This window comes from Salmo salar, chromosome 08 (genome assembly GCF_965601325.2).
Source record: "Salmo salar chromosome 08, fSalSal1, whole genome shotgun sequence".
Lineage (NCBI taxonomy): Eukaryota > Metazoa > Chordata > Actinopteri > Salmoniformes > Salmonidae > Salmo > Salmo salar.
In genome coordinates, this window is record NC_138298.1 from 35,175,668 (window position 1) to 35,246,954 (window position 71,287).

General features: G+C 43.0%; 4 protein-coding genes and 1 long non-coding RNA gene across 9 annotated transcripts in view; 2 read left to right on the forward strand and 3 right to left on the reverse strand.

The window, feature by feature from the left end:
- Nucleotides 1-19,373: 19,373 nt before the first annotated feature.
- On the reverse strand, nucleotides 19,374-28,320 carry LOC106597046 (D(1) dopamine receptor). Its single transcript, XM_014188284.3, has 3 exons — nucleotides 23,932-28,320; nucleotides 22,816-23,638; nucleotides 19,374-22,508 (listed from the first exon to the last, which is right to left on the reverse strand). Exons 1-3 carry the CDS (start codon nucleotides 24,187-24,189, stop codon nucleotides 21,874-21,876), a joined length of 1,716 nt encoding a protein of 571 aa, XP_014043759.1. The 5' UTR covers nucleotides 24,190-28,320; the 3' UTR covers nucleotides 19,374-21,873.
- A 14,304-nt stretch (nucleotides 28,321-42,624) lies between these two features.
- On the reverse strand, nucleotides 42,625-45,813 carry LOC106594702 (uncharacterized). The gene is made up of 2 exons (XR_006762895.2): nucleotides 45,595-45,813; nucleotides 42,625-45,105 (listed from the first exon to the last, which is right to left on the reverse strand). It is a non-coding gene; the product is annotated as an uncharacterized LOC106594702 (long non-coding RNA).
- Nucleotides 45,814-46,062: 249 nt separating this feature from the next.
- LOC106590759 (caspase-14) lies at nucleotides 46,063-48,266 on the forward strand. Its single transcript, XM_014181918.3, has 5 exons — nucleotides 46,063-46,381; nucleotides 46,820-47,036; nucleotides 47,150-47,263; nucleotides 47,369-47,478; nucleotides 47,575-48,266. Exons 1-5 carry the CDS (start codon nucleotides 46,232-46,234, stop codon nucleotides 47,746-47,748), a joined length of 765 nt encoding a protein of 254 aa, XP_014037393.2. The 5' UTR covers nucleotides 46,063-46,231; the 3' UTR covers nucleotides 47,749-48,266.
- Nucleotides 48,267-54,862: 6,596 nt separating this feature from the next.
- Nucleotides 54,863-71,287, reverse strand: part of LOC106590758 (caspase-14) — a 22,458-nt gene continuing 6,033 nt past the window's right edge. Inside the window, exons 1-6 of one of the 5 annotated variants that reach the window (XM_045711263.2) lie at nucleotides 70,346-70,551; nucleotides 62,058-62,231; nucleotides 61,714-61,939; nucleotides 59,348-59,488; nucleotides 57,601-57,713; nucleotides 54,863-57,237 (exon numbers count right to left, since the gene is read on the reverse strand). In XM_045711263.2, coding sequence (XP_045567219.1) covers nucleotides 57,097-57,237; nucleotides 57,601-57,713; nucleotides 59,348-59,488; nucleotides 61,714-61,939; nucleotides 62,058-62,213 — 777 coding nt within the window. In that variant the 5' untranslated portion in view covers nucleotides 62,214-62,231; nucleotides 70,346-70,551 and the 3' untranslated portion in view covers nucleotides 54,863-57,096. Of the gene's footprint in view, nucleotides 57,238-57,600; nucleotides 57,714-59,347; nucleotides 59,489-61,713; nucleotides 61,940-62,057; nucleotides 62,232-63,171; nucleotides 67,166-70,345; nucleotides 70,552-71,287 lie in introns of those variants that run through there. The other 4 variants (XM_045711265.2, XM_014181917.3, XM_045711264.2 and 1 more) reach the window with 4 other exon arrangements.
- Nucleotides 67,165-69,995, forward strand: LOC123731872 (caspase-14). Its single transcript, XM_045711267.2, has 5 exons — nucleotides 67,165-67,493; nucleotides 67,895-68,111; nucleotides 68,234-68,347; nucleotides 68,452-68,564; nucleotides 68,677-69,995. The coding sequence occupies exons 1-5, from the start codon at nucleotides 67,338-67,340 to the stop codon at nucleotides 68,854-68,856; spliced, it is 780 nt and encodes a 259-aa protein (XP_045567223.2). The 5' UTR covers nucleotides 67,165-67,337; the 3' UTR covers nucleotides 68,857-69,995.

The window sequence follows — 71,287 nt, forward strand, 5'->3', positions numbered from 1 at the left end:
CTCTCTGCTCCTCTCTATGCCTCCTCTCTGTCTCCTCTCTCTGTCTCTCTTGCTGCCTCCTCTCTCTGCCTCCTCTCTCTGTCTCCTCTCTCTGCCACCTCTCTCTGCCCCCTCTCTCTGTCTTCTCTCTCTGTCTCCTCTCTCTCTCTCTCTCTGTCTCTCTCTGTCTCTCTCTGCCTCCTCTCTCTGCCTCCTCTCTCTGCCTCCTCTCTCTGTCTCCTCTCTCTGCCTCCTCTCTCTGCCTCCTCTCTCTGTCTCTCTCTCTGTCTCCTCTCTCTCCTCTGCTGCCTCCTCTCTGCCTCCTCTCTCTGTCTCCTCTCTCTGCTCCTCTCTCCGTCTCGCCTCCTGTCTTCTCTCTCATGCTCTCTCTCATCATCTCTCTTCTGTCTCCTCTTCTCTACAAGTGATGCCTGATGTGATGCGTACAGTCTCATTTTCTCTACTAGTGATGCCTGATGTGACGCCTACAGACTCCTTTTCTCTACTAGTGATGCCTGATGTGAAGCCTACAGGCTCCTCTCCTCTACTAGTGATGCCTGATGAGATGCCTACAGTCAGTCTCCTTTTCTATACTAGTGATGCCTGATGTGATGCCTACAGACACCTTTTCTCTTCTATCTTTTTGTTTCTGTCTCTTCTCATCCTCCTCTTTTTTCTCTCCCCAGCCCCTCTGTTTGTGCCTTTCTCCATCACTTCTCCTCTTTCCTCTCTGCTGCCTCTCTCTGCCTCCTCTCTTTGCCTCCTCTCTCTGTCTCCTCTCTCTGCCTCCTCTCTCTGCCTCCTCTCTCTGTCCCTCTCTCTGTCTCCTCTCTCTGTCTCCTCTCTCTGTCTCCTCTCTCTGTCTCCTCTCTGCCTCCTCTCTCTGTCTCCTCTCTCTGTCTCCTCTCTCTGTCTCCTCTCTGCCTCCTCTCTCTGCCTCCTCTCTCTGTCTCCTCTCTCTTCTCCTCTCTCTGTCTCCTCTCTCTGTCTCCTCTCTGCCTCCTCTCTCTGTCTCCTCTCTCTGTCTCCTCTCTCTGTCTCCTCTCTCTGCCTCCTCTCTCTGTCTCATCTCTCTGTCTCCTCTCTGCCTCCCCTCTCTGCCTCCTCTCTCTGCCTCCTCTCTCTGTCTCCTCTCTCTGTCTCCTCTCTCTGCCTCCTCTCTCTGTATTCTTTCTCTGTCTCCTCTCTCTCTCTCTCTCTCTCTCTCTGTCTCCTCTCTCTGCCTCCTCTCTCTGTCTCTCTCTCTCTGTCTCCTCTCTCTGCCTCTCTCTGCCTCCTCTCTCTGCCTCCTCTCTCTGTCTCCTCTCTATGCCTCCTCTCTGTCTCCTCTCTCTGTCTCTCTTGCTGCCTCCTCTCTCTGCCTCCTCTCTCTGTCTCCTCTCTCTGCCACCTCTCTCTGCCCCCTCTCTCTGTCTTCTCTCTCTGTCTCCTCTCTCTCTCTCTCTGTCTCTCTCTGTCTCTCTCTGCCTCCTCTCTCTGCCTCCTCTCTGCCTCCTCTCTCTGTCTCCTCTCTCTGTCTCCTCTCTGCCTCCTCTCTCTGCCTCCTCTCTCCGTCTCCTCTCTCTGTCTTCTCTCTCTGCCTCCTCTCTCCACCTCATCTCTCTTTCTCTCTCTCTGTCTTCTTCTCTACAAGTGATGCCTGATGTGATGCGTACAGTCTCATTTTCTCTACTAGTGATGCCTGATGTGACGCCTACAGACTCCTTTTCTCTACTAGTGATGCCTGATGTGAAGCCTACAGGCTCCTCTCCTCTACTAGTGATGCCTGATGAGATGCCTACAGTCAGCCTCCTTTTCTATACTAGTGATGCCTGATGTGATGCCTACAGACACCTTTTCTCTTCTATCTTTTTGTTTCTGTCTCTTCTCATCCTCCTCTTTTTTCTCTCCCCAGCCCCTCTGTTTGTGCCTTTCTCCATCACTTCTCCTCTTTCCTCTCTGCTGCCTCTCTCTGCCTCCTCTCTCTGTCTCCTCTCTCTGTCTCCTCTCTCTGCCTCCTCTCTCTGTCTCCTCTCTCTGCCTCCTCTCTGCCTCCTCTCTGCCTCCTCTCTGTCTCATCTCTCTGCCTCCTCTCTCTGCCTCCTCTCTCTGCCTCCTCTCTCTGTCTTCTCTCTCTGCCTCATCTCTCTGCCTCTATCTCTGCCTCCTCTCTCTGTCTCCTCTCTCTGCCTCCTCTCTCTGTCTCCTCTCTCTGCCTCTCTCTTTGTCGCCTCTCTCTGCCACCTCTCTCTGCCTCCTCTCTTTCGCTACAGCAGTCTGATCTTCTCTCTCTGCCTCCTCTCTCTGCCTCTTCTCTCTGTCTCCTCTCTCTGCCTCCTCTCTCTGCCTGCTCTCTCTGTCTCCTCTTTCTGCCTCCTCTCTCTGTCTCCTCTCTCTGCCTCTCTCTCTGTCTCCTCTCTCTGTCTCCTCTCTCTGCCTCCTCTCTTTCGCTACAGCAGTCTGATCTCCTCTCTCTGCGTCCTCTCTCTGCCTCTCACTCTGTCTCCTCTCTGTCTCCTCTCTCTGTCTCCTCTCTCTGCCTCCTCTCTCTGCCTCCTCTCTCTGCCTCTTCTCTCTGCCTCCTCTCTCTGTCTCCTCTCTCTGTCTCCTCTCTCTGTCTCCTCTCTCTGCCTCCTCTCTCTGTCTCCTCTCTCTGCCTCCTCTCTCTGCCTCTTCTCTCTGCCTCCTCTCTCTGTCTCCGCTTTCTGCCTCCTCTCTCTGCCTCCTCTCTCTGCCTCCTCTCTCTGTCTCCTCTCTCTGCCTCCTCTCTCTGTCTCCGCTTTCTGCCTCCTCTCTCTGCCTCCTCTCTCTGCCTCCTCTCTCTCTCTCTCTCTGCCTCCTCTCTTTCGCTACAGCAGTCTGATCTCCTCTTCACTCAGGAAGAAAACCCAGATGTAATACAAAGCTAAGCCCCATCCCCAGAGGGGGGTTCTGACGTCTGATATAACTTGGGCTGTGTCTCAAAGGGCTCCGTATTCCCTATAGGCCATGGTCAAAGGCAGTGCACTACATAGGGAATAGGGTGCTATTGGGCCCTGGTCAAAAGTGGTGCACTTCATAAGGAGCCATTAGGGATACAGACTAGGTCACTAACCAGGTCATAGTAGTGGGTCAAAGCTAACATAGTGTATAACAAGCTGGATTATGAACACAACTTGGCATCCTATTCCCTATATAGTGCACTACTTTTGACCAGAAACCTATGGGGTCCTGGTCAAAGGTGTGCACTATATAGGGGATAGGTTGCCATTTGGTATGCATCTCTGCCTCAGGTTGTAACTACAGAGCCATGACCTAGATGTAAAAGAAAGAAAGAAAGAAAGAAAGAAAGAAAGAAAGAAAGAAAGAAAGAAAGAAAGAAAGAAAGAAAGAAAGAAAGAAAGAAAGAAAGAAAGAAAGAAAGAAAGAAAGAAAGAAAGAAAGAAAGAAAGAATGAATGGTGGGAAGAGAGAAGGAAAAGGCCCAAAACAATATTGTATTTATACTGTGGCTCACATGTGTTTTATCCTGTATTAAACTATCCTGCTGTATCCATCTATGGAGATTCTTCTGAAAAATATGTCACCTACCTTCTGTGGATTTAAAATTCAAGAACTCACATTATATTATAGGGATGGTTTCCCAGACCTAAATTAAGCCAACTCCTCTAGACGAAAAAGCACTTTCTTCAAATGAGATGCTCCCTAGGGCTTCTTCCTGAAATGTGCACTCCTTTAATCCCCGTTAGGGACTGGAAGACTGGATTGGTGCAGACGGAATGACTACTATACCTTCCTGATGCTGATCCAATGCTGTTAAATCAGGAGTCTACTAGACTACAGTAGACTGTTAAATCAGGATCAACTAGACTACAGTAGACTGTTAAATCAGGATCAACTAGACTACAGTAGACTGTTAAATCAGGATCAACTAGACTACAGTAGACTGTTAAATCAGGATCAACTAGACTACAGTAGACTGTTAAATCAGGATCAACTACAGTAGACTGTTAAATCAGGATCAACTAGACTACAGTAGACTGTTAAATCAGGAGTCAACTAGACTACAGTAGACTGTTAAATCAGGATCAACTAGACTACAGTAGACTGTTAAATCAGGATCAACTAGACTACAGTAGACTGTTAAATCAGGATCAACTAGACTACAGTAGACTGTTAAATCAGGAGTCAACTAGACTACAGTAGACTGTTAAATCAGGATCAACTAGACTACAGTAGACTGTTAAATCAGGATCAACTAGACTACAGTAGACTGTTAAATCAGGATCAACTACAGTAGACTGTTAAATCAGGATCAACTAGACTACAGTAGACTGTTAAATCAGGAGTCAACTACAGTAGACTGTTAAATCAGGAGTCAACTAGACTACAGTAGACTGTTAAATCAGGAGTCTACTAGACTACAGTAGACTGTTAAATCAGGATCAACTACAGTAGACTGTTAAATCAGGATCAACTAGACTACAGTAGACTGTTAAATCAGGATCAACTACAGTAGACTGTTAAATCAGGAGTCAACTAGACTACAGTAGACTGTTAAATCAGGAGTCAACTACAGTAGACTGTTAAATCAGGAGTCTACTAGACCACAGTAGACTGTTAAATCAGGATCAACTAGACTACAGTAGACTGTTAAATCAAGATCAACTACAGTAGACTGTTAAATCAGGAGTCAACTACAGTAGACTGTTAAATCCCTGAAGGAGACTCCACTAGACTACAGTAGACTGTTAAATCCCTGAAGGAGACTCCACTAGACTACAGTAGACTGTTAAATCCCTGAAGGAGACTCCACTAGACTACAGTAGACTGTTAAATCCCTGAAGGAGACTCCACTAGACTACAGTAGACTGTTAAATCCCTGATGGAGACTCCACTAGACTACAGTAGACTGTTAAATCCTTGAAGGAGACTCCACTAGACTACAGTAGACTGTTAAATCCCTGATGGAGACTCCACTAGACTACAGTAGACTGTTAAATCCTTGAAGGAGACTCCACTAGACTACAGTAGACTGTTAAATCCCTGATGGAGACTCCACTAGACTACAGTAGACTGTTAAATCCCTGAAGGAGACTCCACTAGACTACAGTAGACTGTTAAATCCCTGAAGGAGACTCCACTAGACTACAGTAGACTGTTAAATCCCTGAAGGAGACTCCACTAGACTACAGTAGACTGTTAAATCCCTGATGGAGACTCCACTAGACTACAGTAGACTGTTAAATCCTTGAAGGAGACTCCACTAGACTACAGTAGACTGTTAAATCCCTGATGGAGACTCCACTAGACTACAGTAGACTGTTAAATCCTTGAAGGAGACTCCACTAGACTACAGTAGACTGTTAAATCCCTGATGGAGACTCCACTAGACTACAGTAGACTGTTAAATCCCTGAAGGAGACTCCACTAGACTACAGTAGACTGTTAAATCCCTGATGGAGACTCCACTAGACTACAGTAGACTGTTAAATCCTTGAAGGAGACTCCACTAGACTACAGTAGACTGTTAAATCCCTGATGGAGACTCCACTAGACTACAGTAGACTGTTAAATCCTTGAAGGAGACTCCACTAGACTACAGTAGACTGTTAAATCCCTGAAGGAGACTCCACTAGACTACAGTAGACTGTTAAATCCCTGACAGAGACTCCACTAGACTACAGTAGACTGTTAAATCCCTGATGGAGACTCCACTAGACTACAGTAGACTGTTAAATCCCTGATGGAGACTCCACTAGACTACAGTAGACTGTTAAATCCTTGATGGAGACTCCACTAGACTACAGTAGACTGTTAAATCCTTGAAGGAGACTCCACTAGACTACAGTAGACTGTTAAATCCTTGAAGGAGACTCCACTAGACTACAGTAGACTGTTAAATCCCTGATGGAGACTCCACTAGACTACAGTAGACTGTTAAATCCCTGATGGAGACTCCACTAGACTACAGTAGACTGTTAAATCCTTGAAGGAGACTCCACTAGACTACAGTAGACTGTTAAATCCCTGAAGGAGACTCCACTAGACTATAGTAGACTGTTAAATCCCTGAAGGAGACTCCCCTAGACTGAGTCAGAAAGAGTCTTGTTTACATTGGAGTGAATACGACAACATCCAACTTCAGATGCAGCTCATTTAAGTCAACAAACATGTAATCAGATGGTTATCAACTACAACTTCACAGATGTAATCAGAGGGTTGATTACCAAGCAAGTTCTCATCTGAGGATTGATTACCAATCAAGCTCGCAGAAGAATAATATACTTGAACATATCTATAGTCTATCAGTCTTGCATGTTTACATGATAATCACTCAATAGCTGTTAAGTTTGTCCAGGACCCGACATCAGTGTTAGCTATTCTGCTACGTTTGCTTGTAAACAAAAAATGTCTCTTTAGCCAAATCCAGTAAAATCAAATCAAATGTTATTAGTCACATGCAACAAATACAACAGGTGTAGACCTTACAGTGAAATGCTTACTTACAAGCCAACAACCAACAATGCAGTTTAAAAAATAGGAATTTGAATTAAAAATAAAAGTAACAAGTAATTAAAGAGCAGCAGTAATATTACAATAGCAAGACTATGTACAGGTGGGTACCGGTACAGAGTCAATGTGGAGGGGCACCGGTTAGTTGAGGTAATATGTACATGTAGGTATAGTTATTAAAGTGACTATGCATAGATTATAACAGAGAGTAGCAGCAGTGTAAAAGGGGGGGGGGGGGCAATGTGAATAGTCTGGGTAGCCATTTGACTAGATATTCAGGAGTCTTATGCCTTGGGGGTAGAATCTGTTTAGAAGCCTCTTGGACCTAGACTTGGCGCTCTGGTACCTCTTGAGGTGCGGTAACAGAGAGAACAGTCTATGATTAGGGAGGCTGGAGTCTTTGACCAGTTTTAGGGCCTTCCTCTAATACCGCCTGGTATAGAGGTCCTGGATGGCAGGAAGCTTGCCCCCAGTGATGTACTGGGCCGTATGCACTACCCTCTGTAGTGCCTTACGTTCGGAGGCCGAGCAGTTGCCATACCAGGCTGTGATGCAACCAGTCAGGATGCTCTCGATGGTGCAGCTGTAGAACCTTTTGAGATTCTGAGGAACCATGCCAAATCTTTTCAGTCTCCTGAGGGGGAATAGATTTTGTTGTGCCCTCTTCACAACTGTCTTGGTGTGCTTGGACCATGTTAGTTTGTTGGTGATGTGGACACCAAGGAACTTGTAGCTCTCAACCTGCTCCACTACAGCCCCATCAATGAGAATGGGTCCTCCTCGGTCCTCTTTTTCCTGTAGTCCACAAGCATCTCCAATGTCTTGATCACGTTGAGGGAGAGTTTGTTGTCCTGGCACCACACGGCCAGGTCTCTGACCTCCTCTTTATAGGCTGTCTCGTCGTTGTCGGTGATCAGGCCTACCACTGTTGTGTCATTGGCAAACTTAATGATGGTGTTGGAGCCGTGCCTGGCCGTGCAGTCATGAGTGAACAGGGAGTACAGGAGGGGACTGAGCACACACCCATGAGGGGCCTCTGTGTTGAGCATCAGTGTGGCGGATGTGTTGCCTCCTACCCTTACCACCTGCCCTTCAGGAAGTTCAGGATCCAGTTGCAGAGGGAGATGTTTAGTCCCAGGGTCCTTAGCTTATTTATGAGCTTTGAGGGCACTATGGTGTTGAAAGCTGAGCTGTAGTCAATGAATAGCATTCTCAAATAGGTGTCCCTTTTGTCCAGGTGTGAAAGGGCAGTGTGGAGTGCAACAGAGATTGCATCATGTGTGGATCTGTTAGAGCGGTATGCAAATTGGAGTGGGTCTAGGGTTTCTGGGATAATGGTGTTGATGTGAACCATGACCAGCCTTTCAAAGCACTTCATGGCTACAGACATGAGTGCTACGGGTCATTTAGGCAGGTTACCTTAGTGTTCTTGTGCACAGGGACCATGGTGGTCTGCTTAAAACATGTTGGTATTACAGACTCGGACAGGGAGAGGTTGAAAAGACACTTGCGAGTTGGTCAGCGCATGCTCTGAGTACATGTCCTGTTAATCCGTCTGGCATTGGCCTTGTGAATGTTGACCTGTTTAAAGGTCTTACTCACATTGGTTGCGGAAAGCGTGATCACACAGTCGTCCGGAACAGCTGATGCTCTCATGCATGTTTCAGTGTTATTTGTGTTACATCTGCTCCTGCCATGCGCTCTACTGCTCATCCTGTGTCTCCTTGACCTGCCGCCACTCCCCCAGTACTCTCTCCCCCTCTCTCTCTCTCTCTCTCTCTCTCTCTCTCTCTCTCTCTGTGATTGTGTGGGCAGACACAGGTGTGCTGGAGTCAGAGCAGATCCCCACCAGCTGCAACCCGTTCCGTAATCAAGACCTCTACAAATACTCAGCCCTGCCACTTCCACGCGGCCAGATTGTAATATATTTTCAGTCAGTCTATGCTTCTAGCCGTTTGTTACTGTTAGACCCTGTTATCCGTCTCGTCATCCTGATACTCTGTCCTGGATTCCCCACTCTACTAATCCCTTGGATTCCCCTCCAGACCTGCTTACCCTGTCCCAACCCCTCTCGCTCCAGCCTCAGCCTCCAGACCTGCTTACCCTGTCCCAACCCTTCTCGCTCCAGCCTCAGCCTCCAGACCTGCTTACCCTGTCCCAAACCCTCTCACTCCAGCCTCAGCCTCCGCACCTGGTTTCCTGCAACCCACCCGATCTTCCCCTGACCTGCACTCCATCTCCCCACTGTGTTTTAATAAATACCTTGGTTACTTCATCCCAGTCTGCTCGTCTGAGTCTGCTCTTGGGTTCCCCTGTTCCACTCCGCTTAACAATTTGCCTCGATGCCAGCATAGAAGTAGTTTAGCTCGTCTGGTAGGCTCGTGTCACTGGTCAGCTCTCAGCTGTGCTTCCCTTTGTAGTCTGTAATGGTCTGCAAGCCCTGCCACATCCGACGAGTGTTGGAGCCGGTGTAGTACGATTTACCTTAGTCCTGTATTGACGCTTTGCCTGTTTGATGGTTTGTCGGAGAGCATAGCGGGAATTTTTGTAAGCTTCCGGGTTAGAGGCCAGCTACTTGAAAGCGGCAGCTCTAGCCTTTAGCTCAGTGCGGATGTTGCCTGTAATCCTTAGCTTCTGGTTTGGGTATGTACATACGGTCACTGTGGGGACGACGTCATCAATGTAATTATTGATGAAGCCAATGACTGATGTGGTGTACTCCTCAATGCCATCGGAAGAATCCCGGAACATGCTGGAAACAGTTCTGTAGCTTAGCATCTGCTTCATCTGACCAATTTTTTATTGACCGGGTCACTGGTGCTTCCTGCTTTCATTTTTGCTTATAAGCAGGAATCAGAAGGATAGAGTTATGGTCAGATTTTCCAAATTGAGGGCGAGGGAGAGCTTTGTACGCATCTCTGTGTGTAGAGTAAAGGTGATCTAGAGTTTTTTTCCTTCTGGTTCCACATTTAACATGCCGATAGAAATTTGGTAAAATGGATTTAACCTCTATGGGCTAGGTGGGAAGCTTGTGGCGCGATTTTCAAAACCTTAAAAATCCTATTACTTCAATTTCTCAAACATATGACTATTTTACAGCTATTTAAAGACAAGACTCTCGTTAATCTAACCACACTGTCCGATTTCAAAAAGGCTTTACAATGAAAGCAAAACATTAGATTATGTCAGCAGAGTACCAAGCCAGAAATAATCAGACACCCATTTTTCAAGCCAGCATATAATGTCACCAAAACCCAGAAGACAGCTAAATGCAGCACTCACCTTTGATGATCTTCATCAGATGACAACCCTAGGACATTATGTTATACAATACATGCATGTTTTGTTCAATCAAGTTCATATTTATATCAAAAACCAGCTTTTTACATTAGCATGTGACGTTCAGAACTAGCATACCCCCCGCAAACTTCCGGGGAATTCGCTAACATTTTACTAAATTACTCACGATAAACGTTCACAAAAAGCATAACAATTATTTTAAGAATTATAGATACAGACCTCCTCTATGCACTCGATATGTCCGATTTTAAAATAGCTTTTTGGTGAAAGCACATTTTGCAATATTCTAAGTACATAGCCCAGGCATCACGGGCTCGCTATTTAGACACCCGGCAAGTTTAGCACTCACCATAATCATATTTACTATTATAAAAGTTTGATTACCTTTTGTTGTCTTCGTCAGAACGCACTCCCAGGACTGCTACTTCAATAACAAATGTTGGTTTGGTCCAAAATAATCCATCGTTATATCCGAATAGCGGCGTTTTGTTCGTGCGTTCCAGACACTATCCGAAATGGTAAAGAAGTGTCGTGCGCATGGCGCAATTCGTGACAATAAAATTCGAAATATTCCATTACCGTACTTCGAAGCATGTCAACCGCTGTTTAAAATAAATTTTTACGCCATTTTTCTCGTAGAAAAGCGATAATATTCCGACAGGGAATCTCCTTTTCGGCAAACAGAGGAAAAAATCACAAAGGCGGGGGCGGTCGGGTCACGCGCATAAGCCCAGAGTCCCTTGATCGGCCACTTGAGAAAGGCGATAATGTGTTTCAGCCTGGGGCTGGAATGACGACATTCTGTTTTTTCCCGGGCTCTGAGAGCCTATGGAAGACGTGGGAAGTGTCACGTTAGAGCAGAGATCCTTAGTAAAAGATAGAGATGGAAAAGAAGTTCAAGAAATGGTCAGACAGGCCACTTCCTGTAAAGGAATCTCTCAGGTTTTGACCTGCCATTTGAGTTCTGTTATACTCACAGACACCATTCAAACAGTTTTAGAAACTTTAGGGTGTTTTCTATCCATATGTAATAAGTATATGCATATTCTAGTTACTGGGTAGGAGTGGTAACCAGATTAAATCGGGTATGTTTTTTATCCAGCCGTGTCAATACTGCCCCCTAGCCCTAACAGGTTTTAAGTTTCCCTTCATCAATGTCCCCGGCCACTAGGAGTGCCACCTCTGGATGAGCATTTTCCTATTTGCTTATGGCGGAATACAGCTCATTGAGTGCGGTCTTAGTGCCAGCATCGGTCTGTGGTGGTATGTAAACAGCTACAAAAAATACAGATGAAAACTCTCTAGGTAGATAGTGTGGTCTACAGTTTAACATGAGATACTCTACCTCAGGTGAGCAAAACCTTGAGACTTCCTTAGACATCGTGCACCAGCTATTGTTTACAAATATGCATAGTCTGCCACCCTTTGTCTGAGCAGACGCCGCTGTTCTATCCTGCCAATACAGTGTATAACCATCCAGCTGTATGTTGATAATGTCGTCATTCAGCCACGACTCTGTGAAACATAACATATGACCGTTTTTAATGGTAGTTTCATCTTCCTCGTCGGTCGTCCATTTTATTTTCCAATGATTGTTGCACGTTAGCTAGCAGAACGGAAGGCAGAGTGGGTTTATTCGATCGCCCTCTTTTTCTGTTCCCGGGAAAAGCAGTATGTCCTTCACGTCGGCCTCGTCGGAATCAAAGGAGAAAAAAAAGCTTATTCCAGTTCGTGGTGAAAATCAGAAGTTATTTTCTGTCATAAGCGATGGTAGCAGCAACATTATGTACAAAATGGGTTAAAAAATAAGTTACAAACGACGCAAAAAAACGAACAAAAAAACATAGTTGATACACTCTCTCTGTATCGTCAATGGTGGACTTTCACCTGAAGCCAATCAGGAACAACAATAACAACCCTTCTATAACAGAAACCATCCAGACCCCTCTTCACTGTCTCATGTTCACATAGGTACTCCTTCAAAAGCACATGTATATCAACATCATATTGGTCTCTGCTTGTCTACTCTCCTTAGTCTGGATCAATATTACATCACCTCGGTCTCTGATTGTCTACTCTCCATAATCTGGATCAATATTACATCACCTCGGTCTCTGATTGTCTACTCTCCTTAATCTGGATCAATATTACATCACCTCCTTCACTGGAGTGATCTGAAAGAACTGACCAGGTGAAAGTCATTAAGCCTAATGATGAGCGGCCACCGTAATAGTGGAGTTCCTGTCCGACTACATTACAGCAGATGCCAGATCTCACAATGGCCTGGATAGACAGGTGACATATCCGCTAACCACATCATATAACATAGCAATCGGATACCCGACTGCACAGTCGATGACGTGGCAAGCAACCATTGGTTGATGCAATGCAGTGCCTGCACATTGGACGTCTAGGCGGGGAGGAATTCTACCATTGGTTTGGCCTGCCAAGTCTCAGGCTAGCCTGGAGAAATCTAGTCTGTTTGTGCTAACATTCTACTCATGGAATGTGACAAGGAGTGGAAAGGAGTGAAAAGTTAGCACAAACAGACTGGATTTCTCTAGGCTAGTCTTAAACTACCTGAATTCTCACACATACAGACACTCAAGGATATTGTATATCTTAAACGTGTATTCACATTAACTTTCCACAGTTCATCATGACAAATATTGTACACCTCTCTCTCCAGCAGTGTAGCATCAGTTGACTAACCCTCCCTCCTCTCTGACCTGTCATGTGTATTTACTTCTCAATTCAACCCTGACACAAACCCCAGACACTTAAAACCAATTAACAGTTCCCAAAGGGAACCATTATCTGCCGCACCTGCTGCCCTCAGGGCACATTTAGCCTTCGTACACCCAAGTGGCAGGAAATAGGTGGAGGTGTGCTCCATATAAGCAGTAATGGAACTAGATCCATAGGGAATGAAGGATATGAAACAAGGACAGTCATTAGGCAGACTCTTATAGACTGTCTGCGTCTCAAATGGCACCCTATTCTCTATGTAGTGCACTACTTTTGACCAGGACCTATTGAGCTGTTGTGCACTACTTTGAACAGGGCCTATTTGGCTGTCGTGCACTACTTTTGACCAGGGCTGGTAGGGCTGTTGTGTACTACTTTTGACCAGGGCCTATAGAGCTGTCTTGCACTACTTTTGACCAGGGCCTATATTGCTGTAGTGCACTACTTTTGACCAGGGCATATAGAGCTGTTGTGCACTACTTTTGACCAGGGCATATAGAGCTGTAGTGCACTACTTTTGACCAGAGCCTATATAGCTGTCATGCACTACTTTTGACCAGGACCAATTGGGTGCTATGTGGGATGTAACCTATGTCTTTAGAATAAAGTCTTTAGAGAAATACACTTTAAAAATACATAAAATGTTTGCCTAGTTTGCAGAGGAATACAATTTAAAAAATACCCTTATATACTGTAGATATTATAAAATACCCTTATATACTGTAGATATTATAAAATACCCTTATATACTGTAGATATTATAAAAAAATACCCTTATATACTGTAGATATTATAAAAATACCCTCATATACTGTAGATATTATAAAATACCCTCATATACTGTAGATATTATAAAATACCCTTATATACTGTAGATATTATAAAAATACCCTTATATACTGTAGATATTATAAAATACCCTTATAGGTCATTCCATTAAATGAGTACCTTTCGTATCCCTTTGATATTTTAAGTAGAAATTGTCCACCAATTTTGAAATGTGAAATCCTCATGTTAAATGAAGTGGCCTTTAATATAAACCACATGGATATTTCAATAAATCCCACTTCATCCCCCCGTTTCTCCTAGTTTCACCATCATTGTAAAGCCCTAGTTATTGTGTTGCTTTGACAAAATCATTTCTGAAGACGATTTCCATTCGATTAGTGATTAATTTACATCTGTCCCACGTATTGGGATCGGCCCTGTTAAGTGAACAGATTGTTGGCCAATTTTCTAGTGTTTTTGTGGGAGAAAACTGAGTGGGTCAAGCCTAACACATCAACCATGTTACCCATAGATAGACAGGCTAGAATTTGTTTTACACAAAAAAAACATGTTTTGTGAAACTTGTTTTAAATTGCCCCTCTCTGTAGCAACACAACATTCCCCCTGTCACAATGGGATTTATGGCTGATTTAACCTTACTGTTGTGTTCTGGTCGAATTGGACAGATTTACAAGTTTTCTCTCTGAAAAACGTAGTTCATTTAATCTGATTGTCATAAGGTTCCATTACTTTGTCCACACACAGACCCCCACATGCATGTGTGTTTGAGCACACACACACCTCACTCCCCTTCTTGGCTTCCATGGCAACCCCCGCGGGAACCTTTCCCCAATAGAATCTTTCGCCCACGGGAACCACACCTGTTGGCATTCTCACAAACAATCGCAACATTGTTTCAATAATATATAGAACTTTTCTCGCAGCTCTGGTATAAAAAGCTTTTTTGAAGCCCTGCTCACAATTCATTCTGTGGCAGCACAATGACCAAACGATATACTGTATGTGAGGCTCTTGATCATATCTTTGATCATGACACTGGTGAGGAGGAGAGAGTCCTTGTTCAACTTTGACACGAAATAGTCTGTGATAAATAGCACAATATGCTTCATCTGAGTATTTGTTTTAGTCAAAAACAAGTTGTATGAGCTCAGGTCAATGAGGCCTACAGGCCATAAATAGCAAATAGAAGTTCAAAACTTGTAATGTTCACAAGAACTTAAGTTGATAAAAAGATCTAACACAACATTAGGTGATAATATATGTATTATTATGGATTTATAATCAGCTATAACGGGGAGGCCATTTTGGACCGGGAACACAGAATGAATTAACATGAAACGAACACAACAGGAGGGTTAAGATGACGTCGTAAACCTTGCTACGGTCGACCCTGTTACTTTATTTGGTACTTAATAGGCACATAATATAGTACTTTATTGGATTTAACCTCTTGAGATGGAAAATTATTCTTGTGCCCTTTGTGACAGAATGTTGACAATGGGTGAAATCAGAGTTTTTAAATGGCCTGAATTGGTAGAATGACCCTTAAACAGCTGCATGATGACCTGAATTGGTAGAATGACCCTTAAACAGCTGCATGATGGCCTGAATTGGTAGAATGACCCATAAACAGCTGCATGAAGGCCTGAATTGGTAGAATGACCCTTAAACAGCTGCATGATGGCCTGAATTCGTGGAACGACCCTTAAACAGCTGCATGATGGCCTGAATTCGTGGAACGACCCTTAAACAGCTGCATGATGGCCTGAATTCGTGGAACGACCCTTAAACAGCTGCATGATGGCCTGAATTCGTGGAATGACCCTTAAACAGCTGCATGATGGCCTGAATTCGTGGAACGACCCTTAAACAGCTGCATGAATGTCTGAATTAGCATGTACATCCAGACAAGTCTTAAACCAGCAGCTTACATCTGTATGTAGGTTAAAGGCTAACAGTTTAAAAACAACATTCCAATAAAATTCCAATAAAATATGACATATAAGCGAATAAGTTTGATCTTTAAATATTGACAGAGTTTAAATGAAGGATGAAACAAGGACAGTAATTAGGTAGACTCCATTATAGACCCTAGCTAGGTTTCCATCTAATTGAGACAAGGACAGTAATTAGACAGACTCCATTATAGACCCTAGCTAGGTTTCCATCTAATTGAGACAAGGACAGTAATTAGTTAGACTCCGTTATAAACCCTAGCTAGGTTTCCATCTAATTGAAACAAGGACGGTAATTAGACAGACTCCATTATAGACCATAGCTAGGTTTCCATCTAATTGAAACAAGGACGGTAATTAGACAGACTCCATTATAGACCATAGCTAGGTTTCCATCCAATTGGTGACAGATGTTCATGTAAATATTCTAAAATCCGCATAAAAACAATATGCACATTTTCCCGCCAGATGTTTCCATCAAATTGATTTGTTGTAGATAAAAGGCTGTGCGTGATGACGTAGTACACATACAAAAATTACTTGTGCAGTTAAATTTCAACTTTAATGATGGTTTGGTCAAAAGGAATGTTACGTTATATATGCTTTGCGAATGTGCCCACTGGTTTTGGCACCTGCACTCCAGCCAACAGCTCGCAGATACGGGTAGGCAATTAGGGTATTACAATGAGATTATTATGGACAAAAGAGCGAGATTATTTGTATTTGTCAAATGGCAGCCAAGCACAAGGGGAGTCCCTCAATTTGGGTTTAATTGAATTTACCTTGAATATTGCAGCCCATTTGTGTAAGCTATTAGGCAGACAAAACCGCTCAACAATAAATAGAGGCTAAATTCATCCTCGTTGTTAGGCTATTTGATATGTCATTTTAATAAAAACGTTTATAAATAGCAGCTAAATACGATATATAGCTGTAGATAGTACACTGCCTAATGAAATAAACCCTAGTAAGCTAGTGTTGTAAGGGTAGACTGACTGTATAATGTGGCATTAATAGATTGGTTTCACGCACAACTTTCTATCGGAGCTGGGAGAGAGCCGAGGACGGCGCAGGTATCGCTGCTATCAGCTCTTAGCCTGTACAGGACTGTTGTGAACTCTAAAATAAATCAGTTGGTTGCTGATTAGTATGCTGTTGCATCGAACATTTATTTTACAATCTGCAATGTTTGAATTTTCAACTTTAATCACTGAACAAGGAAATGCATTATTGCCACCAGCCAGCAGTCAATAAATGGCAGTATTACGACACCGTGTATTCCTAAAGCTTGGTGAAATATTAGGCTTAACATGAGAAAAGTACCACCAAACAGGCCTACCAATAAACATTGATCCATTATCTAAAGCACAGCTCTGGCGCCACAGGGTCCTGTGAAAATGAGTTTGCCAGTGAACTACTCAACATTATGTGTAGATCGGTCAGTCGACGCGTTACGGATTTGACACGGACTACAGCCAAAAGCTTTACACATTTAAACATTTGTAAAAATATATATATATATATTATAATAATACACTATTAAAAATAACATACCAATAAAACATTTTCTTCAAATAAATATTTTGGTCTTTTAACTCTATTTGTGTCAGACGTGTGTGTAGGCCTTTTGGTCTTGGCCTTCTATTACAGAATGTTGTACACAAACCCCATTCTAGAACACTGTAACTAGATGAGACGATAATAGGAAGAAGAAACAAACCCCATTCTAGAACACTGTAACTAGATGAGACGATAATAGGAAGAAGAAACAAACCCCATTCTAGAACACTGTAACTAGATGAGATGATAATAGGAAGAAGAAACAAACCCCATTCTAGAACACTGTAACTAGATGAGACGATAATAGGAAGAAGAAACCAACCCCATTCTAGAACACTGTAACTAGATGAGACGATAATAGGAAGAAGAAACAAACCCCATTCTAGAACACTGTAACTAGATGAGATGATAATAGGAAGAAGAAACAAACCCCATTCTAGAACACTGTAACTAGATGAGATGATAATAGGAAGAAGAAACAAACCCCATTCTAGAACACTGTAACTAGATGAGACGATAATAGGAAGAAGAAACAAACCCCATTCTAGAACACTGTAACTAGATGAGACGATAATAGGAAGAAGAAACAAACCCCATTCTAGAACACTGTAACTAGATGAGACGATAATAGGAAGAAGAAACAAACCCCATTCTAGAACACTGTAACTAGATGAGATGATAATAGGAAGAAGAAACAAACCCCATTCTAGAACACTGTAACTAGATGAGACGATAATAGGAAGAAGAAACAAACCCCATTCTAGAACACTGTAACTAGATGAGACGATAATAGGAAGAAGAAACAAACCCCATTCTAGAACACTGTAACTAGATGAGACGATAATAGGAAGAAGAAACAAACCCCATTCTAGAACACTGTAACTAGATGAGACGATAATAGGAAGAAGAAACAAACCCCATTCTAGAACACTGTAACTAGATGAGACGATAATAGGAAGAAGAAACAAACCCCATTCTAGAACACTGTAACTAGATGAGACGATAATAGGAAGAAGAAACAAACCCCATTCTAGAACACTGTAACTAGATGAGACGATAATAGGAAGAAGAAACAAACCCCATTCTAGAACACTGTAACTAGATGAGACGATAATAGGAAGAAGAAACAAACCCCATTCTAGAACACTGTAACTAGATGAGACGATAATAGGAAGAAGAAACAAACCCCATTCTAGAACACTGTAACTAGATGAGACGATAATAGGAAGAAGAAACAAACCCCATTCTAGAACACTGTAACTAGATGAGATGATAATAGGAAGAAGAAAGGGGACAGTCGTTGGTTGTTGTGTTACTGCATGTTTTATTGAGACCCTAGAGGTGTGTTGAATTTTTATTGAGACCCTGGAGGTGTGTTGAATGAATACATTACAGAAGAGTGGTGTGCCAGTATGTACCAGTGTGTTGTGGTTCAGGAGCATGGCTTAGAAGGTCAAACACTCCCATGTGCACTTTCTCTCGTTCTTTCTGTCTCTGTTTCTCTCTCTCTCTGTCTCTCTCTCTTTGTGTCCCTTTCTGTCATTGTCTCCCTGTCCCTCCTCTATCTCTGTTTTTGTTTCTCTCTCCATCCATCTCTCCCACATCCCTCTCTCCCTCTCCCCACTCGCCTTCTCTCCAAAGACCTTTCCTGTCCTGTTCACAGTACATCACATTGACCTTGTTTCATACAGATGTTGGATCTAAATTTGAGCCAGTTTGCCACAGCAGGAAAATAATCCTGCAGCAACAGGAAATGTGGATTATAATTAATGGACATTTTGTTAAGGTTTGATACATTTTTCGTAATGGAAAAATCAAGTTTGAAATTTCAATGTGGAAATTGCAAACTTCAGAAGCCTTTTTAACCTAAAATGCACTACACATTTACATTTTCCTGCATAGCAGGAAAGTTCTCCTGCAACAGGGTGATCAAAATACGATCCTACATCAGTATGACTCAGTATGTCCCAAATGACCCTGGTCAAAAGTAGGGAATAGGGTGCCATAGGGTCCTGGTCTAAAGTAGTGCACTATATTGGGAATAGGGTGCCATAGGGTCCCTGTCTAAAGTAGTGCACTATGTAGGGAATAGAATAGGGTTCCATTTGGGAGACAGACTCAGTCATTCACAACAACAACAAAAAAGAAATAAAAAGAAGAGAAGAGGAAAAACACTAACAGCCTGCTGCTCAGCTTTCCACCAATCAGGGACCAAACACATGATGACAGGTTAACAGTCCAGGGAGAGAACCTAGAGGTGGTAGGGAGGGAGAGAGAGGAGGGAGGTTACGCAACTAACATACCATCTATGTCTCTCTCTGTCTCTCTCTGTCTCTCCATTTCTCTCTCTCTCCATTTCTCTCTCTCTCACCATTTCTCTCTCTCTCTCCATTTCTTTCCCTCTCTCCATTTCTCTCCCTCTCTCTCTCCATTTCTCCCTCTCCATTTCTCCCTCTCGCTCTCTCTATTTCTCTCTCTCTCTATCTCTCGCTCTCTCACTCTTCCTCTCTCTCTCTGTCTCTCCATTTCTCTCTCTCCATTTCTCTCTCTCTCAAGCTCTCTCCGTTTTTCTCTCTCTCTCTCTCTCGCTCTCTCTCTCTCTCTCTCTCTCTCTCACTCTTCCTCCCTTTCTCTCTCTCTCTCTCTCTCTCTCTCTCTCTCTCTCTCTCTCTCTCTCTTTCACTCTTAAACACAGACACTCTCTCTCTGGGCTTAGCTTTTAGTCAGAGGCAAGCATATACACACATTCTGCATGTTAGGTTATGGATCGGAGAGATTTGATTCAGGAAACCGGCACGCAAAGCCATTCCAACCAACGTCACAGGTTACAATATGCAACCTGGGTTCAAATACTATTTGAGAAAATGAATTGAATTGATTGGATCCAAATTGGTCATTTTAATTCATAGGATTCAGATAATATTCAGTAAATATAGTACCCAACATCTGATTTGGACCAAACGTCTTCCTATCAATGAGTAAGACAATCCAAAAGTCACCCACGTACCCCTCATACCCCATGCCAATCCAACTCAACAACCGGTATACAGCATCAGTTCTCTATGTTGGACAAGTAGTTTGAAGCTGCGGCTTGGAGTATTGCATCGCCATACTATGTCATGTATTCCCTGTGAATCTGGTGATGTGTTTTTCCCCCTATTCTGAGAAATTTGTAATTGATGTAGCCTGCATTAAAGTAGTGTGAATGTACTAGATGCAGCTGTTCCTGTGTTTATTAAATAGATCACGTTTCTTTTGCAACTTTGGGTTTAAAGCATTTAACATTTTGGCTCATTATGAAAATAAATTGTGTGGTCAAACTCACAATTCAAGCCAGTCATTCATGTCCTTCTGTGCCAACCATGCATGAGGCAGGTCACACTAACCCTAATCAGGGAAAGGATGTGATTAACAAATTAATGATTTCTTGCTCGCATGAGAGAGGGATAAGAGGAGAGGGAGAGAGAAAGGGAGAGAAGAGTAGAGAGGATGTGTTTAAGAGGAGTAGACTAGAGATGGGACAAGGGAGGAGAGAAGGAGGATGAGGGAGGGAGGGAGGGAGATAGAGGAATAGAGAGAGTGGAGAGGAAAATAAGTGAGAGAGAGATGGAGAGGAGGGAGAGGTGTGGAGAGAGAGCGGGGAAGACAGGGAGAGAAAGAGATGTAGAGAAAAAGAGAGAGGGAGCTCTGGTTGTGAGACTTTGTTACTGTATAATAGATGCTTAGAAATACCCAGGATGGACATCATCATCGTCACCGTGACATGACATCACACAAGATCCCCAGGGCCTGGAGAGATAATCCCTCATAATCTGAGAAATACAGAGGCTGTGTCCCAAAGGACCCTGGTCAAAAGTAGTGCACTATATAGGGAAAAGGGTGCCATTGGACCCTGGTCAAAAGTAGTGCACTACAGTCCTATAGGCCCTGGTCAAAAGTAGTGCACTACAGCCCTATAGGCCCTGGTCAAAAGTAGTGCACTACAGCCCTATAGGCCCTGGTCAAAAGTAGTGCACGACAGCCCAATAGGCCCTGGTCAAAAGTAGTGCACTACAGCCCTATAGGCCCTGGTCAAAAGTAGTGCACTACAGCCCTATAGGCCCTGGTCAAAAGTAGTGCACGACAGCCCTATAGGCCCTGGTCAAAAGTAGTGCACGACAGCCCAATAGGCCCTGGTCAAAAGTAGTGCACTACAGCCCTATAGGCCCTGGTCAAAAGTAGTGCACTACAGCCCTATAGGCCCTGGTCAAAAGTAGTGCACTACAGCCCTATAGGCCCTGGTCAAAAGTAGTGCACGACAGCCCAATAGGCCCTGGTCAAAAGTAGTGCACTACAGCCCTATAGGCCCTGGTCAAAAGTAGTGCACTTCATAGGGAAGAGGGTGCCATTTCAGACCCAGACGGTGTCACACTTCCCCCACAAATAAAGCCCACAGGTCCACAACAGATATGATGGTAACCACGGTTGAGAGACTGCAGTAGAAATACAAATCTAGATCAGCTCAGGGAAGATCTATTCTATTCTTCTAACATTCTATCCCTTTCGCAGACTTTGACCAATCAGGAGTTGATATTGACCTAATGATATTGACCTACACCAATCAGGAGTTGATATTGACCAAATGATATTGACCTAATAATGTTGACCTAATGCAACGGCAGGCTAGAACAGTTGTTTTCCAATGTGGTTGTTTACCAGTTTTACCATTACCACATCTATTTTATCATTACTATCATTACCATTACTATTACTATCCTTTTCTCCTTGAGGGACCACTTGTATAAAAATAGGTCAGATCAGCAATATATCACAGAGCTTTTGGGGGTTCAGGAACTAGAGCTGGAGAAACCTTAACCTAGAGCATTGGTGGAAAATGTCCCTGTTTCAATCAATCCTCAATGCTCTTTCATCAAATTGGCCAATGAATGTTTTGGATAAACCTGTTATAGCTATTTCCTGGATATATGTAATCCATTAACAGCTGAGACAATACTAGTAGTGGATGCATTGAAAATGAAACGACTACAGACATCAACGGTACGGTCAGTTTGGCACAGTTTGAAAGTTCATTAGAAAGTTTGTGAGGGAATCATCTGAGTCCGTTGTCCCCTATCTGTTACGTCTATTTTACAATCCTCCATGGGACAGTCGCACACCGCCTCTGGTTGTGTTGTCGTCCCTCTACAGTTCGTTAACGTTGCCGGTGGCGTCCTCGAGAGACTTGCCCCGCTGTCCCCTCTTCCTCTAACCGGGTCCACCTCACAGTCACACACCGGCTCCTCTACAGCTCCTCTACGGTCCGTTAACAATGTCGGTAGTACCCTCCCCCTAACCGGGTCGCGGATTACACCAGATGTGACACTACCTCTACCGGCGCCACAGCCGGTATCGTAAGCCCCGCCCATCTCCGTGGTGTGGAGCGAGTTCTTCTTCTCCATCCCGGCCTCGTTGCTCGCCAAGACAATGCTCTCCGCACGCGTGGCGCTCGTAGTCCAGCCGCCAAAGCACCCGTTGTCTCCACGGCAACCCAGCAAGCGGAGGAACGCCTCGCGGAACTCCGTGTTGAAGGCGTAGATAACGGGGTTTAAGGAAGAGTTGCTCCAACCGAACCACACGAAGACGTCGAAGGTGGTTTCACTGACACAGTACAGCTGGGAGGATTGGGAGGAGGGGTCTGACACAGTTCTAGAGGCTGTACCTGGACCTGTGTGTGGGGGAACATGACAGTTAGATAGGGATCACGTTTCTGGGAGGCTGCTCTCAGATCAGTGATATTTCATAAATAGTTGTAGTGTTCTGGCACTTTAACCAAGAGTTGAAATGTTGTCTGGACAGGAATGTAAAACTGAAAAGAAGGTTCAGGAAGGTTGTTGTGCTCGGAACAATGGGATCCAAAACACGACATCAATAAAAACTATCGAAGGGAATTATGTTGCCGACCTGAATGTTCTTTCAACATGACAATTAATAATACATTGATGTATTTGAGTTGGAAGGTCATAGTAGCCTACCTGGGCAGAAGGGCATGGCACAGTTGAGGATGAAGAAGGGGGACCAGCAGAAGACGAACACCCCCATGATGACAGACAGAGTCTTCAGAACCTTGGTTTCCTTCCTAATGGAGTACCTCAGGGCCCGGTGTGGGGGAGGAAGATCAGGGTGATGATGATGATGTTTTGGGGATTTGGTAGTTTGGTGAAAGATGGAGCAGCGGTGTTTAGAACGAAGAGGAGGATGATGACGGCGGTGGAAAGAGTGCACGTGCCCATCTGCATCCACATCCACGTGCGGGTCCGAGCGGCAGTTCTGTGCGTGTTCTGCGGCTCGCTCCAGAGAGGATATCCTGCGTATCTGGACCTGGGCGATCCGGTAGATACGTGTGTAGGTGACCACCATGATCGCCACGGGGATGTAGAAACTGATCAACGAGGAGGAGATGGCGTAGGTCCGACTCAGACTTGAGTCACAGTTCCAGCCGTTCGCCTCCTCCGCCCTGTGGAGTTGATATACCCCGCTGACGTTAAATCCACTAACGTCCCGGGTAAATTCGTCACCGCTCCCGGTATTTCCAGTAATCGCAGCCCGGTGCCAGTGGAGTTGAACGGGCACAAATGATATCACCACGGAGACCGTCCAGGTCACGCCGACCATGACGAAGGCCACGCGGCGGTTCATTCTCCTCTCGTAACGGAACGGGCTGGATATCGCCCAGTAGCGGTCCACACTGATCATGCACAGATTCAAGATGGACGCCGTGGAACACATGATGTCGCTCGCCACCCAGGTGTCACAGAACGCACCGAAGGGCCAGAACCCCGCCACCTCTGCCGCCGCCTTGGAGAGAGAGAGAAAAAGAGAGAGAGAGTAAAAGAGAGAGACAGAGAGAGAGACAGAGTAAGAGAGAAAGAGAGACAGAGTAAGAGAGAAAGAGAGTGCAAGAGAGAAAGACAGAGAGAAAGAGAAAGAGAGAACGTTTATTTTTAGTGTCAATCCACAATAATACAACTGACAAAACAAATGAGTCAATGACAATTTTGAGACAGTGAAATCTGTTTTCTAGGCAATCATATCTGTTATCAATCCATTTTAAATCAATGAAATATAATCAATCGATTATAAGACGTTACCTTCCACGGCATCACGAGCAGCGCCACGAGGAGGTCCGACAGCGCCAGAGACACGATGAAGATGTTGGTGACTTTGGCGCGCAAGTGCCGGTAGCGCAGAACCGCCGCGCACACCGTGAAGTTACCCAGTAACGTCCAGAGGATGAGCAGTGAGAGGACGCAGCCGATGAGCACGCGAGTGGCGGGTAAATCCGTGTGTGGGTCGGGCAGATGAGGCTCGCTCTCGTTCTCTGCCAGGCGGTGGCTCGTGTTATGCATGCCTCGTCCCTTCCACCGTCAGATGTTCAGTGGTGCTAAAAGTGTGTCAATCAAACACACTGAAAAATAGCTCACGAGACTCCATATCATGTCCCGCTGTATTCCCATTCATGTGAGAGGGAAGAAATAGTCCTCCGTTGGTGTATTTTTTTATTAGTCCAATATTTATTTCCACACTCTTTCCATTATTTCTCTCTCTCCCTGTCTATCTCTCTCTTTTCCAATCTCTCACTCCGTCTGTGCTGTAAACCTGTAACTGTAAACCTGTATCGGTGTCACTCAAACCGCGATGTGCGGCTGGGCTTCTTCCTCGAGTATAATGACAAACTATCTGTGATGCTCTCTCTGTGTCTCTCTCTCTCTGTGTCTTTCTCTGTCTCTGTCTCTCTCTCTCTGTCTCTCTCTCTCTGTCTCTCTCTCTCTGTCTCTCTCTCTCTCTCTCTCTCTCTCTCTCTCTGTGCTCTTCAGTGTTTTGCTTTTAGAAACCACGTGCACCAACAGCTGGTGATAATCGCTTTTACAGAACGCAGACAGACAGACAGACAGACAGACAGACAGACAGACAGGCAGGCAGGCAGGCAGGCAGACAGGCAGACAGACAGACAGACAGACAGACAGACAGACAGACAGACAGACAGACAGACAGACAGACAGACAGACAGACAGACAGACAGACAGACAGACAGACAGACAGACAGACAGACAGACAGACAGACTGCCTCGGGCATGCAAGGTTTCCCAAGGCTTGTACAGAGGCAAATAGTGTGCTATGCATCTCTTCTTTCATTTCTTAATTAGCATTTTAAATATCCATAAGAACGTATTAATAGCATATAAACCTAATTTACATTTCAATTTTGTACATTTATAAATGTGGTGGCCAAACTATCCAATAAGTCCCTTTGTTCATAATTTAGAGATTGACAGCAGTCTGCACTATCTATTTCTAAATTCAAAGATTAGGATTATTGTAATTTCCCATAGGCCTTAAACCACAGTCCAGAGTGCATGATTTTATTCTGCAGAAATAAATCACAGCCTAATCCGACGTGGTTTTCTCTCTCTACTGTCTGCTGCATAGAGAAGTGGCGCTGTCCATGGTGCTGAATCCATTGTTACTGAAACCTCCACCACTCGGAACAACAATATGAACACAACATGTTAAGTGTTGGTCCCATGTTAAATGAGCTGAAATTTAAAAAAAAAAAATCTGACATTTTCCATATGCAGAAAAAAAAGCTTATTTATCTTCAATTGTATGCACAAATTTCAATACATCCCTGTTGGTGAACATTTCTCCTTTGCCAAGATAATCCACCCACCTGATAGATTATGGCCTATCAAGAAGCCGATTACAGTTTTTCTCAATTGCTAAAACACTAAAACCCATTGGCTGAACAAATTTTTCAGTTGCCTGGACTCATTTAGCTAATTATGCAGTCTGTTGTCAGTACCTTAAACCATTTCAAATGGTAAAACACAATTTGCAGATCTCACTTAGACTTCTCAGCAAAACTCTTAAGACATTCTAATTCTCAAAACACATTCTGCACTCTAATGCACATGTCATCCATACTGGTAAACACAAGTGTCAACAATCAAATACAGATAGAGAACACATGTCATTAATTGAACACAACCGCTCAAAATTGATTTAACCTGTTTCAAATGATGCGACACAACCAATATAAGCCAGTTCAGAGAGCAACCAGGTTGTTGAAGGTGGGAAGGAGAAAGTCTGAGAATGGATAGAAGAAACAATGTGAGAGGACGAGGACGAGTGCGTATGCGAGGTGGGCGATGAGGAGGAAGAGGAGGAGGAGGGTAAGAAAGAGGAAGAGGAGGATGAAGAGGAAAAGGAAGACAAAGAGTGGAAATATCTGATGAAATTCGAACAACAGTTATAAACCATGTTCTTGTCCATGGACTGACAATGAGGGAAGCAGGACTTAGAGTGCAACCCAATTTGAGCCGATTTTCTGTGTCCACCATAGTAAGGACATTCAGAGAAGAGAACAGGTACAGTATACTACTGTATTTTTGTAATTGCAAATTTACTGTACTACACTATATGCAGCTGTTTCAATAGACATTTGTAAAGTTAATCACTGTATGTATTGTACTGCATGAATATGTTTTGTAACTGCATACCTACTTTTTGTAGAATTGCAAGGCTGCCACATGCAGGTGGAAGGACAGCTATATTCACTCGGGAGCAAGAGGCTGTTATAGTTGGCATGGTCCTTCAAGATAATGCAACACGACTCAGAGAAATCCAGGAACGAGTGATACAAAACACACACTTCCAGGGAATCGACAGTGTGAGCATTTCCACAATTGACCGTGTCCTCCATCATAACAGGATGCGAATGAAACAAGTATACAGAGTACCTTTTCAGCGCAACTCACCAAGGGTGAAAGAACTGTGAGCTCAGTATGTGCAAGTAAGTGTACATTCAGAAACATTTACTGTAATCCAGATTGTCTACAGTACTAACACATACTATGTGATTGACATTACTCTTCAGTAAATACAATGTATGTGAATCAGAAGTGCATACAGTAGGCCTAATTGTACTCTACAGTATAGCACTATCTCTGTACGACTTACAAAATCCTACATACAGTATATTGTATTTCTACACACAGACAATATTTGACTTGGAATCCTTGGACAGACCCCATGAGTTCATCTTTGTCGATGAAGCAGGCTTCGATCTAACAAAGAGGAGAAGGAGAGGCCGAAACATGATTGGACAGCGGGCCATTGTTGAAGTCCCTGGTCAACGAGGTGGCAATGTCACAATCTGTGCTGCTATCAGCAACCATGGTGTTCTACATCACCATGTTACACTCGGGCCATATAACACCCAGCACCTTCTAACATTTATTGCCAATCTAAGAGATATGTTATTTGAGCAGCAGGTTCAAGAGCAGCAGGGTCAAGAGCTAAATGAGAATCCCATTCCCACCTATGTGATAGTGTGGGACAATGTCAGTTTCCACCGAGCTGCTCAGGTAAGGGAATGGTTTAACATCAATGGGCAGTTTATGAACTTGTACCTCCCTCCATACTCGCCTTTCCTGAATCCGATTGAATCCGTTTTTCTCCTCTTGGAGATGGAAAGTGTGTGATAGACAACCCTACACCAGAGTAAATCTGCTGCAAGCCATGGATTTAGCCTGTGGTGATATAGGTGAGGAATCATGTCAGGGCTGGATACGGCACACAAGAGGCTTCTTCCCCCGTTGCCTCAGGAGGGACAATATTGCTTGTGATGTCGATGAAGTGCTCTGGCCTGACCCAGCCCAAAGACAAGAAGAAGCACATTGATAACATGTTTACTCCTTTGATTTTTGTCCCTTTTAGTATTGTATACTGTAGTACAGTGCATTGTAGGCTGTATACTGTACAATGGACAAATTGTATGGCCCTGAACATTGTGCTTTCCATTTATTAACAGTACTGACTGCTCAATATATTTTGACTGGTTGCAGGTTCATATCAACAAAGAACAAGAATTACAGTATCACAGAGACAAAGGACAAGTTTGTGAGATGCAGGGTACAGTACTGTAACAATAGGGGTACAAGGAGGAGGAAGAACAAAAAACAAAATTGCAAAGAGCAAAGCAGAGTAGTAATTTCTGATCAATTTTGAGCTACTATGATAGAACATGTTTTCGTTCATCAAAAGACAATGACGGAAAAATATGAATACTTTTTGTGTTTTCTATTTTTCGGTGTATTGTTTACTGACTGCTTGAGAGTGTATATCATTTAGATCACTTTGTTTATGATTTGAGAGCAGTGTTTGATTTTGAACACAGGTAAAACTGTTTTGAGGCGAATGTTTCATTTTGCGAGAGGAGTCAGTGGTTATGTAAATAGTGCTTGGAGATGAGGTTTTGTGTTTAATGTTTTCAGGAAATGGAGCAAAGTTTCAGAAATGGTGTTTTAGCAATTGAGAAAAACTGTAAACAGCATGGTCATTACACAGGTGCACCTTGTGCTGGGGACAATAGAAAGCCACTCTAAAATGTGCAGTTTTGTCACACAACACAATGCCACAGATGTCTTAAGGTTTAAGGGAGCGTGGAATTGGCATGCTGACTCCATGAATGTTCACCAGAGCTGTTGCCAGAGAATGGAATGTTAATTTTTCTGCCATAAGCTGCAATGTTGTTTTAGAGAATTTGGCAGTACGTCCAACCGGCCTCACAACCTCAGACCACATTTAACCACGCCAGCCCAGGACCTCCACATCCGTCTTTTTAACCTGAGGGATTGTGGGTGGGCCTGGGGGTGGGCCTGGCTGCTAAGTAGATGGGCCTATGCCCTCCAAAGCCCACCCATGGCTGCACCCCTGTCCAGTCATGTGAAATCCATAGATTAGAGCCTAATAAATGTATTTAAATTGACTGATTTCCTTATATCATCTGTTACTCAGTAAAATCATTGAATTTGTTACATGTTGCGTTTATATTTTTGATCAGTGTGTAAAGGTCTGTAGAACTATGGCCACAGCCAGTTGTTTTAATGCGCTTCGAAATTCTCAGTCAGTCAGTCCGAGACTTATTGTCTGTTTGTTTCTCACCGCGGTAACAGAGGCGCTGGAGCTGGAGTCGATCCGTTGAAGAGACCAACGCAGACTAGCCGTTTCCCTCACGTAAGCGTTTAAAGCTGTGCCAGTTCTCAGTCACATGTTAGCAGAATTAAAGTACTCCCACATCTCCTGTTCGCCCCATCTGTCCCCATCCCCGAGAGAGAGAGGAGGAGGGAGGGAGAGGGGGAGGGGCGGGAGGGAGAGGAGGAGGGAGAGGGAGAGGGGGAGGGAGAGGAGGAGGGAGGGAGAGGGGGATGGAGGGAAAGAGCGCTACAGATTGAGAGAGAGCGCTAGAGAGGCAAAGAGAGGGGAAGTAGAGAGAGAGAGAGAGACAGAGCGCTAGAGAGGCAGAGAGAGGGGAAGTAGAGAGAGAGAGAGAGAGAGAGAGAGAGAGCGCTAGAGAGGCAGAGAGAGGGGAAGTAGAGAGAGAGAGAGAGAGAGAGAGAGAGAGAGAGCGCTAGAGAGGCAGAGAGAGGGGAAGTAGAGAGAGAGAGAGAGAGAGCGCTAGAGAGGCAGAGAGAGGGGAAGTAGAGAGAGAGAGAGAGAGAGAGAGCTAGAGAGGCAGAGAGAGGGGAAGTAGAGAGAGAGAGAGAGAGAGAGAGAGAGAGCGCTAGAGAGGCAGAGAGAGGGGAAGTAGAGAGACAAGGGGGCGGGTCAGATAACTGCTAGAAATATTACATAATGTTCTTTCCCCCTCTATGGTGTTGTTATATATTTATCCATCCATCCGATGATTTGATTGAAGTGACTGTACTGTGTGTGACAACCAGTCTTTATCACAAGATTTTAATAATCATATTTTGTTTTATTATTAAACGTCATTATCTGTCAAATATGTTGTGTTCATTACAGAAATGAGTACAGACAGGTGCAGTACAATGGTTCTAAGTAAACATGTGACATATTCAAATAACTCATTTTGACTCTTTTACTTTCAGTAAAGTCCATGAACAGACGTCATTGATGAAAAACGAAATACAAATTATGACAAGAATTTAAAGCAGTGGCCTAAAAATGGCCCAAATCTTACCTAAACATGTCAGCTATCAGTCGATCAAAGGCCTCTTGGCTGGATTATACCGGATTAGGATTTAGGAACACTGATTTAATCTGTATCAAGTTAGAGAGAGAGAGTGTGTTGCAGAGTGTTTGAGAGAGACAATGTTTGAGAGAGTGTTCGAGAGAGAAAGAGAGAGAGAGAGCGAGAGAGAGAGAGAGAGGGGAGGGGGAGAAAGAGAGAGAGGAGGGGGAAGAGAGAGAAAGAGAGAGGGGGAGAGAGAAAGAGAGAGAGAGAAGAGAGGGATGGAGAGAGAGTGGGGAGAAGGGGGAGAGAGGGGGGATAGCAAGAGAGAGAGAGAGAGAGAGAGAGAGAGAGAGAGAGAGAGAGAGAGAGGAGGGGGCAGAAAGAGAAAGAGTAAGGGGGGGAGAATTGCCCCAGGTGTAAAATAATAAATAATGGTTACTTCTCAGAAAGTTTTGAGCTTTTAAAAGGACTAAAACTAGGCTGTCCATTATCTCCGTATCTATTTCATATGGCCATTGAAATGCTAACTATTCAAATTACATCCAACAAGAACATCAATTAAAATTATTATACAAATGATTGCCACCAACAGAATGTTATATATATGGGCATATAACAATCTCAGCTCTGTAGATTTTGATGTGAAGAGACAGAATCACTAAATAATTAATCTTGTATTGTCCCTGTGTAGCTTGTTTCTGGTCACAGGCTCAGGAATGGTTTAAAAAAATCACAACATTCACCTCTTTGGGCTAGGGGGCAGTATTTTCACATCCGGATGAAAAGCGTGCCCAAAGTAAACTGCCTGTTACTCAGGCCCAGAAGCTAGGATATGCATATGCATATAATGTCTGTGAGTATAACAGAACTGATTTGGCAGGCGTAACCCCGAGCACAATCCATCCAGGGAAATTTTTTTTGAGGTCATTGTGTTTTCCAATTATTTTCTATGGGAAACCTGATTTATTAGGGCCCAGATTGCACTTCCTATGGCTTCCACTAGATGTCAACAGTCTTTAGAAATTGTTCAATGTTTTTCTTTTGAGAAATGAAGAAGTAGTCCAATTCTTCCATGTGTCACTCAGATGGACTCAAGTCTTTTGGTGCGCGTGAACAGGAGCGTGCTCCTCGTTATTTTTCTCCGGTATTGGAAACAGTTTATCCCGTCATAAATTTTATCGATCATTGACATTTTAGGGTACCTGAGGTTGGATTAGAAACATTTTTTGAAATGTTTTGACCAAGTTTACAGGTAACTTATTTAGTCATGTTGGGCGAGTTGGAACCGGTGTATTTCTGAATCAAACGTGCCAAATAAATGGACCTTTTGGGGATATAAAGAAGGAATTTATCGAACAAAACGACCATTCATTGTGTCACTGAGACATTTGGGATTGCAAAAAGATGAAGATCTTCAAAGGTAAGGCATTTATTATATCGCTATTTCTGACTTTCGTGTCGTAGCTGCCTGGTTTAAAAATGATTTTCATGTTTTTGTATGCAGGGCGCTGTCCTCAGATAATCACATGGTGTGCTTTCGCCGTAAAGACTTTTTGAAATCTGACACAGCGGCTGGATTAACAAGAAGTTAAGCTTTATTTTGATGTATTACACTTGTATTTATATGAATGTTAAATATTTATATTTCTGTAGTTTGAATTTGGCGCTCTACAATTTCACCAGATGTTGTCAAATCTATCCCGCTAACGGGATTCGATCGTTAAGGGATCCCTAAGAAGAATTAAACTTACAAATAGCAGTGTTGAGCGATTTGGAAAGTCAAGTCAATTAATAATATAATAATACTCGTAGGAAAGGTTTTCATCTTTAGCTCACAATCTGTGGATACTATACAATTACAAAGGTTAAAAATGTAATATAAAACATCACAGAGCAATTGAAAAATATATGGCACATGGAAACCAAACGAGGTCTACGGTGATAGGTGGGATGGGCTGAGAGAGGCTGAGGGGTGGGATTAAAGAGTTGATGTTCAGTAATATATTATTGTTATGTGAATCGCTGTAGATAAAAGTAACTTGTATGTACATTGTGTAATGTATGTATTTTTTTATGTTTTACTAGGCAAGTAATTTAAGAACAAATTCTTATTTTCAATGACGGCCTAGGAACAGTGGGTTAACTGCCTTGCTCAGTGGCAGAACGACAGATTTGTACCTTGTTAGCTGGGGGATTCAATCTTGCAACCTTTCGGTTACTAGTCCAACGCTCTAACCACTAGGCTACGCTGCCTATGTAGCAGAAAAGCTGTAAAAAAATAAAAAGATATGTGTCCTCTGAAGAGGGTGGGTGGTGGATGGGTCACTAGGTAGAAAACAATGATTTAATCAACAGTTAATGAATCAAGTGTGGCGTACAGCAGGTCAGCCACCAGGGGGAGACTCATCGAGGCATGGTGACAGAATGTGTATACATCATGAGGCGATGGCTCCACCTGCTGGACGTGCCAGGTCTCGATGGGCTCTCCAGACAGGACTAATTGGGGCTGATTGGGAGCATGTGAGTAATCAAGGGCAGATTGCTCACCAGCTGTGCAAGGCCCATAAAGCTTCCAGAAGGGCAGCACACAGGAGGAATGGGGGGGGAGAGGGGAAGAGGGGAAGAAAGGACTCCTGTGGTATTGTTGACGGTTGCAGAGGTAAGAAGAGGGAGTTCAGTTTTGTTCCCGACAGGATACAGCCAGACCTGGAATTCCAGAAGACGGTATCCCAGAGAGGGTCTCATGGGGGAGACCTATCCTTTTCTTTTTGATCTATTATTTAAATAAACACCCTTGAAACTGAGCTAATCCTTCTCTGTCCGTGTCTGGTCTGGGTAAACGTCTTGACCAAACCCCCTGGTCTGCCACACAACATAAACTACTTCAGTCTCCAAATAGAAAACAATGATTTAATCAACAGTTAATGAATCAACATTAACTACTTCAGTCACTAGGTAGAAAACAATGATTTAATCAACAGTTAATGAATCAACATAAACTACTTCAGTCACTAGGTAGAACATAAATACTTCAAGCATTTGCTTCTAAATATAGGCCTTCAGTATTAACATGGACCAATTCCACTCAATCTTTCTCCAGTTCATCTGTGTCTCTAGAAAATGAGGTGACACCTCTCTCTCTCTCTCTGTGTGTGTAACTGTAAGTGGCTCTGGGTAGGAGCATCTGGAAAATGACTCAAATGTAAATGTATAGAACAAGGAGACAACCCCAGTCCTTGGATAGAACAAGGGATAGGAGAACCCAAGAGCAGACTCAGACAAGGAGACCGGGATGAAGTAACCAAGGTATTTATTAAAACACAGGGGGAAGATGAGACTGGGATGAAGTAACAAAGGTATTTATTAAAACACAGGGGGAAGATGAGACTGGGATGAAGTAACCAAGGTATTTATTAAAACACAGGGGGAAGATGAGACTGGGATGAAGTAACCAAGGTATTTATTAAAACACAGGGGGAAGATGAGACTGGGATGAAGTAACCAAGGTATTTATTAAAACACAGGGGGAAGATGAGACTGGGATGAAGTAACCAAGGTATTTATTAAAACACAGGGGGAAGATGAGACTGGGAGATGAGACTGGGATGAAGTAACCAAGGTATTTATTGAAACAGGAGGAAGATGGACTGCAGGCCAGGGGAAGCTCGGGTGGGTTGCAGGAAACCAGGTGCGGAGGCTGAGGATGGAGTGAGAGGGGTTGGGACAGGGTAAGCAGGTCTGGAGGCTGAGGATGGAGTGAGAGGGGTTGGGACAGGGTAAGCAGGTCTGGAGGCTGAGGATGGAGTGAGAGGGGTTGGGACAGGCTAAGCAGGTCTGGAGGCTGAGGATGGAGTGAGAGGGGTTGGGACAGGGTAAGCAGGTCTGGAGGCTGAGGATGGAGTGAGAGGGGTTGGGACAGGGTAAGCAGGTCTGGAGGCTGAGGATGGAGTGAGAGGGGTTGGGACAGGGTAAGCAGGTCTGGAGGCTGAGGATGGAGTGAGAGGGGTTGGGACAGGGTAAGCAGGTCTGGAGGCTGAGGATGGAGTGAGGGGTTGGGACAGGGTTAGCAGGTCTGGAAGGGAATCCAGGACAGGGTAGCAGGATGACGTGACATGGGACTGGAGAATCTGATTTACTGTAAGCTTTTATTCCAAATGTTAAATAAGGTCTGTTTTCTCAAACAAAATGTAAATCTTTCCTCCTGCTATGATTTTGAATGTTACTCTAACACTAACAGTAGCACAGGATAATACCCAGGTTCATCTTGTGACAGTTCAGGTCATGTGTCACGTCCTGACCAGTAAAAAAGGTTATTTGTTATTGTAGTTTGGTCAGGACGTGGCAGGGGTGTGTTTGTTTTGTGTTGTTGGGGCTTTTGGGTTGTGTTCTATGTTTTGTATTTCTATGCTCTGTTTTCTAGTTTTTCTATTTATATGTCTAGTTTATTGTTTTGACCTTCAATTGGAGGCAGCTGTTCCTCGTTGCCTCTAATTGAAGGTCCTATTTAGTAGTGGTGTTTTTCATGGGGTTTTTGTGGGTAGTTGTTTGCTTTACAGGACTGTTTGTCGTCGTTGTTTTTGTATACGTGTCTTTTGTTTTGGTTTTCCTTCTTTCTGCCAATAAAAAAGATGAGTATACACATTCCCGCTGTGTTTTGGTCCCATCAATACGACGCCCGTGACATCATGCTATTGTAAAACAAACTAAGTCAAACCTTAAAAAGTCAAACATTTAAAAACAACATACAAAGCACAGGAGGTTGGTGGCACCTTAATTGGGGAGGGTGGGCTCATGGTATTGGCTGGAGTAGAATCAGTGGAATGGTATCAAATACATCACACACATGGTTTCCATGGTTTCCAGGTGTTTGATGTCATTCCATTCTATCTGCTCCGTTCCAGACATCATTATGAGCCATCCTCCCCTCAACAGCCTCCCCTGTTACAATGTGAAACCTTAGGTTGAACCCTTACATCGTTTAAATCTTAGTCAAACCTTACAAAGTCATACAATTGGTTGAACCTTACATAGTAATACATTAGATTAGATTAAACTCAACTTTAGTAGTGAAGGAGGTGGTGGAAAACATGTTGATTCTGGACCAGAGACTCCAGCTACTGAGGAAGTATCAACATGTTGATTCTGGACCAGAGACTACAGCTACTGAGGAAGTATCAACATGATGATTCTGGACCAGAGACTCCAGCTACTGAGGAAGTATCAACATGATGATTCTGGACCAGAGACTCCAGCTACTGAGGAAGTATCAACATGTTGATTCTGGACCAGAGACTCCAGCTACTGAGGAAGTATCAACATGATGATTCTGGACCAGAGACTACAGCTACTGAGGAAGTATCAACATGATGATTCTGGACCAGAGACTCCAGCTACTGAGGAAGTATCAACATGATGATTCTGGACCAGAGACTCCAGCTACTGAGGAAGTATCAACATGATGATTCTGGACCAGAGACTCCAGCTACTGAGGAAGTATCAACATGATGATTCTGGACCAGAGACTACAGCTACTGAGGAAGTATCAACATGATGATTCTGGACCAGAGACTCCAGCTACTGAGGAAGTATCAACATGATGATTCTGGACCAGAGACTCCAGCTACTGAGGAAGTATCAACATGATGATTCTGGACCAGAGACTCCAGCTACTGAGGAAGTATCAACATGATGATTCTGGACCAGAGACTCCAGCTACTGAGGAAGTATCAACATGATGATTCTGGACCAGAGACTCCAGCTACTGAGGAAGTATCAACATGATGATTCTGGACCAGAGACTCCAGCTACTGAGGAAGTATCAACATGATGATTCTGGACCAGAGACTCCAGCTACTGAGGAAGTATCAACATGATGATTCTGGACCAGAGACTCCAGCTACTGAGGAAGTATCAACATGATGATTCTGGACCAGAGACTCCAGCTACTGAGGAAGTATCAACATGATGATTCTGGACCAGAGACTCCAGCTACTGAGGAAGTATCAACATGAACGTTTAGCCCCCACAGCACAACAAAGTGGATATATGGGCCTCTTCCTCTAAAGTCTCCCTTAACTCTGAACTGTGGCCCTGTGGTCCAGACCTGGGATCTATCCTGTCTAGAGTGTCAGGTGGTCCAGACCTGGGATCTATCCTGTCTGGAGTGTCAGGTGGTCCAGTCCTGGGATCTATCCTGTCTGGAGTGCGAGGTGGTCCAGTCCTGGGATCTATCCTGTCTGGAGTGCGAGGTGGTCCAGTCCTGGGATCTATCCTGTCTAGAGTGTCAGGTGGTCCAGTCCTGGGTTCTAGCCTGTCTGGAGTGTCAGGTGGTCCAGTCCTGGGATCTAGCCTGTCTGGAGTGCGAAGTGGTCCAGTCCTGGTATCTATCCTGTCTGGAGTGCAAGGTGGTCCAGTCCTGGGATCTAGCCTGTCTGGAGTGCGAAGTGGTCCAGTCCTGGTATCTATCCTGTCTGGAGTGCGAGGTGGTCCAGTCCTGGGATCTATCCTGTCTGGAGTGCGAGGTGGTCCAGTCCTGAGTTCTATCCTGTCTGGAGTGTCAGGTGGTCCAGTCCTGGGTTCTATCCTGTCTGGAGTGTCAGGTGGTCCAGTCCTGGGATCTATCCTGTCTGGAGTGTCAGGTGGTCCAGTCCTGGGTTCTATCCTGTCTAGAGTGCGAGGTGGGCAGGGTTTACCTGTTGTAACAGGCCAGCTCAATCAAGCCCATCTTTAACATGATTTCACATGGTATTGATCCCTGGTCTGCTGAGGTCTCCTCCTTCAGTTACTAGTCTCAATGTAATGTTTTCTTATCAAAGGTCTTAGTTTATATTCTTCTGTTCAGGTTAGTTGTAATCATTGTAGAAAGACAGACAGTCTGACCTTTCACATTATTTTCAATTTAATTTTTTGTTTTTTTTTCACCTTTATTTAACCAGGTAGGCCAGTTGAGAACAAGTTCTCATTTACAACTGCGACCTGGCCAAGATAAAGCAAAGCAGCGCGACATAAACAACAGAGTTACACATCGGATAAACAAACATACAGTCAATAACACAGTAGAAAAATCTATATACAGTGTGTGCAAATGGAGTAAGGAGGTAAGGCAATAAATAGGCCATAGTAGCGAAGTAATTACAATTTAGAAAATTAACACTGGAGTGATAGATGAGCAGATGATGATGTGCAAGTAGAAATACTGGTGTGCAAAAGAGCAGAAAAGTAAATAAAACAATATGGGGATGAGTTAGGTAGTTGGGTGGGCTATTTACAGTCCACCTGTAAATGATCATCTGTTATTGATCACTAATCAGGGATCAATCAGAATTGTCTGTCTGGTGTCTGCACCTGAGATGAGTGGGTCTAGTATTATTCAATGAGTTCATCATTTACTTCCTCTACAAATCAGCGTGTCCTTCTGATTCATGAACAGTATGTGTATTTAGTAGTTCCAGATACAGACACGTTGCTTTCTAAACTGCTGTGCAGCCTACTGTATACCTTCAATACCCTCATATCATTACAATGATTCTACTGTATACCTTCAATACCCTCATATCATTACAATGATTGTACTGTATACCTTCAATACCCTCATATCATTACAATGATTCTACTGTATAACTTCAATACCCTCATATCATTACAATGATTCTACTGTATACCTTCAATACCCTCATATCATTACAATGATTCTACTGTATACCTTCAATACCCTCATATCATTACAATGATTCTACTGTATACCTTCAATACCCTCATATCATTACAATGATTCTACTGTATACCTTCAATACCCTCATTACAATGATTCTACTGTATACCTTCAATACCCTCATTACAATGATTCTACTGTATACCTTCAATACCCTCATATCATTACAATGATTCTACTGTACACCTTCAATACCCTCATTGCAATGATTCTACTGTATACCTTCAATACCCTCATATCATTACAATGATTCTACTGTACACCTTCAATACCCTCATATCATTACAATGATTCTACTGTATACCTTCAATACCCTCATATCATTACAATGATTCTACTGTATACCTTCAATACCCTCATATCATTACAATGATTCTACTGTATACCTTCAATACCCTCATTTCATTTCAATGATTCTAGAGGGAACAAAACAAACCCCCTACCTGTAATCTTCTTCTTCTCTGTTGGACAGCCCTCGTGATTCCACCACCACACAAACCCCCTACCTGTAATCTTCTTCTTCTCTGTTGGACAGCCCTCGTGATTCCACCACCACACAAACCCCCTACCTGTAATCTTCTTCTTCTCTGTTGGACAGCCCTCGTGATTCCACCACCACACAAACCCCCTACCTGTAATCTTCTTCTTCTCTGTTGGACAGCCCTCGTGATTCCACCACCACACAAACCCCCTACCTGTAATCTTCTTCTTCTCTGTGGGACAGCCCTCGTGATTCCACCACCATACACCCCTCCTCCCAGACCCACACACCCCTCCTCCCAGACCCACACCCCTCCTCCCAGACCCACACCCCTCCTCCCAGACAGACACCCCTCCTTCCAGACCCACACACCCCTCCTCCCAGACCCACCCCCCTCCTCCCAGACAGACACACACCCCTCCTCCCAGACCCACACCCCTCCTCCCACACACCCCTCCTCCTAGACCCGCACACCCCTCCTCCCAGACACACCCCCCTCCTCCCAGACCCACACCCCCCTCCTCCCAGACCCACACCCCCTCCTCCCAGACCCACACCCCCTCCTCATAGAAACATACCCCCTCCTCCCAGACCCACACCCCCCTCCTCCCAGACCCACACACCCCTCCTCCCAGACCCACACACCCCTCCTCCCAGACCCACACACCCCTCCTCACAGAAACATACCCCCTCCTACCAGACCCACACCCCCTCCTCATAGAAACATACCCCCTCCTCCCAGACCCACACCCCCCTCCTCCCAGACAGACACACACCCCTCCTCCCAGACCCACACCCCTCCTCCCAGACTCACCCCCCTCCTCCCAGACCCACACCCCTCCTCCCAGACACACCCCCTTCTCCCAGACAGACACACCCCCTCCTCCCAGACCCACCCCCCTCCTCCCAGACCCACACCCCCTCCTCCCAGACAGACACCCCTCTTCCCAGACACACACCCCTCCTCCCAGACACACACCCCTCCTTCCAGACCCACCCCCCTCCTCCCAGACCCAGCCCTATACTATACAGTCTACTGTACAGTCTACAGTACAGTATACAGCACAGTCTACCCTAAGTCTACTGTACAGTCTACAGTACAGTCTACCATACAGTCTACAGTACTGTCTACTATACAGTCTACAGTACAGTCTACCATACAGTCTACTGTACTGTCTACTATACAGTCTACAGTACAGTCTACAGTACAGTCTACTATACAGTTTACTATACAGTCAACTGTACAGTCTACACTACAGTATACTATACAGTCTATTGTACAGTCTACCCTACAGTCTACTATACAGTCTACAGTACAGTCTACTATAGTCTACAGTACAGTCTACCCTACAGTCTACTATACAGTCTACAGTACAGTCTACTATACAGTCTTCTATACAGTCTACTGTACAGATCCACATGTAGTACAAATAGCTCTCTATGTAGTTCAACACACTATTTTGCGGCTGAATTTTTGGAACAGGTACAAGCTTTTCAATCCAAGGTTTATATATGTCATTGGTCAAAACACCTCGAAACAAAGACATAGTGTCAAGAACAAGATAGACCTAGCTGAAACGAGTCACCAACGTTTCCCCAGATGGCAGTTTCCTGTTGCTAGCTATCTGGCCATCCAGAATCATAACAACACATAGACTTCTGCCCTATTGATGCTGCAAGGCAAACGCAGCACACCATCGAGTACCACAGTATGAGTCATAAAACCAGGAAATGGTTCCGATCGTTTTTTCACCATTCACATTTCCATCTGGGATTTTACAACTACTTCCTATAAGGTCTGTGTTTGATGTAGGCTCACCCTGCCGTGACGTTTTGATAACCTGGTCTGTGTTTGGTGTAGACTGACCCTGCCGTGACGTTTTGATAACCTGGTCTGTGTTTGGTGTAGGCTGATATCATGACTGGCCTGTTAGGGCCAGGTTACCGTGGACCACAATCCTACAGAGATATCTCTCACACCCACCAGAGGGGGAGGGATCAAGAGGTATGGAGGGGGGCGGTTTTATGAGCCCCTCCCACCCATTGTAAATCTTTGATAGTGGGCAGCATTCGGAATTTTGGATGAAAAGCATGCCCAAAGTAAACTGCCTGCTACTCAGTCCCAGACGCTAGGATATGCATATAATTAGTAGATTTGGATTGAAAACACTCTAAAGTTTCTAAAACTGTTAAAATAATGTCTGTGAGCATAACATAACTTATTTGGCAGGCAAAACCCCAAGGGCAAACCATCCAGGAATTTTTTTTTTGAGGTGGCTCTGTTTTCCATTGTTTTTCTATGGGAACCTATATTTCTGTGGCACTTGGTTGCAGTTCCTATTGCTTCCACGAGATGTCAACAGTCTTTAGAAATTGGTTGATGTTTTTCTTTAGAGAAATTAAGAAGTACGGCTTTTCAGAACGAGGGTCCAGCCGAGTGGACTAAACTGTTTTGATGCGCGCTCCAGGTCACGCACTTCACGTTGTTTTTATCTGGTATTGAACACCGTTTATCCCGTCTTAAATTTTATCAATTATTTACGTTTTAAAATACCTAAAGTTGTATTAGGAAAGTTGTTTGAAATGTTTGGACAGCGTTTACAGGTAACTTATGAGATATTTTGTAGTCATGCTGGGCGAGTTGGAACCAGTGTTTTTCTGAATCAAACGCTCCAAATAAATTGACATTTTGGAGATATAACGATGGAATTAATCGAACAAAAGCACCATTTGTGTTGTTTATGGGACATATTGGAGTGCCAACAGAAGAAGCTCTTCAAAGGTAAGGCATGAATTATATCGTTATTTCTGAGTTTTGTGTCGCGCCTGGCGGGTTGAAATGTGATTGTCATGTGTTTGTTTGATGGGGTGCTATCCTCAGATAATCGAATGGTTTGCTTTCGCCGTAAAGCCTTTTTGAAATCTGACACGGTGGCTAGATTAAGAAGAAGTTAAGCTTTAATTTCATGTATTGCACTTGTGAATGTATGAAAGTTAAAACATTATTTTGGGGGGGAATTTCTCGCTCTGCAGTTTCACCGGATGTTGCGGAAACATTCGCTAGCAGAACCCCTATCCCAAATATTAAGGCAGCAGACAAAATCGCTTTGTCCTCTCAGTATGGAGGAATGAAATGTATGATGGGCCTATGAAAAACCTGCCTCTGAACAGTAACATGCAATAAATGGACTTTGGTACAATATGTTTCATTAGCCACAATGGTAGTAATGACAATAGATGGAATATGAGAATGTCGTTTTTGTGACGTTATTAAAAGTTAAATGCCAACTTTATAGTGAAAACATAACTTGAAGAGTTTTCACACTATGTACTTGAGGATTGCATAATGTAAGTTGTGTGGAAAATGTCCAAATCAAAGAGAATGTTTTGGTAAAGATGAAATGTGAAGTTAATTGTCTAAAATTGGATTTGAGTAAAATCTAGACCTTCAGCCTCTTAACTTGGTATGCCCAGAGAATTGCCCTAAAGGCGGAAATGCCCATTTCTGACCTGAGGCTATAAAACATCAGTCAGCAACCCCAAAACGCAACACGAGGTTGAAGAAGACAAAGGAACCTTTTAACAATCTATGCTATGGATGATTAGCTGTGTCTAAGGGGGTGAATTCAAACAAGACCACCCGGTTACCACTCTCCAAGGAATCGTGCGTCTACACTGCTTTCATTCCCATGCTGGAACCATCCTCACGGCTGATTAGCCCTCCTCCGAAGACCCCTTTTCAGAGCAAGGGCGAGGAAACAGACCACTAAGAGAAAGGACACTGACATCGTGAGGACAAACAGAGAGTTACACCCGGTAACCGAAGACGTACCGTCATCAGAGAAGTCCGAACCCGGTCCACGAAGAGACACCCCATCGGAGACATTCAACACGTAATTAAATCATTATATTCTGACCCGTAAGTGCGGCAGTTTGGGGCAAGGTTAGAGTAAAAATAAGCATAGTTGACAAACGCACCCAAGTGTGCTTTTCTCTCGTGCACTCTCTCTCTTTCTCTCTCTTTTGAAATCCCTATATTGTGTAACACGTGTCATATTGTGTTGGTCCGCTAGGGACCTGTTACATTGTGCTAAGTTCTAATCAATAGCCTAGACTGTGTTTGTGTATCTTATATTATAATTTTAACTTGTTAGTAAATAAATGATCAACTCAATTGGTGTGGTACGGACTTATTTATTGGGAGTTTCCCGGATTATGAGATGTTCAGAATGAGACTGTAGAGGAAATTAATTAATTTGTAACTGTTGTAAAACCCAGGTTTTAAAATCTGATTTAATCACTTGAAACAATGTCAGTCACTGGCTAGAGCAAGGAGCTCTGACGCCCACTATAGCTCCCTCTACTGCATGTTCAGAGATACTACCATCTCTTCAATGTAGAGCCATGGCCATGCAGATCACATCAAACCGTAGCAAAAATGTTTTCCAACATAATAAAAAAAAAATACAAATTGTTTTAATTGAACAAATTCAGGATGATCCCACCCTGTTTGCTTCTGTTTGCTTCCATTTGGTTCCCCCCTGAAGTGTATTCATTAGGAACCAAATGGAACCAAACATAAGAAAACACACAACGATGAGGGACAAATCAGAAATTGTCCAACAACAAACATTTATTTTTGTTGCTAATTGTTTCGCTATGGTTTGCATTAATGAATACGCCCCAGTATTCCCCAATAGGCCCAGCCTCCCCTTGACATTCCAGTATAACTGTTTTGAGAAATGTTGCATTTTTTCTGAGCATCTATTCTGTTCTGGACAGAGCATGTAAAACTGTTGTAATCTATAGCATTAGATTTTGTCTCGCTGACACCTCATGAGGATCAACATCCTCATCATAAGAGTATTTGCATAAAGGACAATGACAACATAATTATTATTTATCATATGACACATCAACACACAACAAGCCCCGAACAATTTAGCATTAAATCAGAATATTCCATACATTGAGACATTAACAAAAACAGATAGTAAATTTAACATGACCACAACATAACATATCATACATACTCATTAAGTTCCAACGCATATTTCCAACTGGTTCTATTACCGAAATATGGTTCCTTTCCCCCACTTGTTTGATGTTCCCAGACTCTCTATGTTTAACAAGGCTATTCGAGAGTCCTTCAGTAGGGTCATAAAGAGAGGGGAAGGGAGAAAGGTATTTATGGGGGGTCATAAACCTTACCCACAGGCCAACATCATGACAGAAGTAACTTATTTACATAAGTATTCAGACCCTTTGCTATGAAACAACACATTTAGCTCAGGTGCATCCTGTTTCCAATGATCATCCTTGAGATGTGTCTACAACTTGATTGGAGTCCACCTGTGGTCAATTCAATTGATTGTACATGATTCGGAAAGGCACACACCCGTCTATATCCGAGACAGGATTGTTTCGAGGCATTGAAGGTTCCCAAGAACACAGTGGCCTCAATCATTCTTAAATGGAAGAAGTTATGAACCACCAAGACTCCTCCTAGAGCTGTTCGTCCGGTCAAACTGACCAATCGGGGGAGAAGGGCCTTGGTCAGAGAAGTGACCAAGAACCCGATGGAGCTCCAGAGTTCCTCTGTGGAGATAAGAGAACCTTCTAGAAGGACAACCATATCTGCAGCACTCCACCAATCAGGCCTTTATTGTAGAGTGGCCAGACGGAAGCCACTCCTCAGTAAAAGGAACATGACAGCTCGCTTGGAGTTGGCACCTAAAGGACTCTGACCATGAGCAACAAGCTTCCTGCCATCCAGGACCTCTATACCAAGCAGTGTCAGAGGAAGGCCCTAAATATTGTCAAAGACTCCAGCCACCCTAGTCATAGACTGTTCTCTCAGCTACCGCATGGCAAGCGGAACCGGAGCGCCAAGTCAAGGTCCAAGAGGCTTCTGAACAGCTAATCAAATGGCTACCAATACTATTTGCATTGTCCCCTCCCCACTTTTTATGCTGCGGCTACTCTCTGTTTATTATCTATGCATAGTCACTTTAACTCTACCTACATGTACATATTACCTCAACTAACCTGTGCCCCCGCACATTGACTCTGTACCGGTACCCCCTGGGAGATTAGTCAGGATCGAGGGAAAGATGAACAGAGCAAAGTACAGAGAACCTTGATGAAAACCTGACTGGGACGAAGGTTCACCTTCCAACAGGAAAACGACCTTAAGCACACAGCCAAGACAAAGCAGGAGTTGCTTCGGGACAAGTCTCTGAATGTCCTTGAGTAACCCGAGAGGCCGGACTTGAACCCGATCAAACATCTCTGGAGAGACCTGAAAATAGTTGTGAAGCAACACTCCCCATCCAACCTGACAGAGCTTGAGAGAATCTGCAGAGAAGAATGGGAGAAACTCCCCAAATACAGGTGAGCCAAGCTTGTAGCATCATACCCAAGAAGACTCGAGGCTGTAATCTCTGCCAAAGGTGCTTCAACAAAGTACTGAGTAAAGGGTCTGAATACTTCTGGAAATGCGATATTTCCGTTTTTAGGTTTCAATAAATTAGCAAACATTTTTTTTTAAATGGGATGTTCATCATTAATGGGATGTTGTGTGTAGATTGATGTAACGTAACCAAAATGTGGAAAAAGTCAAGGGGTCTGAATACAATTTTTTATTTAATGTAACCTTTATTTAACTAGGCAAGTCAGTTAAGAACAAATTCTTATTTACAATGACAGCCTACCCGGGCCAAACCCGGACAATGATGGGCCAATTGTTCACCGCCCTATGGGACAACCAATCATGGCTGGATGTTATACAACCTGGATTCAAACCAGGGACTGTAGTGACGCCTCTTTCACTGAGAGACAGTGCCTTAGAACGCTGTGCCACTCCATATGCAATATATGCTTTCTATAAATGAGTACTTAATACAGATGGTAAACAAATAAACATGAAAACATACCTCTATAGTTGGGTTAATCTCAATTTCATACAGGAAACCATAATCCGTGAAAAGTTTCTTCATTATTACGAGATTACCATCAGCACCCTTGTGATCCTTCTTGATACACAACATCAAAGCTCTGCGTTGTCCTTTTGAGTCATATCTGTCAAAGTCCTGCTGTGTTGAACCGACAAAGTTAACATATCTGTAAGATCATTTTGATTTTATTCTTTTATGTCCTGTTTAACTCTTTCATGATTGAGATCTGGCCATAAAGAGTGTTTCAGTTAAAAAATGCATCTACATTCAACAGTACCTACACAATGATTATAAAACACATGATATAGGCTTGAGGTAGTTGAACACCTCCAGCAGCCAGTCTAACTTTAGCCTTGAATTCCTCTATTGGGACAAAGTCCTACACGTTGAAGGAATGCTGGAGACTGTTCCAGAACCAACAAGCCAGAAATCTAAAAGCTGTTTTGCGGTTCTCTGTTCTGACCCTTAGTACATAATAAGAACTTCACTTGGAATGATCTGAGTTTATAAGAACCCTGCCTGGTTGTTGTTGCTCCACTGAGGCCCATATTGCTGCCATAAAATACTGATGTGATTAGAAATGTAAAAACATGTACAACAATGTATTAATAAAATGAGTCAACTCACCTGGATTTGAGAGTTATCCATTTGTCTTGCACACAATATTTTCAACAAACGTCTGCTTTCAAGTTCACACACACTGTTGAACACAGTATATAGTCCAATGATAGTTAGGTACTTTCCACAGACCTTTTTGAGAACCTCTTCCCACCACCTCCTCTGTACTTTGTTTAACCAATCATAGACAGTCTTATCCAATGAGAACAACACCCTGCTGAAGTTTTTCAGTTTCAATATGAGTGTGTTTTCCTATCCTTGGCTTACAGCCAATATCATAAACCAGTTATAATTTATCCTTCACAAAACAACATTGTTCATTTTAAATGTATTTTAATTTGATTTGAATTAACAGTATCCTTTAATGTCTTATCAGTAAACAAAAGCTTTTCCTGAAGTGCAGTAGCATTTACTACAAAACTAACCATTATCACACCCTGTAATGTGACTTTAGTATCCGCATTCACTACCCGTTATCACCCCCTTCAAGCATCCGCCTCCTGCCAGAGCTGACTTTGAAGACAAAGGGGCAAGTTCCTGTTACCGTAAACATTTCTGAGATTGTATAGCAAGGCTACGTTGGTGTTGTTGAATCTTTGTCTTGAGGTCTCTGGAGTCTTAAGGTCTACATGAGGCAGACTGTAAGATGGATAGGTATGAGTTAACTAAGAGCCGTAGAGCCTTGATTCTTTGTGACATGAGGAGAAGTGGAGCCAAACATGATGTTCAACGAATGGAAAAGCTCTTCAAAGGGAATGGCTTTCTTCACACAGCAGTTAATGCCCTTAATCAAAAAGTAAGTTTCATTACAGTATAGTATTAGTAGTATTCATGTTATTTACGCCGTGATAGGCTATGGAGCAATGGTGTACTATTAACAATATGCAGTGAGCAGTACTACATTTCAGTTAGTTATTTACACAGAATTGGCACAGAGTATTATTGGTCTACAGTAGAGTGAAGGGTGTGAATGGGACTGGAAGAACCTTATGAAACAGTCATGTTCACTAGAGATCATGGTTAAACAGCTATTTATATTGTGGTGAAATCAAGCAGAAGGAAACTGAAAGTAGTCAAGTTGTACCTGACACGTTACTGTAACTTCAACAACTGCATTGCTATGACACCGCAACACTGCAGCTAATATGCTAGAAATGAAAGAATTCATGTTTAAAAATAAATTAATATGTGTTGAAGAATCCTAATTCCATGCTGTATGTTGCGTTCATTTCAGAAAGTGATAACTGAATTCAGGAGATTTCGAGACCAACTGCCAGATGACGTCGGTTGCCTCATGGTGGTGATCATGTGTCACGGTAGACTAGGACACATCTCTCTGTCTAATGGGGAGGAGATACAGCTGGAGACAATCTACCAGCTGTTTAACAACAGCCAGTGTCCAGCCCTCCGTGAGAAACCCAAGCTCTTCGTTGTACAAGCCTGTAGGGGAGGTACGTAGGCCTACGGCTGTATGAGTTTGTGATATTCTGTGTTGTCTGTGTCATGTTATAATAATGATATCATATATTTTTTTGAAATGTGAATGAACTGCTTTTATTTTCAGTGAAGGAGCATCCGCGACACCTTTACACGGATGGAAGTAAAGAATCTGGTCCTTCGACGCCAAAGTTGCTTCCCACAGCGTCTGACATCATGGTTGTGTATGCCGTGTGTCCAGGTATAAATTCCTCTCCTATAGCATGGTAGTTGATGCTTTATATTGGGCTAAAATAATTCTCTCTTGGTTCAAGTTTTCCTCAATTTCATATTTTCTTTATTGTAGAAAAACTGGCGATTATACACCCGGACTATGGATGCCCACTATTTGTGGAGATGGAGAAGGTGTTTGAGGATTTTTCGACTTCCCGCCACATGTACGAGCTCTTCACCAAGGTTAGAAATATGTTGCATTGAAAATATGGAGAGAAAGAAATCCCTCTTGTGTACAGTATATTATAATTATAATTTTCTTCCTGCGATTTGTTTCAGGTGAACAGAAGTCTGGACAGAAGAGTTGAAAAGCATGGATTCACACTTGATAGGGAGGCACCACATAGAGAAGCCAAAACAGACCGACTGATACTCATTGATCCAGCAGTTGTGAGTGACATAGGGCGCTCACTTCATATCGTGAGCTCTCTGACCAAAAAGTGGTACCTTTGAAAGCGAGTGAAAGTTCCAGTAAGGAAAACATGAGAATAAGAGATGGAGAGATCACAGGAGAGGAGATAATGACTAACAAAAATATTAATGCTAAATGTCTCGGGTCAATAAAGTGCATTGATCTATTTGATTTGGCAGGACTGTGAAAGATATTGACAACATGTACAAGTTCAGGAAGGTCCCGTCCTGTTTCGTTCCATTTTGCTTCCATGTTGTCAGATCAGGACATGTTCATAATTAGTAGTTTTTTCTAAACTAAATGAATTAGATACTGAGTTTGATAAACTCTAAGAAAGGCATTTTTGTTTGTGCAGTCTTTTCATTTATCATTCATCACTTTTTATTCATAATTTATTTCTTAATCAAGTAATCTATAGTTCTTCAATCTGACCACACTACAGGATTGTAGTAGAGTATATAATGTTTTGATATCTTATGGGGGTCATTTGACAGTGATTTTATTTTATATTCTTAACCCAAAAGTTGATTGTTTTACAATAAAAAATATTTTAGTTTGAGAGCTTCTTTTTCTGTACATTTGTTCTGCGTTCCATATTTCTTTGTAAAATATTCTATATCTGGTCCAAGGCCCCTGACAAAGAAAATTGCAAGAAAAGTAGCACTTACCTGTTAACTTCTGTAATCAGACCCATTCTTGAATCTTCTTGAGTAGCCTACGAGCAGTTCCATGGTTGTTGTTGTTGTCTCTCTATACATATACAGCACCAGTCAAAAGTTAGGACACACCTACTCATTCAAGGGTTTTTCTTTATTTTTTTACTGTTTTCTACATTGTAGAATAATAGTGAAGACATTATGCCAAGAGTGTGCAAAGCTGTCATCAAGGCAAAGGGTGGCTACTTTGGAGAATCTAAAATCTAAAATATATTTTGATTTGTTTAACACTTTTTTGGTAACCACATGGTTCCATATGTGTTATTTCATAGTTTTGTTGTCTTCAGGTGGGCCCTGGAAGGAAGGAGCTGCTGCCCTCTAGTGGTGGGAGGTGTTGAGAGCAGGAAGGAGTTGCTGCTGTCCTCTAGTGGTGGGAGGTGTAGAGAGGAGGAAGGATCTGCTACTGTCCTCTAGTGGTGGGAGGTATAGAGAGCAGGAAGTAGCTGTTGCTGTCCTCTAGTGGTGGGAGGTGTAGAGAGCAGGAAGGATCTGCTGCTGTCCTCTAGTGGTGGGAGGTGTAGAGAGCAGGATGGAGCTGCTGCTGTCCTCTAGTGGTGGGAGGTGTAGAGAGCAGGAAGTAGCTGTTGCTGTCCTCTAGTGGTGGGAGGTGTAGAGAGCAGGAAGGAGCTGCTACTGTCCTCTAGTGGTGGGAGGTGTAGAGAGCAGGAAGGAGCTGCTGCTGTCCTCTATAGTGGTGGGAGGTGTAGAGATGAGGAAGGAGCTGCTGCTGTCCTCTAGTGGTGGGAGGTGTAGAGAGCAGGAAGGATCTGCTGCTGTCCTCTAGTGGTGGGAGGTGTAGAGAGCAGGAAGGAGCTGCTGCTGTCCTCTAGTGGTGGGAGGTGTAGAGAGGAGGAAGGATCTGTTGCTGTCCTCTAGTGGTGGGAGGTGTAGAGAGCAGGATGTAGTTGCTGCTGTCCTCTAGTGGTGGGAGGTGTAGAGAGCAGGAAGGAGCTGCTGCTGTCCTCTAGTGGTGGGAGGTGTAGAGAGGAGGAAGGATCTGTTGCTGTCCTCTAGTGGTGGGAGGTGTAGAGAGCAGGATGTAGTTGCTGCTGTCCTCTAGTGGTGGGAGGTATAGAGAGCAGGAAGGAGCTGCTGCCCTCTAGTGGTGTGATGTGTAGAGAGCAGGAAGGAGCTGCTGGTGTTCTCTAGTGGTGGAAGGTGTCCCGTGGAATAAATGTTGCAGATCTTAATATTTTTCCTCATAATCCTGGACTATCGGACCACTATTGTATTACGTTTGCAATCACAACAAATAATCTGCTCAGACCCCAACCAAGGATCATCAAAAGTCGTGCTATAAATACTCGGACAACACAAAGATTCCTAGATGCTCTTCCAGACTCCCTCCGCCTACCTGAGGACGTCAGAGTACAAACAGCAGTTAACCACCTAACTGAGGAACTCAATTTAACCTTGCACAATACTCTGGATGTAGTCGCACCCCTAAAAACTAAAAACAATTGTCATAAGAAACTAGCTCCCTGGTTTACAGAAAATACTCGAGCTCTGAAGCAAGCTTCCAGAAAATTGGAACGGAAATGGCGCCACACCAAACTGGAAGTCTTCCAACTAGCTTGGAAAGACAGTACCGTGCAGTATCGAAGAGCACCCACTGCTGCTCGATCATCCTATTTTTCCAACTTAATTGAGGAAAATAAGAACAATCCAAAATGTATTTTTGATACTGTCGCAAAGCTAACTAAAAAGCAGCATTCCCCAAGAGAGGATGGCTTTCACTTCAGAAGTGATAAATTCATGAACTTCTTTGAGGAAAAGATCATGATCATTAGAAAGCAAGTTATGGACTCCTCTTTAAATCTGTGTATTCCTCCAACACTCAGTTGTCCTGAGTCTGCACAACTATGACAGGACCTAGGATCAAGGGAGACACTCAAGTGTTTTAGTACTATATCTGTTAACACAATGATGAAAATAATCATGGCCTCTAAACCGTCAAGCTGCATACTGGACCCTATTCCAACTACTGAAAGAGCTGCTTCCTGTGCTTGACCCTCCTATGTTGAACATAATAAACGGCTCCCTATCCACCGGATGTGTACCAAACTCCCTAAAAGTGGCAGTAATAAAGTCTCTCTTGAAAAAGCCAAACCTGGACCCAGAAAATATAAAATCTATCGGCCTATATCGAATCTCCCATTCCTCTCAAAAATGTCAGAAAAAGCTGTTGAGCAGCAACTCACTGCCTTCCTGAAGACAAACAATGTACACAAAACGCTTCAGTCTGGGTTTTAGACCCCATCATAGCACTGAGACTGCACTTGTGAAGGTGGTAAATTACCTTTTAATGGCGTCAGACCGGGGCTCTGCATCTGTTCTCATGCTCCTAGACCTTAGTGCTGCTTTTGATACCATCAATCACCACATTATTTTGGAGAGATTGGAAACCCAAATTGGTCTACACGGACAAGTTCTGGCCTGGTTTAGATCTTATATGTCGGAAAGATATCAGTTTGTCTCTGTGGATGGTTTGTCCTTTTACAAATCAACTGTAAATTTCGGTGTTCCTCAAGGTTCCGTTTTAGGACCACTATTGTTTTCACTATATATTTTACCTCTTTGTGATGTCATTCAGAAACATAATGTTAACTTTCACTGCTATGCGGATGACACACAGCTGTACATTTTGATGAAACATGGTGAAGCCCCAAAATTGCCCTTGCTGGAAGCCTGTGTTTCAGACATAAGGAAGTGGATGGCTGCATATGTTCTACTTCTAAACTCGGACAAAACAGAGATGCTTGTTCTAGGTCCCAAGAAACAAAGAGATCTGCTGTTGAATCTGACAATTAATCTGGATGGTTGTACAGTCGTCTCAAATAAAACTGTGAAGGACCTCGCGTTACTCTGGACCCTGATCTCTCTTTTGACGAACATATCAAGACTGTTTCAAGGGCAGCTTTTTTCCATCTACGTAACATTGCAAAATTCAGAAACTTTCTGTCCAAAAATGATGCAGAAAAATGTATCCATGCTTTTGTCACTTCTAGGTTAGACTACTGCAATGCTCTACTTTCCGGCTACCCGGATAAAGCACTAAATAAACTTCAGTTAGTGCTAAACACGGCTGCTAGAATCTTGATTAGAACTAAAAAATGTGATCATATTACTCCAGTGCTAGCCTCTCTACACTGGCTTCTTGTTAACCTCTTACATCTAGATGTTCCGCTAGCGGAACACCTGCTCCAATATCCAATGATGGGCGTGGCGCGAAATACAAATTCCTCTAAAATCCGAAAACTTCCATTTTTCAAACATATGACTATTTTACACCATTTTAAAGACAAGACTCTCGTTAATCTAACCACATTGTCCGATTTCAAAAAGGCTTTACAGCGAAAGCAAAACATTAGATTATGTCAGCAGAGTACCCAGCCAGAAATAATCAGACACCCATTTTTCAAGCTAGCATATAATGTCACAAAAAACAAAACCACAGCTAAATGCAGCACTACCTTTGATGATCTTCATCAGATGACAACCCTAGGACATTATGTTATACAATGCATGCATGTTTTGTTCAATCAAGTTCATATTTATATCAAAAACCAGCCTTTTTACATTAGCATGTGACGTTCAGAACTAGCATACCCCCCGCAAACCTCCGGTGAATTTACTAAATTACTCACGATAAACGTTCACAAAAAACATAACAATTATTTTAAGAATTATAGATACAGAACTCCTCTATGCACTCGATATGTCCGATTTTAAAATAGCTTTTCGGTGAAAGCACATTTTACAATATTCTCAGTAGATAGCCCGGCATCACAGGGCTAGCTATTTAGACACCCACCAAGTTTAGCACTCACCAATATCAGATTTACTATTAGAAAAGTTTGATTACCTTTCCTGTTCTTCGTCAGAATGCACTCCCAGGACTTCTACTTCAATAACAAATGTTGGTTTGGTCCAAAATAATCCATCGTTATATCCAAATAGCGGCGTTTTGTTTGTGCGTTCTAGACACTATCCGAATGGTAAATAAGGGTCGCGCGCATGGCGCATTTCGTGACAAAAGATTTCTAAATATTTCATTACCGTACTTCGAAGCATGTCAACCGCTGTTTAAAATCAATTTTTATGCAATTTTTCTCGTAAAAAAGTGATAATATTCCGACCGGGAATCTGTGTTTTGGCAAATAGAGGGAAAAACAGAAAGACGGGGGCGGCCAGTGCACGAGCCTAAGCCCTTTGTCCTCTGATAGACGACTTAGCAAAAGCGCTCGTGTGTTTCAGCCAGGGCTTTGAATTACGTCATTCAGCTTTTTCCCGGGCTCTGAGAGACCATGTGAGCCGTAGGAAGTGTCACATTAGAGCAGAGATCCTTTGTAATGGATAGAGATGGCAAAGAATTTCAAGAAATGGTCAGACAGGGTACTTCCTGTACAGAATCTTCTCACGTTTTGGCCTGCCAAATGAGTTCTGTTATACTCACAGACACCATTCAAACAGTTTTAGAAACTTTGGAGTGTTTTCTATCCAAAGCTAATAATTATATGCATATTCTAGTTTCTGGGCAGGACTAATAATCAGATTAAATCGGGTACGTTTTTTATCCAGCCGTGAAAATACTGCCCCCTAGCCATAACAGGTTAAGGCAAGGACTGATTTCAAGGTTTTACTGCTAACCTACAAAGCATTACATGGGCTTGCTCCTACCTATCTTTCTGATTTGGTCCTGCCGTACATACCTACACGTACACTACGCTCACAAGACGCAGGCCTCCTTACTGTCCCAAGAATTTCTAAGCAAATAGCTGGAGGCAGGGCTTTCTCCTATAGAGCTCCATTTTTATGGAATAGTCTGCCTACCCATGTGAGAGATGCAGACTCGGTCTCAACCTTTAAGTCATCACTCAAGACTCATCTCTTCAGTGGGTCCTATAATTGAGTGTAGTCTGGCCCAGGAGTGTGAAGGTGAACGGAAAGGCTCTGGAGCAACGAACTGCCCTTGCTGTCTCTGTCTGGCCGGTTCCCTTCTCTCCACTGGGATTCTCTGCCTCTAACCCTATTACAGGGGCTGAGTAACTGGTTTATTGGTGTTCTTCCATGCCGTCCCTAGGAGGGGTGCGTCACTTGAGTGGGTTGAGTCACTGACGTGATCTTCCTGTCCGGGTTGGCGCCCCCCCTTGGGTTGTGCCGTGGCGGAGATCTTTGTGGGCTATACTCGGCCTTGTCTCAGGATGGTAAGTTGGTGGTTGAAGATATTCATCTAGTGGTGTGGGGGCTGTGCTTTGGCAAAGTGGGTGGGGTTATATCCTGCCTGTTTGGCCCTGTCCGGGGGTATCGTCGGATGGGCCACAGTGTCTCCCGACCCCTCCTGTCTCAGCCTCCAGTATTTGTGCTGCAGTAGTTTGTGTCGGGGGGCTAGGGTCAGTCTGTTATATCTGGAGTATTTCTCCTGTCTTATCCGGTGTCCTGTGTGAATTTAAGTATGCTGTCTCTAATTTTCTTTCTTTCTTTTTCTCTCACTCTCTCTCTCTCTCTCGGAAGACCTGAGCCCTAGGACCATACCTCAGGACTACCTGGTCTGATGACTCCTTGCTGTCCCCAGTCCACCTGGCTGTGCTGCTGATATAGTTTATTATTATTTGACCCTGCTGGTCATCTATGAACATTTGAACATCTTGGCCATGTTCTGTTATAATCTCCACCCGGCACAGCCAGAAGAGGACTGGCCACCTCTCATGGCCTGGTTCCTCTCTAGGTTTCTTCCAAGGTTCTGGCCTTTCTAGGGAGTTTTTCCAAGCAACCGTGCTTCTACACCTGCATTGCTTGCTGTTTGGGGTTTTAGGCTGGGTTTCTGTACAGCACTTTGAGATATCAGCTGATGTAAGAAGGGCTTTATAAATACACTTGAATAGATTTTGATATGATTTAGAGGGCAGGAAGGAGCTGCTACTGTCCTCTAGTGGTGGGAGGTGTAGAGATTAGGAAGGAGCTGCTGCTGTCCTCTAGTGGTGGGAGGTGTAGAGAGCAGGAAGGAGCTGCTGCTGTCCTCTAGTGGTGGGAGGTGTAGAGAGCAGGAAGGATCTGCTTCTGTCCTCTATAGTGGTGGGAGGTGTAGAGATGAGGAAGGATCTGTCCTCTAGTGGTGGGAGGTGTAGAGAGCAGGAAGGATCTGTCCTCTAGTGGTGGGAGGTGTAGAGATGAGGAAGGATCTGCCCTCTAGTGGTGGGAGGTGTGCAGTGCAGGGTGATTGTTCCAATACAACTTAATGCAAAATCCACAGAACACACTTGAATGCTCTTCAACTAGTGATAGTTCATCTCTGTTTCTTAATGAAACTTCACCCTTACAGAAATATATGGAGAGAATATGTACCATTTCTTGGTGAGTCCTCTTTTAAAAAGATATTGAATTTGTTTTTGCTGAAGTACCAAAGTCTTAGACACAAAGGAAGACAAAATGGGAAAAATCATGTGAAAGGTTTTTATTTCTCTATAGTGTCGAGAAAAAAACATTCAAATAAAAATGTTCACCCAAAAAAAGGTATTAAATGGTTGCAACTTTACAGTTTAAGTCAGTGGTCACCAACTGGTTGATCTCCAAGGCATCACCAAACATTTCTGTAAAAAACCCAACGATAAAGCAGAGACAGTACAGTATGAAGACTAAAACTGCTTCTTCAATAGAAATCCACGATCGCACTTGTATGCGATGTAATGGCGACGTTGGCTAGCTGAGCTCATGCAGAGGAACACGTCATCGGGTCTAATGGCCGTCTGGCACTGAACTGAGCATGTGCAGACCGTTAATTCAAAGGCACTCCTTCGATATAAAGTTGTTTTTGACGAAAATTAAAAGGCTTCAGTTTGCCACTTTCACAAGATTCTAGTAATAACATGTTCAACTACTGAGGACATTGGTTCAAATCTAGAATGTTCCTTTAGATCAGGAGAAAATGTACAACTAAGGAAGACTTTTCACTTCTCTCATCGACTTCTCAAACCCCCCGGCCTGGTCTGTTTCACAAGTTTTCACGGAAGTGTCCCGATGTTGCACCTCTGGGTTTAGAAACTCTGTGGATAAAGCGTTATATTATATATTTGTTGTTTCACGCTGTTGGCGTTTAGGTGCACTTGATTCAGCAGCCCTAGCGCCGTGGAAGGCAAAGTGTTCCCATTTTGAACCATTTCATGTGTCTGAAGGTAACACTCCGCCTACCCGGCAGGCCCAGAGAGAAAATCAAGTGCACCTATAGGCCTACCACTGACCAATCACTGTGTCTGCACAGTTTCCTCGAGTCATAGACTATAGACCGAAACCTGGAACGCACAGCAACGTTTACACTGTGAGATTTAACAACGTTTAAAACCATGACTAGAGACAGACTCAATGAATACAGCAAAGAGCTGCTGTTTTTATGAGGAAGTTCATGTTTGCTGTTATTCACAACTGTCAACACTTTCATAAGCCAGAAAATGCACATTCTTCCTACTTCCACTGACGCTACAACCAGCACTGCAGCTGCTATAAAGGAGTATAGGAAAGTGTTCCCATAAACTTGCCTTGTTATTATTAGAGGCTTGTCTTTTTAATATGGAGGAATATTTCACTTTCTCTGGTCTCAGGAGTAACAACATGAATTGGTGCATGAGGCAGAAATAATGCAGTGCGTTCTTGAGCTTCACCATCAGCTGTGTCCCCTTTTCTACGGGGAGGGAGGGAGGGAGAGCAGAGAGACGGTGGGTCAGGAGAGAGGCAGCCTCTCCGCTCTTCCCTCCCTCTCCTCAGACTGACCATCAGCTGTGTCCCCTTTTCTACGGGGAGGGAGGGAGGGAGAGCAGAGAGACGGTGGGTCAGGAGAGAGGCAGCCTCTCCGCTCTTCCCTCCCTTCCCTCAGACTGACCATCAGCTGTGTCCCCTTTTCTACGGGGAGGGAGGGAGGGAGAGCAGAGAGACGGTGGGTCAGGAGAGAGGCAGCCTCTCCGCTCTTCCCTCCCTCTCCTCAGACTGACCATCAGCTGTGTCCCCTTTTCTAAGGGGAGGGAGGGAGAGCAGAGAGACGGTGGGTCAGGAGAGAGGCAGCCTCTCCGCTCTTCCCTCCCTCTCCTCAGACTGACCATCATATTATAGGCCATCAGTCCGGTAAAACAAAACAAAAAACGAATGATTATGCTCACTCAGCTGTGTCTCACATGTAATACAACACGTGTCGTTATTAACAGTGTCGTTATATACCTACACATGTTTCATATAATATTTCAAAATGGTCTGTGAAGAACAACATTGGCAGGGCAATTCCAAGCATAGCCAATATGCAGTGATAATGTATTGTGCCTTGCCTACTGCACAAACCCCAATGCTCCAGTACTGTCTTTCATTGGTTCATGTTAAACCTTAGGTTTTTTTTAAGTCATGTTAAAATAAAAATCTGAGTGGTAGATCTTGGCTTGCAGTTTTGACTCAAAGGTTGGTGACCACTGAAGAATCTGTACATTTATCTGACTACTGGTTTAAGAATTTCTTAAAATGTAAAAAACAAAATGGAGGAATAGAGGGATATTACAGTGGGAAGACCTTGTAGACATTATGGTTTCTGACTTTGAAAAAATAGAGCAAGGAAATAACATGTATAAGTAATGCTGAGAACAGAAAGCTCAAATAAATCTACTTCCTACCCTTCTGTTCAATTGTTTTAACAGCAGATTAATTTGGACTTCTCAAGTAAAGGGTTTTCCTGAGGGTGGATTCCATTGTCATAATTATTTTACGACGTTCCGTTCTTTGAGTCGGCTTCCCTTTATCGACTGTGACATCTACGGGTGTTGCCACCATCTTGGCGTTGGCCTGCGGGTTCACAAATTGAAGTACGATCACTATATACAGGCTGGAAATCATTTGTTGCCGGTTTTGGTTTTCCGAACTGGGTTTACGGAAGTGTCTTTGATTTGTATAATGTGTTCCAGATGGTTTTGGTGTTGTTTGTAAACATCTTGAAAACATCTTAAAATCTTAAATGTTGAGTTATGAAAGGAAAAACACATTTGTGAGGTATTTTTTGGTTATATTCTTCAAGAATCAAATGGGTAATATCAAGAATTGAAAGTACGATTGAACAGAATCCCAGATTATAGCTTTAACAATGATTCGAATGTTATACTTCACTCAGGAAAAGGTGCTAAAAAAAAGAACTAAGAATGAACACTGTACCTTCACAAACAAGTTGTAGACATGTTCTTCTGCTGCATCAGGTGAGGAAAACACTTGACTAATGTTGTTAATCATATGTGAACCAGAAGTGCTGTTCATCATGCCCACATAATCTATAAGAAGTGTATTATCTGTCAATGACCTGTCCTTGTGCAGAACTATTACAACACCTGTTTCACACACACACACACACACACACACACACACACACACACACACACACACACACACACACACACACACACACACACACACACACACACACACACACACACACACACACACACACACACACACACACACACACACACACACACACACACACACCCTTTGGAAAGTATTAACACCCCTTTACTTTTTCCACATTGTGTTACAGCCTCATCAATCTGCTCCCCATTGTTTTGGTAATTTATATATATATAAACTGAAATTTCACATTTACATAAGTATTCAGACCCTTTACTCAGTACTTTATTGAAGCACCTTTGGCAGCGATTACAGCATTGAGTCTTCTTGGGTATGATGCTACAAGCTTGGCACACGTGTATTTGGGGAGTTTCTCCCATTCTTCTCTGCAGATCCTCTCATGCTCTGTCAGGTTGTATGGGGAGCGTCGCTGCACAGCTATTTTCAGGACTCTCCAGAGATGTTTGATCGGGTTCAAGTCAGGCCTCTGGCTGGGCCACTCAAGGACATTCAGAGACTTGTCCCGAAGTCACCCCAGTGTTATCTTGGCTGTGTGCTTAGGGTCAATGTCCTGTTGGAAGGTGAACTTTCACCCCAGTCTGATGACCTGAGATCTCTGAAGCAGGTTTTCATTAAGGATCTCTCTCTGTACTTTGCTCCGTTCTTCTTTGCCTAGATCCTGACTAGTCTCCAAATCCCAGCCACTGAAAAACCACCATGCTTCACCATAGCGACGGTGCCAGGTTTCCTCCAGATTTGGCGCTTGACATTCAGGCCAAAGAGATCAACCTTGGTTTCAACAGACTAGAGAATCTTGTTTCTCATGGTCTGAGAGTCTTTCGGTGCCTTTTTGCAAACTCCAAGCGGGCTGTCATGTGCTGAGGAGTGGCATCCGTCTGGCCACTCTACCGTAAAGGCCTGATTGGTGGAGCGCTGTAGAGATGGTTGTCCTTCTGGAAGGTTCTCCCATCTCCACAGAGGAAACCTAGAGCTCTGTCAGAGAGACAATCTGGTTCTTGTTCACCTCCCTGACCAAGGCCCTTCTCCCCCGATTTCTCAGTTTGGCCGGGCGGCCAGCTCTAGGAAGAGTCTTGGTTGTTCCAAACTTCTTCCATTTAAGAATGATGGAGGCCACCGTGTTCTTGGGGACCTTCAATGCTGCAGAAATGTTTTGGTACCCTTCCCCAGATCTGTGCCTCGACACAATCCTGTCTCGGAGCTCTACGGACAATTCCTTCGACCTCATAGCTTGGTTTTTGCTCTGACATACACCGTCAACTGTGGGACCTTATAAAGACAGGTGTGTGCCTTTCCAAATCATGTCCAATCAATTGAATTGATCACAGGTGGACTCCAATCAAGTTGTAGAAACATCTCAAGGATGGTCAATGGAAACAGGATGCACCTGAGCTCAATTTCGAGTCTCATAGCAAAGGGTCTGAATACTTATGTAAATAAGGTATTTCCTGTTTATTTTTAATACATTTGCAAAAATGTATCAACTTGTTTTCACTTTGTCATTATGGGGTATTGTGTGTAGATTTCACACAAGTGCAGTTACCTGTCATGGCTGCATATGCAACCAGCATGTCATTGATGCACGGTGGCACCCGAGTGGACCGGTACTCTTGTGTGGCCAGGGCTTCCTTTGATAGTTTTTCATCAGCAGCAGAATCAAAGTGAACTCCAGGATCATGGTTACCTTAAACATAAACATGGCAAACAGACAGTCTCCATCAATCCTATAGTAAACGTAGGTGTAGTATCATGATTATAGATTGGGACCATTTAAGAGTTGACTGGGGGTCAGTCAGGTGGCTTTGTAAAAATGTCAGTATAATGTAGTTTACCATATCAATCAGGATGGTCTGAATGGCTTGTCACTTTTAAATTCATCCAGTAATTATAATATAATTCACATCGCTTTTTATCTCACATAGCAGATATTACTATGGTAATGTTTACATTGTTATCTCATCAGCATAACGTTTCTATCTATCTCACATAGCAGATATTACTATGGTAATGTTTACATTGTTATCTCATCAGCATAACGTCTCTTCCTCCTTTACTATTGTCAAGCGTGGGAAATGTCATTCACCTATTAACTTCATCCTATGAGCATGACACACCAAGGCAATTCCACCACGCTTGCTGATTAACCTATGGGCTCACTCGTGCAATAATCACTTCCCTTTCTGCCAACCAATGGGCATAAATATAGGGGAGTATTCATTTGTCTACTCAAACCTTAGGTCTCCTACTTGCTGGTTTGCAGCAGCAGTCTTCCAATGACCTTCCACCTCTGAGGAGCATTCCACTGAGGAGCATTCCACTGAGGAGCATTCCTCTGAGGAGCATTCCACTGAGGAGCATTCCACTGAGGAGCATTCCACTGAGGAGCATTCCACTGAGGAGCATTCCTCTGAGGAGCATTCCACTGAGGAGCATTCCACTGAGGAGCATTCCTCTGAGGAGCATTCCACTGAGGAGCATTCCTCTGAGGAGCATTCCACTGAAAGCCGTGAAAATACTGCCCCCTAGCCATAACAGGTTAAGCCTGTTCTTGATTAAACTACCCCTCATGGTAGAGATTTGCCTAAACATCACACTGTTACCATGGCTACTCCATGGATATCAGTCTGAAAGAAGTCTCTGTAAGAAGGTGCAATAGACTCAACGAGCCAGAATATTGAATAAAATGATACTTTACTGGTAGTACATGCTGTTGGTCCTTTTAGCTGTAGGAACTGGAGATGGGGTATCTGTTGACTCATTGCATGTGATGCACACTATGTAAACAATAGCCCAATGTAACCAAACGTAGTTGACCAAAGCATGTTTCCTAGCAATCAGCTGGAAGTTTTTTCCGTTCGTTCTGTGGTTCGGCCATATTGTTTAAGTGTTTTTTACGTGTGAATTGAATCAGTATTGAAAATACACTGAACAAAAATCTAAATGCAACATGTTGGTCCCAGGACCTCCACATCGTCAGTGGGCTAATGCTCACCTTCGATGTCCAATGACACACTGGAGAAGTGTTCTCTTCATGGATGAATCCCGGTATCAACTGTACCGGGCAGATGGCAGACAGCATGTATGGCGTTGTGTGGGGGAGCAGGTTTGCTGATGTCAACGTTGTGAACAGAGTGCCCCATGGTGGAGGTGGGGTTATGGTATGGGCCCCATGGTGGCGGTGGGGTTATGGTATGGGCCCCATGGTGGCGGTGGGGTTATGGTATGGGCAGGCATAAGCTACGGACAACGAACACAATTGCATTTTATCGATGCCAATTTGAAATCACAGAGATACCGTGTCGGGATCCTGAGGCCCATTGTCGTGTCATTCATCCACCACCATCACCTCATGTTTCAGCATGATTATGCACGGACCCATGTCGCAAGGATCTGTACACAATTCCTGGAAGCTGAAAATGTCCCAGTTCTTCCATGGGCTGCATATTCACCAGACATGTCACCCATTGAACATGTTTGGGATGCTCTGGATCGACGTGTACGACAGCATGTTTCAGGTGGTCACACCAGAAACTGACTGGTTTTCTGATCCACACCCCTACCTTTTTTTCAGGTATCTGTGACCAACAGATGCATATCTGTATTCCCAGTCGTGAAATTCATAGATTAGGGCCTAATTCATTAATTTCAATTGACTGATTTCCTTATATGAACTGTAACTCAATAAAGTCGTTGAAATTGTTGCATGTTACATTTATATTTTTGTTCAGTATAAAAATGTGAATACAAACTGATATATAACCCAGTGTACTGAAGGCCAGGTTGATCACACTTCCCTGTGGATATTATTTCACATTACCTCCGTTTGTTCCAACATTCTGACTTGTAATGGGACTGTTGGGGAATGCTGAGCCTACGTGTTAGAGACGAGGTAGGAAGGTGTAAACTTACTCCCCCTGCAGGCATCTATGATGAAGACCTTAGGTTTCCCCTTCATCTTGGGACACAGCTCGTCTCCAAACGGTTCGATTATATCTTTTACTGACAGCGTCTTTTTATCTGCACCTATGATGACATCCCGGTGTCCGTGAGACGAAGTCACCACAAACACACAGCTGATGTTTCCGCTGCTACTGTTGATGCTGTTTCTGAAGTTTATTACTGCCTGCTTCATTTCCTGAATGAGATGATAAACTGATCAATAAACTGATCGATCAATGAGATGATGTTACAAAAAAAGATACACATATTTACATAATCAATCAAATAGATAACAGATCTGTCCTTTGTCATACCTGAGCTGTTTTGTCCAGCACACTGTGATACTGGAAACCAAACCCCTCAAAAAACTTCTCCATTGTTTGACGGTCGACTTCAATACCACAACGGTGACTCTTCATCTTCTCCTCGTCCCTGACCATTAGCAATAAAGCGCTGCGTCGTCCACTCATGTCATAACTTGCTGGCCTCTGTTAAACAACAAAACCAACATTATGCCTCAGAAAACATGTGATTTTTTGATAAGGAATTGTACTTGCAGTGATGTGGGTTAGAGGTGCCAGGATTCCCTTCTATATGTAATTTCCCCATACTAAAGTTATGTGGCATAACACTTCAACTCTTCATTTACAACTGGCTGGGAAGTCCATTTTCAAATCTCAGTCAGGACTGTATAATAGTGAATTCATTGTCACATCTGCTCCTGCTACGCCCTCTGGTGTTCATACGGTGTCTTCTTGACCTGCAGTTACTCCCCTGTACACTCTCTCTCTCTCTCCCTCTCCCTCTCTGTGTGATTGTGTGGCTGGAGACAGGTGTGCTGGAGTCAGAGCAGATCCCTACCAGCTGCAACTCGTTCCATAATCAAGACCTCTACAAATACTCAGTCCTGCTACTTCCACTCTGCCAGATCGTAATCTCTGCTCAGTCAGTTCATGAGTCTAGCCATTTATGATTATTCAAGATCCTGTTACGCTGCCTGATGTTTATCCTCTCATTGCAGTTACCTCTCTGTCTCCTGTTCCACATCTCACCACCCAACTACCTTGCTCTGGATTTTACTCAGCACCACTACCTGGATTCCCCTCAGGACCTGTTTACCCTGTTCTACTCAGCTAACTCCAACCTCAGTCTCCACATGTTTTTTCTGCAACTCATCCGAACTTCTGCAGATCTGCACTCCATATCTCCCTGTGTAACAATAAATATTTTGGTTCCTTCATCCCTGTTTCCTCATCTGAGTCTGCTCTTGGGTTCCTGTGTCGCTCCGCTTAACATTAAGGACATTGACATTTTCCCTGTGGGAAGGTACTGATTAGTAATTGGAATAAAAAATAATGCACTATTGCTGTATGTAGTCAATAAGTTCAACTCACCATTTGCCTTATGTAGTCAATATAGTCAACTCACCATTTGCCTTTCCATGTTGTCTACAAGAGTGTTGTTTTCAAATGTTCAATCTCAATGTTTGTGTCCTTTCACCTACACCTGTGTCAGGAAAGTTGAGGTACTTTCCAAAGATTTCGTCAGCACCTTCCCCTGACATTAATTAACAGCAGTTAATCAGCTACTGTATAAAGTGTCTCTGCTGTAAACAAGTCACACCCTTTCAGTTTCAGTATGAGTGTTTGCAGTGGTGGAAAAAGTACCCAATTGTCATACTTGAGTAAAAGTAAAGATACATTAATAGAAAATGACTCAAGTAAAAGTGAAAGTCACCCAATAAAATATGACTTCAATAAAAGTATTTTGGTTTAAATTTACTTAAATATCAAAAGTAAATGTAATTGCTAAAATAATCTTTACTTTTACTTTTGATACTTAAGTTTAAGTCAAAACTGTAACTAGGCCACTCAGGAACATTTCAGTCTGGTCTTGGTAAGCAGCTCCAGTGTATATTTTGGCCATCATCTGAACTGGCCTTCTGCAATGACATTTACCATTACATCCCATTGAGAGAGTTCTTCTAAAGCATTCTGGGTTTGTTGTTAAACATATGAGTATCCCCCACATATTCATATGTACATTGCAAATGCAACAATAATCAAATGAGAAACAAACTTTTTGTCAATCTGGGATTGGTACATGCATTTTTTGACATTTAAAACAATAATTTTGATCCCATAGATGGTTAGTTGTTGCATCCATAACGATGAATGTGAGAGTGGTTATGTTTCTCCTGCCCAATCCCTTAGATGTTTACCATAACAAGTGGCCGGATGACCTATACTAATTCAAATTGCATTTTGTGTCTTGCCTTTTTTCACATTTAAACACAAGCGTTGTAAATGTTAATCAATGTTTAGGGAAAATATCTGCATTCATATTTCAAGTCATTACAAAAGTTCAGAGAGGGGATTGTGTGTAAGGTGTGACGCACTACCACTATGACACAACCAGTACTACTGTCTGCCACTTCAAAGACGTCTTCTGGTTCAGTTCACTATATAGCCTCAGAGGTGTTTTGAGACGTTGTTGACTCGGTTAACTTCTATGGGCTACGTGGGACGCTACCGTCCCACCTGCGGGACACACTATTCAACAGCCAGTGAAAAATCAGAGCGCCAAATTCAAAAACAACAAAATGTCATAATTCAAATTTCTCAAACATACGACTATTTTACACCATTTGAAAGATAAACATCTCCTTAATCCAACCACGTTGTCCGATTTCAAAAAGGCTTTACAGTGAAAGCATAAAGTTAGATTATGTTAGGACAGTACATAGACCAAAAATTACACACAGCCATTTTCAATGCAAGGACAGGCGTCACCAAAAGCAGAAAACCAGCTAAAATTATGCACTAACCTTTGACAATCTTCAGCAGATGACACTCCTAGGGCATTATGTTAGACAATTCATGCATTTTTTGTTCTATCAAGTTCATATTTATATCTAAAAAAAAACATTTTACATTGGCGCGTGACGTTCAGAAAATGTATTTCCCCCAAAACTGCCGGTGAATCAGCACCACAATTTACAAAAATACTCATTATAAATGTTGATAAAATATTAAACTGTTATTCAAAGAATTATAAATTAACATCTCCTGAATGCAACCGCATTGACAGATTTCAAAACAACTTCACGGGGAAAGCACACTTTGCAATAATCTGAGTACTGCGCTCAGAAAAGAAACATCAGGCAATACAGATACCCGCCATTTTGGAGTCATCTAAATGCATAAATAGCATTAGAAATATTCACTTACCTTTAATAATTAATAATAACACAGGTCCCTTCTCACGTGAACACGCGCAATGAACGCATGTGATTTTCTGAGTCACCTACTTCCCAGCCTTCTTGTTCGGTCTGTGTTTACCGCAAAAGCCTCAAACAACTTTCTAAAGACTGTTGACATCTAGTGCAAAATGAACCCTAACTCACTGTGTGTTAGAAAGGCAAGGACTTGAAAAAACTACAGGCACCAGATTTTCATTTCCTGGTTGTATTTTTCTCAGGTTTTTGCCTGCCATATGAGTTCTGTTATACTCAGACATCATTCAAACAGTTTTGGAAACTTTAGAGTGTTTTCTATCCAAATCTACTAATAATTTGCAAATATTTGACTCTGGGCCCGAGTATTAGGCCGTTTACGCTTTTCATCCAAAAGTGAAAATACTGCCCCCTAGCCCAAACAGGTTTTAAAAGAAGGAAAGACAAAAATACTAAAAAAAGAACAAAACAACTCATCCACAAAAGTGTCATTTCAAATGCCATGTTTGTGTCCTTTTGTCTACATCTGTCTGGAGTGGATACTTCAGCACCTCCCCCCTGACCGTTTCTCTAAACTCAGACTGTAAACAGTGGATACTTCAGGTACTTTCCCCAGACGGTGCTCAGCACCTCCCCCTGACCGTTTCTCTAAACTCAGACTGTAAACAGTGGATACTTCAGGTACTTTCCCCAGACGGTGCTCAGCACCTCCCCCCTGACCGTTTCTCTAAACTCAGACTGTAAACAGTGGATACTTCAGGTACTTTCCACAGACGGTGCTCAGCACCTCCCCCCTGACCGTTTCTCTAAACTCAGACTGTAAACAGTGGATACTTCAGGTACTTTCCACAGACGGTGCTCAGCACCTCCCCCTTGACCATTTCTCTAAACTCAGACTGTAAACAGTCATATGGAGTCCTTTTCTTTACCTTGTGTCTGTTGCAAACAACTCACTGCTGAGACTTCCAGTTTCAATATGAATGTTTGTTGTTATTTTTTGTCTTGAAGCCGTTATAATGTCACCATCTTTTTTTTCAAAAGCATGATAAGGGGGGAGTTGGTTGACATTTAGATTGTGGAACAGAGGAATAGTGCTGTTTTGGTAATAGATGTTGGATGAGAGGTGTTCTTTGAAAACAGTGTACTGGAACAAACAAACAGCACGTAACAACCTGGTCTCAAAGCATTTCGTATTATTCTGTATATAAATCCATGACACACCATTTAGTATATGTTATGTTTCGTATGGTATGTATTAATTTGTGGATGTCCATCACCCATTTTATGATATGTTACAAATTACAATTCATATTATATATTATGCATTTGCTAAATGTACATATGATATGTAACGAATTAGCTAGGTGGCTAATGTTAGCAAGACTAGAGGTTAGGGTTAAGGTTAGGAGTTAGGTTAAAGGGTTAGGGTTAAGGTTAGGAGTTAGGTTAAGGGGGAGGGGAAGGGTTAACTAAAAGGGTTAAGGATAGGGGAAGGGTTAGCTAACATGCTAAGTAGCTCCAAGGTAGCTAAAAAGTAGTAAGTAGTTAAAAAGTTGCTAATTAGTTAAAATGCTGAAGTTGTCCGTAATGCAATTTGAACGTTTGGGTTATACGCCCACCCATCCACCTCGACTTACCACGCTACTTTAGTTTTTTTACTTTAGGTAACCATCTGTCTTATGTTATCATACCAAACGTAAGCTATCATACAAATTTCAGTGTCAATGATTCACGTTTACTATGTTACGTCTAGTCTATGAGACCAGGCTGAATGTGAGCAATGCAAATGAATGAGAGCTGAAGTAGAAATAATAATACATGGGTAAGGGAGGGAAAAGCATTACAAAGAATGAACACAGCATGCATTCTATTGTTTTACTATAGACAATGTTTTTCTTCTTTTAAACTGTCTTGCTGCAATTTTGTATCTGTTAGTCCCCCATTGCTTTTTCCTTGAGTCCTCATAGATGTCCTGAGCAACACCGAGCTACAGAACACACACATAAACAAGTAGCTATTATAAAAGTAGACTTTATTCCAACAATGTAATGGCTTTTTGTGCCTGGTCTTGTTAACAGCATTGTAACAGTTAATTCATATTTTGGGGGAAAATACCAGCAGGAAAAGGCTATGTCGTCACAGTAAAAGAGGGGTGTGACATACTGCCACTATGACACGCCCACTAATATGCCTCTATGAAGTTTGATCTTGTTCTAGTTGTAGAATAACCGCTGAGCTGTTTTGAGATAGATCTTTTTGACTAGGTGTCGTTAGTGTGAAATAACTTTGGTTTTCAATCTCTTAAAGTCAACAGTCAACACAAGAGCCCTATTGTTTAGGCTGAGAGCCAGGCTGCAAAATGGACAGATATGATTTAAGTGGCAGACGTGCAGCCTTGATCCTGTGCGGTGGGGGAAGACCGGGCTCTGAGTATGACGTTGAAAGAATAAAGGATCTCTGCAAACAGAATAAGTTTCCTGAATTTAGTTATAGTGTTAAATGCAAAACCAAAGAGGTAAGTCACATGTATTCAAGTCAATGTTTTCTGTGAACAGGCAATCAATAACACTCTGATTGCAATAATTACTATTCAGAGAGTGGTGAACAATAACTAAGCTGACTTAAGTCGAATTTAAACTTAGTCTCCCATTGACATCTATGCATAGTAAGTGAACACTTAGGATTTGCCCAAAAATGTGGTATCATCTGATGTCTCCTACAACTCCAGTAAGCAGCAGCTAGTGGGTAAAAACATGCATCAGTTAGGTTAGCTAACTTGATTTGTTAGCAGTTTTGCAAACTACAAACAATTGCTAGTTAGAGCACAGACCAAACTCAAAGGTATGAAAGCTGTAAAGAGTATGAGAACCCCCCAGGTCTGGAATCTCATTCCCTGCTGTATTTGACCAATTGCAGGACGTAACTGATGCACTGAAGTCATTTCGAAACAAGCTGAGTGATGACGTCAGTTTCCTCGCAATGTTTATCATGGCCCATGGTGGACTTGGACACATTGAAGTCAATGACGAAGAGATTCTAGATCTAGAAGAGATCTACAAGATGTTTAACAACAGCCAGTGTCCAGCCCTCCGTGAGAAACCCAAGCTCTTCGTTGTGCAGGCCTGCAGGGGAGGTGTGTCTCTTTACATATCGCTGTTTGAAAGCTTGTGACCTTTTTTTCTTTTACATTGCTGGTTTTTACATGTTTATTGATAAATACACCGTTTTTTCTCTATTTTCTGCATTTCTCTTCAGTGAAGGGACGTCCTAAAGACCTTTACACAGACGGAGGTAGATCTTCAGGTGCCGTCTCAAAAAAGTTGCTTCCCACGGAGTCTGACTCCATGGAGGTGTATGCAGTACCTCCAGGTACATGTTTTCACATAACAGAGTAGTCTATAATCCTTAATGTTATAATGTAATGTCAGTCTTAGTTACCTTTTTTTCTGAAGGATCTCTTTTTTTAATCACAGGAAAACTTGCCATCAGACACCCGGACAGAGGATGCCCATTGTTTGAAGAGATGTATAACGTGTTTACAAAGGATTCAGTAGCTTCCCGTGACGTGTGTGAACTCTTCACAGAGGTCAGTATGGTTGGTGGAGAAACGTGCTCTTCATGTCATATGATGGATATCGGCCAAAATGTCTTTAAATGGGGTTCTGTGTTTTATTCATTTTCCCCATGATCTTTTTCAGGTGAACCAACGGCTGGGTCAGAGGAAGGACCGTAGAAAGGATGGATACGAACATGATTTCCAGCCAACATCCAGAGTCATCAAGACGACCCTACAGCCAGTAGATACAGATGATTCATCTGATGACATAGGGCGTTCTCTTCATATTGTGACCAATCTGACCAAAAAGTTGTATCTCTGATAGGGAGATGGGAGGAGGTACAGTAAGAGGAGGGGGGTGAGGGTTATAAGCACACTTTGAGTATAGTATATTTGGGTTCAAAGGGACATTCACTTTTAAATCGCAAGATTGATTTCAGTTTATGTTGATTTCTAGCCACTGATCAGGACATAGTACTAGTTTTAGCCACTGATCAGGACATAGTACTAGTTTTAGCCACTGATCAGGACATAGTACTAGTTTTAGCCACTAAGAGTGAAAATATTGACAATAATCAACCTGGGTTTTCCAAAAGCATCTTAAGTCCATGTTCATCTAACTGTGTTCATCTTAAGTCCATGTTCATCTAACTGTGTTCATCTTAAGTCCATGTTCATCTAACTGTGTTCATCTTAAGTCCATGTTCATCTAACTGTGTTCATCTTAAGTCCATGTTCATCTAACTGTGTTCATCTTAAGTCCATGTTCATCTAACTGTGTTCATCTTAAGTCCATGTTCATCTAACTGTGTTCACGTTGGCAGTTTGAAGTGACTAAAATCCTATTTTTCTGTTCTTTTTCTTGCTGTCTGAACAGCCAAAAAAGTACATGACATCAGATATTTCAACCACATACTAATTCATGGCCATGATTGAATAACATGTATGTGTAAATGTATTAATTCTCCTAACCTGCTACGTTAATTCTCATAACCTGCTATGTTAATTCTCATAACCTGGTTCGTTAATTCTCATAACCTGGTTCGTTAATTCTTCCAACCTGCTACGTTAATTCTTCCAACCTGCTACGTTAATTCTTCCAACCTGCTACGTTAATTCTTCCAACATGCTACGTTAATTCTTCCGTCCCTGCTACGTCAATTCTCCGAACCTGCTACGTTAATTCTTCCAACCTGCTACGTTAATTCTTCCAACCTGCTACGTTAATTCTTCCAACCTGCTACGTTAATTCTTCCAACCTGCTACGATAATTCTTCCAACCTGCTACGTTAATTCTTCCAACCTGCTACGTTAATTCTTCCAACCTGCTACGTAAATTCTTCCAACCTGCTACGTTAATTCTTCCAACCTGCTACGTTAATTCTCCTAACCTGCTATGTAAACAATAAACCGACTCGCGGTGCACCTGGCTACGGCCGGTCTAACCGTTGATCCACCCAATTATTTTGCAACGTCCACTTTCAGACACACTCCAAGTATGCAGTTAGGGTTATCCATATGAGCTCAAGCCTCTCTCTATGCTTATGCGCTAACGTTAGTTCGGAAGTACTGAAAGTATGCATAGTTTTCATACCATCTCTATATTTCCGAACTCAGTCAAATAGACTTCCTCAAAATAAGATGGTCGCTGTGGTGGAACGTTTATTTTGAATGGCGATTTTGCGCATTGTATCAAAATCCCATCAGGTAGCCCGATTTTAGTTGTGTCATTTAAACAAGATTATTTGGGAAATCGTTATTCTTGCACAGCATGTTAACGTTTAAAATTATATTATTGTTTGCATACTCACCGGGATCGGCTCGTAACACCAGCCACACTACATGATAAAGGCACACAAAAAAATGGACACTGACAGAAGTTTGTCGGAGCCTACGGCCGTCCTTTAATCCGCAAGCCCACACCGTCACACTGAACGAGCCAAGACAACAGGTGTTGTTCCGAACATCTCCGTCCTGACCGATTCTCCCCCCTTCGCGTTCTACATTGCTGCGACTCAGGGGCGAAAATCTGATATCAACTTTGGAGGGGACAATTACATTACATTTTCTCAAGAGCAATTCCTGAGGGGGACACCAAAAGTAGTGCTGTAACACATAGCCTACGTTTAATATGGTAAATGTATATTGAGGAACCAAAGAAATAAGGTGTTTGCTGTACTCCTAACTACCGGTACCCAAAACTACACAACTAATCACAACAGCAATACCATTGCCTTTAACAAATCTTAGTTCAGTCACCAGTTTAAGTTGAGAGTGGGGGTATCCATGGCATTGTCCAATTATGTTCCTATTTTACAAGTCAAAAAAATTGAGAACCTTTCATAATGTTGCCAAACAAAGACTCAACAAACTTACGTGAGACTCCCTGTCTCTGCCAGTCTGTCCCTGCATATCTGTCCCCAACTCTGCTGTCTGTGTGCCATCTGTTGCCTGCTCTGCCTAATGACATCATTGTGAAACATTTCCATTAGAATTTCATTTCTTTCTTATGAACATTTTATCAACTAGTCTTTGAGATATTAGGCTACTAGGGTTCTTACTTTGCGTTTTGGTGTACTGAAAAATACTCTGATGTCTGTCTTTTTTCTGCCATTTTTCTACCTGGTTGGCTACACACACACAGTATGTAGGTTATTTACAGTAGGAGATGGGCTTCTATCATCTTATCTTCTATCATTCTATATGGGCTTCGATCTAAAAGGTAGCTAGCAAATGTGAAACGGATTGCAGTG

What these genes read in the sequence shown, in the direction of transcription:
- LOC106597046 (XM_014188284.3), bottom strand. Translation starts at nt 24,189, where the DNA reads ATGCATAACACGAGCCACCGCCTGGCAGAGAACGAGAGCGAGCCTCAT. An exon ending in TGCTCGTGATGCCGTGGAAG is followed by an intron (nt 23,639 to 23,931) that starts GTAACGTCTTAT and finishes TCTCTCTCCAAG; the next exon opens with GCGGCGGCAGAGGTGGCGGG. An exon ending in TGCCATGCCCTTCTGCCCAG is followed by an intron (nt 22,509 to 22,815) that starts GTAGGCTACTAT and finishes CCCCACACACAG; the next exon opens with GTCCAGGTACAGCCTCTAGA.
- LOC106590759 (XM_014181918.3), top strand. Translation starts at nt 46,232, where the DNA reads ATGGATAGGTATGAGTTAACTAAGAGCCGTAGAGCCTTGATTCTTTGT. An exon ending in TTAATGCCCTTAATCAAAAA is followed by an intron (nt 46,382 to 46,819) that starts GTAAGTTTCATT and finishes CGTTCATTTCAG; the next exon opens with AAAGTGATAACTGAATTCAG. An exon ending in TGTGTATGCCGTGTGTCCAG is followed by an intron (nt 47,264 to 47,368) that starts GTATAAATTCCT and finishes TCTTTATTGTAG; the next exon opens with AAAAACTGGCGATTATACAC.
- LOC123731872 (XM_045711267.2), top strand. Translation starts at nt 67,338, where the DNA reads ATGGACAGATATGATTTAAGTGGCAGACGTGCAGCCTTGATCCTGTGC. An exon ending in TTAAATGCAAAACCAAAGAG is followed by an intron (nt 67,494 to 67,894) that starts GTAAGTCACATG and finishes GACCAATTGCAG; the next exon opens with GACGTAACTGATGCACTGAA. An exon ending in TGTGCAGGCCTGCAGGGGAG is followed by an intron (nt 68,112 to 68,233) that starts GTGTGTCTCTTT and finishes ATTTCTCTTCAG; the next exon opens with TGAAGGGACGTCCTAAAGAC.